Source organism: Strigops habroptila, chromosome 3 (genome assembly GCF_004027225.2).
Source record: "Strigops habroptila isolate Jane chromosome 3, bStrHab1.2.pri, whole genome shotgun sequence".
Classification (NCBI taxonomy): Eukaryota; Metazoa; Chordata; class Aves; order Psittaciformes; family Psittacidae; genus Strigops; species Strigops habroptila.
This window is the reverse complement of record NC_044279.2, coordinates 73225590-73297510: the sequence shown is the minus strand read 5'-3', so window position 1 is coordinate 73297510 and position 71921 is coordinate 73225590. Positions and strand designations below refer to the sequence as shown.

Genomic DNA, 71921 nt, shown 5'->3' with positions numbered 1-71921 from the left:
GAAGAACAGGGCCTTATATTGCAGCATAACCAACCTCTGGTCTCTCAAAATCATGAGGCAAGGACTCAAAAAAGCACTCATGAGATTGGTGCTAACCAGAAATGCCTTCTCATGCCTGAGTCCTATCTCATTTTCAAACTCATCCACAATTAGAGGTAGAAACTTTTCCTCTCTCTTTTTTTTTTATTCCCGAAAAGGACAAATGAAATGTAACAGGAATCTCATGACTCCAGGAGCTGCAGTCGTAAAAAGAAAAGCACAAGCACTTGAGCACACATTGAATCTGTGAGGCCATTGTGAGAAGTGCCATTTTTTTCTGGTCCAACTGCAATTAATTGGAGCATTGCTACTGTTTCCAGGGCCAGCAGGACTGCCTTTTCCTACCTGCTGAGCTCTGTGGCAGGTGAGTTTCAAAGGGATGAATTCCAATTTAATTAATGGAAAACAATTTTCTTTTAAAGAAAGCAAAAACCCGAAAGCGCAGCCAACAAACTGTTCTTACATTTCTCTCAAAATGAATACATTTATCACAGAAAACCTCAAAAAAGTAATGCAAAGAAACCTGACCGCCTTCCATTCCTAGGAGAAGGTGGAAACCTATCTGATACTATGTTTTAAAACATTTTTACTAGCAGTGGATACTTTAGTTGGAGAAGCCCATGATGGATGGATTTTTCGTTTCCTCCCTGAAAAGCTTCCATTTCCTCTCTTAGGCCACAAATGTATTCAGAAATACATCATTCTGAACTGGCCTTTTTACAGTGATTTATTTAATGGCTAACCACAGTGTCTCAGGCTACTGATACATAATTTAAATATGTCATGCGGATACAGCACTTTGTTTTCAATTAATTCTCTGTACATATTCAATAAATTGAGCAAGTGAAAATAATAAAGCAGGCGAGGCCTTGGTTATCAGTTCTGACAGGGTTCACGGTCCTTCTAAATGTGTCTTTAACTCATTTTAGCTTGCATTTGAACATAACGCTCATGACAGGCATGGCTTAAACTGAGGCAACAGAGCTTTAAAATAGATACTGGAAGCTGCTTGCTGAAAGTTATGCAAGGTCTAAGTGTCAATCCAGCAAACACCCCTGTCTCCTTCAGCAGCCCTGGTCCTCGCATGGCTCTGCAGGCTGACGTTTCCCAGGACCTCTTCGCTAGCGAGTGTGAAGGTCACCAGAGACCACTGCATGAAAGAAACCCCCAGCCTTGAAATTCAGCTTTTGGCATCCCCCACTTCTTCCAAAGGCAATCCTGGTTTGGGGCCTATTTGCCTTTTGCACAAAGGTGAACTTTCCCACTGTGCCGCCCTCGAGGTGCAGAGAAATCCTTAGGGATGGGGAAACAGACAGCTTTCTGCTGAAGTCCTGCAGGACCATTTGTGTAGCATGCTGTTCTGCGCACCTACAGTACTCATATTAAAGCTCTTTGCATGTGAAAACATTGCAGCCCACATTTCATGCTCATCCTCACTCAAGCTTTGCCACTGAATCCATTTCATCTTGCAATTAAAAGCTACTCTAACATGCATTTTAAGAAAGAATGCACCTTCAACATTCAAGGGTACTGTATCTTGCTGCAGGAAGTTAGATCTTCAATGAAATCTTAGTCTGCTTTGATTAATAATTGATGACGTTTTTGCATAGGAAAGTAAAAAAAAGAGACACTCTTTCTATTGATCTGTGAGACCCATGTAAATGAAATAGATGAACATTTCTGCCTACATTTGTTAACTGTTGGTACAATGACAGTACCGAGCAGAGGTTATTTCACAATATGTACAAATTTAAGGCTGGGAATAGAGAAAGTCTTAACCTGCATTATATTCCATTTCTTTGAAAACTTAATTTGATGTTGAACAGCCACAGAACCTGTGTATACTGACAGTTCAAGGTTATGCATATCTTCCTGGAGTATTGCAATACTGTTAATATACGAGAAGTAGTGGAGAGTGTGCAGGCACTTAAATGGCTGAAAGAGTTTTAAAGACTTGGGGGTAGGTCTTGAGCTAGGGAAAGAATTGATTTAGAAAGTACAGTTTATTAGTCCAACCTCTATCATTCAACTTCTCAAAACAGATATTGAAGGAAGTAATAACCAAAATGTAGAAACAAAAGGAGGCAAAAATGCAAAGTGATTGTAGGAGAGAAAGATCAATCACATCAAACTACATTTGCTGGGATATCTGCTTGTCTTGATCAGGGAAAAGCGGTAGATGTAATCTACATGGACTTTGGTTCATTTGGCCTAGGTCCATATGGAAAGCTATCAGTGGAGCTGGAGAAGCCCTGTGGGTTGGTTTTTGTTTCTGTTTGTTTGTTGGTGGTTTGTGTTTGGTTTTGGTTTGTTTTGGGTTGGGTTTTTTTTTTAATTAAATGCCATTGCTCCAGTTCACATCAACAGGAGATTAGTGCTCCTCTGATTTCAACAGCTTTCCCTGAGTTTGCAGGTTGAGAGGCTGAGCATTGATGAAGACAGCAGGTCTTCTCCAAGCAGAAGCTGCCACGGCATCCCTGCAGCCTGCCACGGCATCCCTGCAGCCAACAGCAGACCCAACAGACCAGAGAAGGACCTGGTGGCTGGCACCTCAGGGGCACAATGTTACCCTCCACAAGCTGGGGAGCTGGTGGAAGATTTGCCTGGGTGAGGAGCAGCAGTTTGCTGCATTCCATCTGCAGGAGATGTTTCAGAGTCAAGGTGAGGGGATTATAATTAACCAGCAAGGACGCACTGGGAGGGCACTTCCAAGCAATGAATATTTAATTACAAGAGCTGAGAGGCAGAGGCAGTCCATAAAATACAACTGATGAGTCACTGACTGTCAGTTTGTGCCTTCCCCGTGCATCAATATTTCTATTGGAAGTTCAAAAAATAAAAAATATTACTTGGTCACATTTAGCCCCAAAAAGTTTTGGAAAAAGGTAAGAATGGTAGAATTATTTCCATGAGATCATTTTCTCTTCCAGCTACTTTTAGGTAGTGGCAAGTACTGCTGTTCTCCAATGTTTCTGGTCCTATTGCTTCTTCCCAAACTCTGACTCCCCTTGCAGACCAAATACCTTGTGTTTGAGAAAGGATGATTTAGTGTACATGAACATTTATAGACATGCTTTCCTAAAAAAACCCCACCATTGCACACAATTCTCCCCAACAGGAATCCAAAAAGGAACAAGTATCATGTGAGACACGTTGCGTACTGCCAGGGGCAGGGCAAGTCAATACCATCAAGATGAAGAACAATGATAACATATAAAAATAGCCAGAAGCATCAGCCCTTTGTGGTTTTTGTTTCTTGTATTTCTAAGTCATGCTCATACCTACTCCAACACATCGATGGTAGAAAGCAAAATAGAAATCAGGTATAAATATATAAAATGAGTTTGGTATATGAAAATCAGTTAAAGTTGATATTGCTCAAATAAGAAGTGAATATATTCAGATGACTTTACCTTTAACAGCACTGCACAGGGATAGAGCTGGGAAAAATAAACAAACAACCCAACACAATAGTTTCTTTTGAGAGATGAGTGGAGAGGGCAGGTATCCACCCATTTACTGATAAATTAGATATCCAAAGATTGACGTACTTTGACACACAATGTTTTCTTTTGAATGATTTTAGCCCACAGGCTTACACCTAAGAAATGGCTCTTGGCGGAGATGCCTGGGTGTGCACAGGTCGCTCCTAGAAAGACCGATCTCATGAGAGCTGCCAGGCTGCGCTTTGTTTTCCTGGAGTTGATAAGTCAGTGCCTAGTGATTTCCCACATGATTAGGGCTAAGGATGTCAAACCAGATTCTGCGTCTATGCCAGGGCAGGTATAAGCTAGGCATGTTTCATGATGCTCACCTCCTTGCAAATGTAGTTACAACTTGCTACCAAAATCCACAAGCACTGTGTATTGACTTTAGTACAGACAGGATCAGACTCTTCATCATCTTGCTGCTCGTAATCTACCTTACAAGATACAGAGTTTAAAGAAATAATAAAATCAATGGCAAAACCCCTATTGACTCTGAAGGCATGGGAACAAGCCTGTGGTGTGAAAAGCCAGCAGGATGCTTTCTAGCAGGAAGAGCAAAGCAGAATTGCTTTTCACTCAGTAAGCAGTAGAAGAGCAAGACTCCACTGTGGCTACTAGACAGCCTCTTACAAGCTGAATGTACAATTGAATCAATACTTATAGTTTTACACTCTAGAGAGCAGAGAGAAGTTTGTATTCTGATCATAATAGCTGACGTCTCAACAACGAAGACTTTAAAAAAAAGGAAAAAAAGAGGCATTTAAAAATTCATTGGGTGACAGCGAGTACCTTGCCTTTAGGTAGGAAATGCTTCTACTAAAGTGACCTCAGTAATATTAGTTAGGTCATCATAAAAGTTTGCAAGGTACACTCACTGAGGTAGCAATTGCACAAAGCAGTCTCTTGAAATATTTAGCAAAACTTTATAAAGACAAATCACTTGCTGGGTGTATCCCTGCAGATTAAATAGCCTTGGTAGAGGGTGAAGCATTTCAAGAATTTGAATCAGTCTCAAGCAGTGAATCAGGAAAAATCCTCTCTAGCCACATCCCCAACTTTAAACATACGCAGAAGCTCTGTTTAGGCCAGTGAGCAGCAAGTCTGACCCAAGTCCTGTTCTTTGAGCAGTTGAAGCCCATCAGAGACCAACGCTTCCAGTGACACCTGGGTTTGCCCTCTGGAGGGAGGCAACCTCGGTCTCTACACCACTTCTGGCTCGCTGAGGAGAATAGGAGGCAATGGCACGCCTGAACTGTTGCAGACTGTAGGAAGTGGTGTGGGACTCTGCTTACAGCCAGTCCAGTGCTAGCGAGTCAAAAATGGGGGTAGCTCATCTTGTTTGTCCTATATTCTGTGCAACTAAGACTGGTGCCTCCTTAGCTGCATGTCTGTTGGTGACTGAGGAGTTAGAGCAGGGACCCAGCAGTGCACTGAAACACACGCTTAGGTTTCTCTCTAGTAACCATACACTCAAGTGCTCTGCTGAACCCTATGTGCTGTTTTGCCTTTCTCTACGAATTCCTCTGCCAGGTGAATAAGCTCCTTTTTGTTAGGAGCACCAGATTCAGAAGCAATGGTCTGGACTGGACTGCTATTCTTGTGGGCTCTCAAAGAGAAGGACCAGGAGGAATCCGCAGAGAAGCTGAGAACGTAGCAGAAAGTATATGGAGCAAAATGGATTAAGCGCCTTTTTCAAGATGCATGACAAAGGGTCATCTTGGGGCCCTGTGTGGCATAACTGCATGATGTCCCTTGGCCTTACAAGGCACAAATATGCTTACCTTTCCTGATTTGCTAAAGAAGATACTATTTTCAAAATCGACTTACAGTGCAGCAGCTATGTAACTTTTAAGGATGTAGTCTGAGGCCTCCATCATTTCTGAATATCTTGTGTGGACTGAATTGCTCTTGAGTTATGTGAATGTGGGAAACTGGACACAGCCTCCCTGAAATGCAGGTTAGTACCTCATGTGGGCGCAAGCACAGCAATCCTGCTCCACACTCAGCAAGGCGTTGCCCACCTCAAAAGCAGATCTTTGCAGTTTGAAGGGCGTCTGGTTTGGCTACAATGAGCAAAATGTGTAATTCTTTAATGCGTGGAACTGTTTGCAGAGTAGCCAGCAGCCCCTAGTGTTTCACAGCAGCAGAGAGCTTGCCTCAGGGACCAAATGACTCCAGTGATACCAATGCTTGAGTTATTTCCAAGAAAAAAAGACTATTTTTTAAAGCACTGATTAAAAGCAGATTTGTGTTCCTAAAACTGACTCATCCTAAAGATCAGGAAAAAAAACAACTGCCATAGATAGAAAACTCAGACAATGCTATCACAGAGCAAAGCGAGAGTGTATGAGTGATTAAATGATCATTATTTCTGTTTTTGGCTTTCTTTTCTGATAAGCAGAAGTAAAACAGCAGTAAAACATCTGCATCATACAGTGCTGTGCTGCACAACTTGGAAATGCCTTCAGCAGAAGTGTGCAGTGATACGTACTGAGTAGGTACCCACGTACTGCAGTAAAAGAAACTCTGAGAAAGGAAAAGCTGATGATTTTTGTCTGTATTACCCCCTGCCCTGTCCATATTCTTCCCTTTTGAATGTGCTGTTCCTGGCCAGGGCCAGCTGAGAAAGCCCATGTTGCATGAGGTATATTTCTTAGCCAAGTCCATGCACAAGACCCCGTGTGGCTTTGTAGTCCCTACCTCAGGTTTGTGTGCAAGCATGTCTTCTCTTGAGTCTGTTTATCTGCGATGCAAGCAGTAGTGACTGCTCCCATGGCTCCCTGAAGAACAGCTCCAACATACCTGTGAGCCCTGAGAACAAAGATCTCTCTGGAAGCTCCTCCAAAACAAGATACCAAGATCCACATTGGTCGTAGCAAATGGAAAGCAGTTGTAAGAGGGAAAATGCCCTTTGAAGAGCTGGCCTGTGCTCAGGAGACATGGAGAGCTGTGGATCCTGCAAGGTCCACGCTGATTTAGGAAAGGCTGAGATCTGTAGAGTGATTTCAGGTATCTACTTTGCTTCCAGGCCCATGAGTTCCCTGAAACCTTCCTCTCTCCAGATGGTGTCCCCTGGTTTTCCCAAAAAGCGACAAATCTCCTTGGACTAGTCGGTATGTAGTCACAAACACATTGCTTCAGGCTTCAGTGCTGAAATTCAGCATGTGCAAGGTGCCACTGCTTTTTCCATCCATGTGGTTCACCTGTGGCAGAGCCCAAGGACATTTAACACCAGTGGTGATGACTTAACCCTTAGCTAAGGAGTGTGTGTAAGTGCTCTCTGTAGCAGCTGCTCCCAATAACGGCTACCATAAATAGTTACCATACCCTCAGGATCAGGACTTGTCCATACCCAATGCCTTGGTAGTTTGCCTTACCACCAGCAGCACACACAAGCTCTCCCAGAAGACCTGGGATGCTGGGCAGCCTGGAGCAAGCACCTTTCCCCAGCAATTACCATTTTGCCTGGAACTGCCCTATATTTCTTGGGAAGTTTTCTTCACTGTGCACAGAGCCTCACATTGCAGCAGAAAAGAAAAAAGATTACAAAGACCCATGGTTTTACAGCTGCCACAGGGAGGGGAGCATTTTATTCTCCACTGTGCCCTGCTCTGGCATGCCAACTTGATGAGATGGAGAAAGCAGAGGCAGAACAGCAGACGGGATTCAGTGCCACGCAGCAGATACAGCTAATGGGGGGAAAATGACTCTGTGAACAAGAAAGGCTGAGACAATTATAGGACTTGGAATGTGCACAGAAAAGTGCACAAGAGAGAATAGTGGGTTGGAAGAGGAGAGAAAGTAGTGACCAGGACACAAAGTGCTGTGGGATTGGACAAAGGCTTTTAATTACAGGAGCAGGGAGAAAAGGTGACATGTCAGAGCTGTGATGGAAGAAATTGTAAGCTCTAGAGACAAAGGTGGATATTCCCATGGGACTGGCTGGCAGCCCTCAGGGGCTGGTGGTGCTACACTGCTAGATGTTCCACATAAGGCAAGGCTCTCATCATAAGGCAAGGTCTGTCCCAAAGACCACCTGCTGCTCCAGGGGGGACAGCAAGTTTTCTTTGGTTATCTCTCAACACCACTTGCTCCCCAGCTTGGCATCTCTCCCTGCACTGCAGCAGAAAAGACATGCTCATTTTCCAACCCAGGCAGAGAAGACCTTAGAGAAGAACCAACATTTCCCTCCATGGCAAAGAGAAACAGAGAGAAACCTCTCAGTGCAGCGTGGTAGGGTTACTGGAGGAGTCTGAATGAAGAGATGAGACTGGTTTTAGTGTGAGGCCCTGGGCAGTGTGTCGCTTTGGAGAGTCAGCTCCAAAAGCTGGCCTCCAGCAATGAGGTGCCAAACAATCACTGCTGCTCTTTCCAGATGCTGGGGGGGGAGAAGCCTTCGAGTGAAGAGTTAATTATAGGGATTGTATTCAATTTCCTACAATTAAAGGAACCCATCTATAGAGATTTTAATTAATGGAAATCTTATTGGGAGTTTCAGTTTGGCTGGAGGGTCTTACTGGGTGTATTCTGTCTCCTTGGTATTTTCTGTAGTTCTGCAGTCATTAGCATTTGCCACTAAAGACAGTGTTAGATGGCAATAAATAAGGAATGGACAATACAATGGTCTTCATACATAGCAGATGTACGCAGTTTGCCTCTTCCCCTGACTCTCACCAGCTTTCCCAAATTAGTACTACTGCTAGCCACAAAAGTGGTTTTTTGTATGTGGATGGTACGACTCAGGTACAATTCATGTGCAGGAAGCCATTTTAAAACAAATGAAATGACATTTCATCCTATATATCAAATATAAAAAAGTATAGGGTAGATATTAGTAAGAATGATCCATATAAACCTCTCTTCTATCTAAAGCATTTTCATTCCATTATTTTTCTATGTGTTACAATTAAAACTTACCAAGATTTCTGTTGATCTGTTTGGTTTTTCCCAGCTTCCTTTAGATATAGCCTCTCTTCCAGGATAGGCTATTTTTTTTTCCTCAGTTTAACCTACTGAGTTTCTTCTAAAAGCACCTCAAAACTAACAGTCCCAGGAGAAATAATAAGTAGCTTAAATCTCAGATGTCACATTTAGTATATGCTTAAGACACACCAAAGCATTAAAGCTTATGCAGCCATGAAGAGTGCATAGCTTAAGAGCCCAAATCACTGGGCACCTTCTCTTGCCCTCAGGGGGCTTTGGATCTAACCTATATTCATTCCTTTGCTCACAAACTGAGAGGTTCCATACTGCTACCTCCTGATGTGAAGTACGTAGGTTTTGCTTGGTCCAAGCTAACTATTCCTCATGCCCTGGTTCCCCAGACACAGCTGAGCACCCTTGCAGCTGGTGAAGGCTGGGAGCTGCCAAGCTTGTTGGCCAGACAGGGCTGGTAAAGCCCTGGTGTGAAGAGAGGACACTGAGTCCTCCTGGCCCACCCTGCCTGCAAAACAAAGCCCCAGCATAAAGCCCAACAAAGCTGACTCATCAGATCAACCAAGCAAGATTCCATCAGGCTCTGCCTCTGGCTTCATCCTGCCTGCCAGCAATGAAGGACCAGGAGTGAAACCCCTGGAAAGCAACAGAACCAGCAGCTCTGTGGTTTCTAGGCCCTGCCTTTTGAATGCCACAGCATATCTTTACCTACATTGCAGCCTAACCCAGGCATTCCCCCCGGGCCCAAGCTGCAATGGTGTGGATGAGGCTGCTCTTGCAGGGAGGGTGGTCATGGAGTGGGAGGAAGCCGCTGCCCGATGCTGCGAGCTGAAGGCAACTGCACAAATCTTTTTGAGGCTGTGAGATAGTCCCACAGATGCAGCTGAGCCAGTGTCCTCACTTCTATGTAGGTGCTTTGAAGTTCCTGCTGCCTGGATTTCACTTCAGTTCCTTCTATTATTTTTTTTTTTTCCCCATTTTCAGAGACCATTTTTCATTCACTGTCTTTAATGAGACATTCAGTTCCACAGCAATATCCAACTCATCAATCTTTTCCCTTCAAGAGCCCTGCTGCTTTTATTGATCTTCTATTCCTTTTATTATGTACAAGGCTATACACACACGCTTATATATATGTGTTCATATACAGCAGATTCCTTTCCTTTTGTCTGTCTTTTTGTTCTTTGCTGTGTTTAAGTTGTTTGTAACATTCTTGTGATTAATTGACTATTGATAACCTGATTGATTTATTTGGCCCTGAATGATCTCTCCTCTTCTGTTGCCACTGCTTGAATTGTCCTGGTTGCTCATAACACCCTCTCTTCTTATAGATGTCTCTCAGGAAGAGTATTAACCATTTTTCCTGTAATTCTCTTTCTCATGCTGTTCCTGCTAGCTAGCTGACCAGTGGGATCTACCCACCTATGCAGAGTTTTCTGGTGAAATGAGCTCTGCAGCAGTGAAGTATATCTATCCTGACCTTCGGAGGGTCAGTCTGAAACAAAGTTGAATTCTTACTAACCTCAGATTATTGTTTAAGAGGCTTTATAACATCTACCCTCCTAACAAGGTCTGTCACGTTGCTCAGAGCCCCGGCAGACAGCTCTGCTTCGTTTCCTCTTCGTGCTCATTCAGCTCCCAGTGCAATCATTCCTGAATTTTCAAAGCCAGAAAGCTTTACATGTTGCCTATTCTCCCTCTCAATGCAGGGAACAAGCCATGGTCGCCTTTACTACTCAGTCAAAAGTTACTGAAAATGCGGTAGGTAGATAGACGAAAAGCTATGCAAACCAGCAGGCCTCTGGGGGCTTGAGGCATGAAGCAATGCAACTTCTCCTGTGGGAGCGGGGCAGAAAAACAAACCAGCTGTCTGGATTGAAATCATGAGCAATTAACAGCAGTTTCAATTACCCAGAACAGACCTTTATAAATATTTGCAAATTACACCCTACCTATTTTCACATGAAGAGTGGCAACCCGTGAAAGAGCTCTCCTGGGATCAGAGGGATGTCGTCTGAGGGAATCCTGAAGGTCAAGGGTTCAAGAGATATTTCAAAATTATTTGCTTAATTAGAAGCAGCACAGCCAACTCTGCTGTGTGCAGACGGGCACAAGAGCTACACAAATTAGAAATTAGAGAGGGAGGCTGGAGGGAAACTCTGCCAGTGGATTCTCCTTGCAAGGCACAGCGTGGCAGGGATTCCATTGGGAAGAGATCCCACCCCTGCCTGCCTCCAGCATCCAGTGGAGACGCCACAATCATCAGACTGAAGTTATCATCAGAGAAAAAAGGAGCCATTCATCTATACTTGTCCTGGGAGAAGAGATGGGTTTGGAAATGAGTGCCCTTACATACAAGAAAGATTTCTTTGGGTGGGGGTGGGATCTGGGTTTCCTTTTCAAGGCACTGGAGACTGAAAGAAACTGATGGATTGCAACCGTTGCCATGTTAAAATGCGTCATGTCATGATAGCTGTAGAGACAGAAACCCACCCTGCATAATCTGATAAAAATAGCTAAGATACATGGGGAATGGAATCCACCACCACCTCGGTGAAGCCACAGGAATCTCTTTCCATTGTAAATATGCTCCAGACAATGATGCCAGCTCTTGCCTGAGAGATAGTAAAACATAAATCACACTAACTAGTAACAGGACCCACTAAACAATGCAAAATTGCTAGAAATTGAGGCTTGGCTTTACATGCAGAGAACTGTGTCTAAGCTTGGAGCATTTGCTAGGGCAGCTGAAGGCAACACTCAAGGTTCTGCTCAGATCCTGGGGAGGAAGACTTCAACCTGGGATACAGTCTACACAGATAAACCCACACGCTTGTGTATTTTGTTGCTAGTTTACTTATGGGGAGATTGTAGGTGCTTGGTGTGGTTAACAGCTAAGGCCCAGGCAAAAGAGTACTGCTCTGAATTTGGGCATGGACTACAGACCCATGGTACCTGTATGAAAGAGGTTACGTGCCTATCAGTTTCAGATGAGAAATGATTTGCTCAGAACCGAGACTCTGACTACATTTTGCTGTCATTAATTATTTAGAAACCATCTAAATTTGGATTGAGATCCTGAGGTTGGGTATGCAAATTTGAAAGTCTGGGCATACAAAATATCCCCCATTGCTTCACTTTTTGTCACAATTCTCCACATATATTAACAACAGCAGACAGAGGAGGCAACTTCTCTCACCAGGGCATATTCTATCTGACCACCATTTCCTAGGCCTTGTGCACAGAGAGCCTGAGAATCATACCAGGATATTCTGCTGGCTGTAGTAAACTGCAAATTAAATGAGGGTTCATCAAGCAGTGCTGTTGTGGTTTTAAAATTGCATTATTCTTTATCTGGATCCACAAATACATGTTTGATTAGGTCTGTAAGCACATGACAAAATGCCTTGGCAGTGCAAATGCTACACAGTCATAAAGATAACACTTCAATAATTTTTCTTCTATCCACTGACTTCATTACTTCGGGTGAAGTTTTATGTTATGGAACATAAAACTGTAATAAATCTTTCAGATACCACCTTCAAACACGCACTAAGGTAGTATTTCCTTTACCAATTGTTAGTTGACTTTTTTTACATGTCCACTTAACACTTTTGTCCTTAAACTGGACAATTAAAACAGTACTTTCCAAGGTGTGACTGTTTATGTATTCTAAGGCTTGTTTGGAGCCTGCAAAGAGCCCTATCAATGAGCCAGTTGTTTGCTCAAGCTCAGGCAGCTAGAAGGAATTAAGGAGTGGTCCTTGATTCTCCCCATAGTGACTTGGACCACAGTGGGGCAGGCCAGGCTACTCTGCTTGACTGCAAGGTGTGTGCTGCCCTGCAAATGACTTCTGTTACACAGCCCTTCAGCTCAATGCTCCCCTTGCTACCCAAAAGCTCAGCTGGATGTTGTAGCTACCAAACTTTGCCAAAACACTCGGTAAACTCTCAGCACTGCACCCTCGGTAAGCACCTAAAATCACAGCTTGTTCAGCCACCACACAAGTGGGGCACAGAGAAAAAGCCTCTCGTGAGCAACAGCTGCTCAGGCAGAAGTCTAGCAACAGGAACCATGGGAGATGAAAGGTCTGCTCATCAGTAAGCACTGTAATTAGCAGCAATTGATGTCACAAATAAAATCAAGGCCTGACGGTGCTAATTACAAAAAAATACACATATGCAAATACTTTGCATGAGATGAGCTGCTTTCTTAAGTGCCCACCCATGCTTTGCTGCACGGGCTGAGAGGGCGAGGGTGATGTTGAAGCACTTGGCAGGGCAGCAGCTCAGCTGCCCTGCAGGAGGGAGAGAAGCCGGGTGTCCTACCCCATAACACTCTTCCCTGGAGGGGCTGATAGTAGAAGTGGGACCAAAATCATCAGAATCCCCAAGCACTTGGAAACCAAAGCCATATGCACTGTAAATACTTCAGAAAATCATATTGTCATAGAATACCTAATATACCTGCAAAGGATCATTTCTTCCCCTTCTTGCCTGCTCAAAACATGTTTATGTTATAAAAGGACTAATTATCCAGTTAGTCAAGACACAACAGATGCTATTTTTTTTCCTTGCACCCTTATCTGCCAACACACTTCCATTTCATAACTGAAACTGAAATCTTTGCTTCTTTCCTTCTGCTTACACTACCCCTTTAATTGTCTTTCTTCCCTCTAAGATTTCTGTAAAATCCTTCCCTACCTCCACCATCTTTCCTCCATCCATTCACCAAGCTTCCTTGAAATCCCCCGCTCTTGTGTGTGTAGCACCTGAGATGTGAATACATACACCTTGAGGTCTGAATGCAACATTATTGATGTTTGCTGGTGCAAGCCATTCCTCAGAGCAGTGCGCTGTTTCTGTCTACCACCTTTGCTTAAAAATATTCCCAACTTGGATGAGGCAAAAGGCACTTGAGAAACACGTATAACCCAGGTAATTAAAGACCTTGCGATGACCGCATGGTCTGAAGCTCTAGAAAGGCAAACAGACCTGAAGAAAAGCCTTCCTCTATGTAATTGCTGCCTATAAATTACTCTTTTATTAATAATTTATGTGCTTACTGGCTTCTCCCAGTCAGACTAATCACAGTTAACAAGATTATCTTCTTGTGCTAGGTGTAATTAGCAGAGATAAGAAAATCAGAGGAAAGTATGATCTACCTGGCATTACCTGTGCACAAGCTCCCACAAACCGTAAGTCCTCAGATGGGATCCCGCACATTGGCTGCACTTCAGCATTTTGCAACTCTTTTGTAAGAGCTTTGGGTTGTGAAATTTGCACTAGGACCTCTTGCAAGCAAGCAAAGCAACAGCATCCTGAAGGGAGAAGCTCCTTTCTATTTTCTTTTCTGCATCTTCCATCTTTCCGATCTGCAGGAGATTTTGTAAAAAAATAAACAAATATGAAAATCAACTCTATTTGCATTTTTTTTAATTTAATATTGAATTAATTTTGCATTTGCAGTGCACACAATTCAAACCAGGATCTTAGATCCCTTGAAATTAACATTAAAATTATCTATGTCTGCTTGAGATTTCCCTGTGCGTTTTGGATCAATGTAAATTTTGCCTTTACTCAGAAATTGTCACCATCTTTGAAACTTTGAATTCTGGAGAAAAAAAAAATGCGATAAACAATCGAGTTAAAAACTGAGGTAATGGCTAAAGTTTGAGAATTTTGTTTGCTTGGTCCTTTAAGGGAGGGAATTCTTGCTCAAACAACACTTTTCTATGGGAAATGAAGAGCACAAGTAATGGAGGAGGTTCTTTCCCTCTGTCCTTCTAATCTAATCTACAACAAAGCAGAACAACATGGCTACCATCAAGAGCTGCAAACAAGAACCAAAATCTTAGGCATCCTGCATCCATGTTCTGGTCATGGGTCCCCAGGGGGCAGAGACAGCTCAGTGAATGCGCCAAGTAGGTAAAAGCTTGACTTCATTTTCAAAAGCCAGTTGTTGAGTAATCATTAGGCAGAGTGTATTTAAAAAGATAATATAGAATCATAGAATGGTTTGGGTTGGAAAGGACCTTAAAGCTCATCCAGTTCCAACCCCCTGCCACGGGCAGGGACACCTTCCACCAGACCAGATTGCTCCAAGCCCCATCCAACCTGGCCTTGAACACTGCTATGGATAGGGCAGCCGCAGCTTCTCTGGGCAGCCTGTGCCAGCGCCTCACCACCCTCACAGGGAAGAATTTTTTCCTAACATCTAATCTAAATCTCCCCTCTATCAGTTTAAAACCATTCTTCTTTGTCCTGTCAGTACATGCTCTTATAAAAAGTGCCTCTCCAGATTTCTTGTAGCCCCTTTAGGCACTGGAAGCTGCTCTAAGGTCTCCCCAGAGCCTTCACTTCTCCATGCTGAACAAGAGCTCAGCTCTCTCAGCTTGTCTCCATAGGAAAGGTGCTCCAGCCCTCTGATGAGTTTTGTGGCCCTCCTCTGGTCTAGCTTGAGTCCTCCTTAGACTTTTGCAGACAAGCACATAGGGCAGCGCTCCTGAAAAGCAATTTTCAGAGTAATGGAAGAGATTTGGTTTCTATTGTTACACCTATACAGCAATTCTAGTATTTCTACAGATTTCCCCTTCCCGGCTGCTAGCAGGATGCTTTGGATGACAGAGCTGGTTTTTCCCTTCTCAAACCCGAAGTTCTCTCTCTCAATCCCCATAAGACCACCCTTCACACGTTCCCCTTGCGGGCCGGGCGCCGCGGTGGCCGCTACTGCCGGAGGCGGCGGGAAGGCGCGGACGGGGCCGCGGCGCTCCGAGCACCCACAGCACCACCTACAGACCCCGCGCGAAACAGCGGCGGGAGCGGCGGGCCGGTGCGGAGCGGGGACGGGAACCGCTCCCTGCCGCAAGCCGCCGTTAGCTCCCGGGAGGCCGGGCGGCGACAGGCCTGTGGCACCGCGCTGAGCAGCAGCGGCGACCGGGCGCGTTTAGGTAATGTACCTAAATGATGTATTTTTCAACTTCCATCTCAAAACAATGAGGGAGCTGCTCGGAGTTTAAAGTCTAATTTTAAAGTAATAAGGCTCAAGGAGCTTAATAAATAGGCAACAACAACAGTTATACTTCAAGTATACCAAACACCCGGCAAGTTCTTGATGTTTTTACCTCTGAACATCGCTTTCAGCAGCCTAAACTACCTGTAAATACAGCAACCACGGAATCAGAGGAACGGTTGAGGGTGGAAAGGACCACTGAAGTTCATCTAGCCCACCATCACTGAAAGCACAGTGCTCAGGTTTGTGTCCATATGGCTCTTGATTATCTCCAGGGAAGGAGACTCCACAGCCACTCTGTGCAACCTATTTCAATGCTCAGTCACCCTCACAACAAACACCTCCTGTGATACAGCTCTCCAGGAGTCTGTGGATGGCTGCAGCAAACCTTGCCATGGTGGGAAGTCAGGCTTCAAACCATCACCAAGGGGAACACCACAGGCACTCAGCTTTGAAAGTGCCTTCTCCTGACAAGGTAGGGAAGTGGGAAAGACATGTATTGCAGCTCACTATTGCCCCATGCTCCTGCCAAATAGAGACAGAATTGGTAAGTTACAGGAAGGTTAATGTAAATGTCACTTCAACAGAAACCAGTCACCTATGTTGCTAAGCCCAGCATAAAAAAGTCGTTTCTGATTTCTAACTGACAGGTACTTCTCATTCCAGATTAGCCAAAGATCCCCTCCACAGGTTTGCTCTCCATTTAACTCCTTCCATTCCCCTCATTTCAGAAACCTCTGTAATCAGTTGCACCGGTATAAGACAGGACAAACAAGTTCCTTTGGAAACAGTTTCCAAAGGCTTGAAGACACTCGAAAGATTTTTTTTTCCAAATATCAGCTACAGTTGTCCCTGCACGCTTCCAGAGTACATTTTCCTTGGGTTTAGTTTCCAAAAACCATCAGTCTGCAACATTCCTCTCTGCATCCCCTTCAAGCTGAGGGAAAGGCTAGCTAAATCCCTCGGGAACAGAGCTTTCTTGAGGAATACTTTAAGCTCCTTTTCTGGAGCAGTGGTCAAACAAGAAACAATATCCTGGCCCTTATCCATACTGGGTTTATAACACATGTCCAACTTAAAAAACACAAGGGGTAGTGGGGGCAGGGGAGGAAAACCTCCACATTACAATAGTTATGGTCAATTTTTCTGTGTAGCTAAAACCTCAGCCTTTTTTAATTTATTTTTATGGCCACAGCAAGGATTAGGAGGGAAGAATATGAAGCAAGGGGCTTTTATGAAGCTACTGCTACTCAGAAGGCAACTTCTCCCCCTTCCCACACTAACCTACTTACAGACTGTCTCTTCCACCACAGCCCTGACACCAGAGCTCATGAGAGCTATCACATGAGAGAAATGGCACTTCCATCACAAATTTTCTATTGCTAATCTAAGGGCTTGCCTACACCAAGAAAAGAAATCCTTTTAGCATTTAAGGAGCAGGGAATTAACTTACCATAGAAATTAACTCCTTGGGAAATTTCTTCTTTCACCTATTGAACTTCCAGACTGGCTGAGGGAAAGGTGGTATTTAACAAGGTTCTTACCTTGGTGAAGTTTCTCTGCGGGAGTTTCATAGCCTATTCGTTCAGAAAAGCTAGGTGGAATACTGAATTTAGATGATATGATTTCTTCTTAATACAAGTCATCAGAAAAAATCCAATATGATCTTATTTTGACAGAACAAAACACTTCCCGAGACAGTGTAAGCCTATAGGGTTGTGGGGTTGGGTTTGTTTTTTTTTCAGACTACTTAAATGAACAGAAGAATTGTTTATTCTACTGCTTATGTATGTCCCTAGGAAACCTCTCCATTCTACTTGAACTGATCTGTGGAAAATACTTAGCATCTGCTTCTCCATTCTCACTGTTGAGATTTCTTCAAGATAAGCCAAAGATTCTCTGCCTCAAGACAATAAGCATGCCTGTATTTTCTTAGGAGTACTTTTGATTTTGCTATTGTATCCAAATCACTATGCAGAGAAATTTACTTGAAGTATTACCATCTAAAATCTAGGAACAGGCAGAAGCATGGCAGTTCATTCTGCAGCAAGTGCCCTGCTGTGTATCTTGTCAATCCATAAATCTGGTCTGAATTTTAAACTGACACACAGAAGTGCCCCATGACTGGAAGTCACCCATGTGACACCAAGAACAAGATAATTAACTCCCTCCCGCATGAGAAATAATTTGTGCACCCACTCAAGTAGGTACCTGACCTAGTTATATGTAAGATTTAGTAACTCAGACTGCTGCTTCACAGATCTTAACGGTCTGAGAAAACATTTCTATCTGAAACAGTATTGACTGAATAGTCAGCAAACCTGATGTGTTTTTACACATCAACATCCTTGAAGGGCAGCAAATTAGCTGCAGCTATCAAGCAAATTGCAATTACAGCTAAAAAAACCCCAAAACAAACCAGACTACATTTTGAAGAAACTCTTAATACATTGGTGGGAAACATTTAGTGTTAAGCACACACACATGCATGCCTGAATAATTTGGATAGTGCTTTCCTTCAGTATCACAAAACTTAAATTGAACGGTATAGTTCATTGTTTGTGGCTTCCAGATTACGTCTAAAAATTACATTTTCCTTTTTTCTTGAACCAGCTTTGTTTGGTAAAATGTACCAGAGCAACAGAGTACACAAAAGAGATATATATATCTACAGATATAATTTTCTTTTATTAACATGGTATGTCATTACTGAACAAGGCAACTGGGAAATACAAGGACTGGACATACACATGAAAATTTTACAACTCGACAAAAAGTTGGCATATGACTTATATACAGATGTGACTAATAAAGGTTACAACTCTCCTGTATTTGATTAAACACAGTCCTAAGCACTTACATTATGAAAATATGAAGCTGATCATACAGAGGTCAAGCTCTGGAATCTAAAAATAAGAACAATTTAAAAACTTCAAAACCTTCTATGTCCATTCATTTTACAGAACAACACTACAGCTTTTCCCTACTACCATATACATGAAAGATTATCAAAAATATATTGATGGGTCTATCACTAATCATGAATGCTTATATTTACATTAAGTTAGCAAATTCTTCACCTAATACTTTATATACAAAACTCAATTTGTCCTTTGTGAAAGAGTCATTAAAAAGTTAAAAACCATAGAAATGCCAGTTAGAAATAACGCATTCCAAAAATTGGACTTGTTTACAACAACTGAGAACAATTGAAAATAATTTATGAAAAACTATGTCATTTTAGTACATGTACTCTCACAACACTTTAGTTCCAATACAGAGTAGCAGGAATTTTGTCCTGTGTGTTCTTTGAGTGGTATGTTCTCTTCCAGTAATGCTGCAAGGAAAAAGAAAAAAATTACTCTTAAGCAGTTTGTCGTGAGTCTTTAAAGAAGGCAGAAATAATTCAAGGGACCGATACTCTTTCCCCCCTTTTCAGTGCTGGAAGCCCTGTCCCCATTTGTACTCGCCCAAATACTCAATTCTTATTTCTTACTCCTTAGAGGCTAAAAGGGGAAGAAGGAAAAAAATAAAAGAAAGAAAAGAGAAACCCAACAGCCTCTGTACTTCAGTGCTATTCAGAAGGCACACATCCTTTCGCCAGCAGTGGTTCTGGGTATGTTCTTGGCTGATATTTGTATTTGACTACCATGCTTTCGCAGCATGCTTTGAACACCCCTAACAAAGTCAGTCTTCTCTGCCAAACTAGAAACCCCTCCAACCTGTCTCAATTGAAAAAGAGCTTAGACAGGAACCAGACGTTCGCTCTGCAGGCACTTCTTCTATAGACACGAGCACCTAAGGAATTCTGCAATACAAAACATGGATGCTGAATGAATCTACACATACTACTGATAAGACAGCTACTGAAACACGGACTCTCTTGGAACTAGGTTCTGCTCAGGCCCATCCAAGTACCAGAAATCAGTTTGAGAACACAGAAGCACAGTTTACAGTGCTTCCAGTATGTGAGAAAATAGCAGGTCTGCGCTCACTTCAAGTGACAGGCATCATGGAAACAATGCTGTGGCTCTTCACTGAATCAAATCAATACAACACAATTGTTCATAATCACCACAATAACTTTGTCAAAGTGCTGACATCACATAACAAGCAAAAATAGAAACAGATCTTGCTGCCAAATCCAAACGAAGTGAATTTCTCTTTTTAGCTCCCCAGATGCTGAATGCACCTTCTATACTTGCTGTACGCAATCCCTATCTTCCAATTTCACCAAAGTCCCTCCATGTGCTATTATCTCACCTATTTTTATTTATTCTTCAAACTCCATAATGATCAACTCTTAATCCGTTTTTTGTAAAACACAGGGACAGAATGACATCTCAACCACCTTTTATCTACGCAGCCATATTCCTAGTCTTGAAATCTTGTCCCCTCTTGTTTCAGACAGCCTTCCATTTTTTGGCTTCCGTCCTAAGTAATTACTCTTTAACTTATCTTTTAGGTCGTCTTCCTTATTCCTCTCACATCAAGTTCACTGGGGGAAAGAGTATAACATCCTTGGCCTTCTCTTTTCTCTATTCTGTTCATAAGTAACATTATCCAAAACACAAAATCCATTTATCTTCTCTATGTTGATGATTTCACACCTCCCAAACTCCTCCTCTCTACACATTTTCACACCTATTCACATAGGTCTATCTAGCAATACCTCCTTCTCCAAATCCAAGTACTTTTCGCCACGGCTGCTCTTGACAAACTTTGGCAATCTGAGCATCCTGCTTACAGATCAATGACAAATGCTCAAGTCTTCAAATCTTCCTTGTCCCTACATCTTTCCATGCAGTGACTACACCACCATTTTGCAGGTTTTCTGCAGTCTCTCTCTAAAACATGTTCTGTTTAGTCCACTTCTATGTCTGAAAACTTTAATCCAGGCCACAAGCCTTTAGCTGTGTCAGTCTCCTGATTTCAGGTCACCGTATATCCACACAAACAGTCTGGCTGGCAGAACTTCAGGAGAGATGCGGAAGCAAAGAGTAACTGAAGCCACATAAGGAGCTCTGCTAATGAATGTGAAACCACCGTTTATCCATTTCCCTTTCATTAACACCTCAGTCTGTCTCTGACAATCTTTGGCCTGGTTCTGTTTTTATAACTACTTCTACCTCATACTTTGTATACTCTCTAGAGCCAGGATTCTGCACTGTTTGTTTGTACAGTACCTGGAACCAAAATATTTACAGCAATAATTTGGTATTCTTTGCATTGCAGCGATATGAATGTTAACATAGACACAAAATCTGTACAGGAATTTACTCATTATTAGGATAACTTTAAGGTGTCTCAGATCTTACCAGTTTAATTTGTGCTCTGTCGCTGGACTTTTGGTCCAACGCTCTGAGTTTCTTCTTCTGGATTTGGGCGTTTCCCTGCACTAATGCCAGTACCAAGGGCCGCTCTTCCTGATAATTTAAAACCAGTATTTATATTAAGACTCTGTTGCACCTTTATATATTCAGGAAAAGTGTTTCTTTTTTTTTTGTTGTTCTTTAAATTACCTGCTTGCAATAAGTGTGATTGCTGATTGTCTCCATGAGCATAATGTAAGATACTACTTGCTTGACAGTAACCTGTTCAGATACAGTACATATTTATTATAATAAATCAAATTTAGAACTGCAAGCAAGTGGACAATTACATTCTTTACAACAACAAAAAGGAGCCAATTGATTTATTTTCCATCGGCAAGAGAAATTCTGCTAGAAAACATCCTGAATGCAGAAGAGTTCTTATGATAAAAAAAAGCCTCACGGGAGTCTACAGTTAAATATATATGCACTTATATATGCACAGTGAACAATATTAAGTGCCTACATATTTACGCATTATTTTTGCAACAAGCAGAATGTTTACGTATCCAAACAATTCTATTTTTTATCAATTTTAACATTTTTCTTTCTTCCAAGTCTCCTCGTGCTTTTTGTTATTCTGTTATAGCAATGCTAGCGAATCTTTGCATAACTAAGCTGTGAAAAAAAAAAACGATACATAAGTAATTTAAATGAAGATGCAAACTATTTTCTGGTTCACACAAACTATCTGCTGGCAACCTTGACACCGAGTGCTCTGCATGAATAGTGCAAATTCGCAAAAGCAGTTGCAAGGTTTCTTATTCTGAACAGTTGTGGTGTTCTGGCGACCTTCTGGATGCTTAAATAAAACAGAGACTACAATCTTTCATGATCAGTAAACACACAACCTCTGTTAAGACTGCAAAGAAACAGTTGTGCGAAATTTGACTGCAACTTTGATCTATCACAAACCACAGTTTAAGTTTCTGTACTGTTAAAGTAACAAAAATTTGCCTCCATAACATGAGAATATCCACAGAAAACTGTAGAAATTGATTATATATGAAAAGAGTGGTAGAGAAATCAGCTAAAAGGTAACATGCAAATTTTTGCTATCGAATACACAAACTGAATTTCTTTCTTTCAGTATCTTTAATTTAGAATAACCTAATTTAGAATGTTTATTAATTTTTGGTTAGTCACACTTGTGACCCCTCCCACTCAAACCATACAAATATTGTTCTAGATGAGCATTTTAGAGATAAAAGTGACATGACAAGCAAGCTCACTCTAAGAAATTATTTTTATGTTTCAAGAACAGAAATCAGGCCAGTTCAAAGTTGTAGACAGCAGCTGTCACCAAAAATCTATCCATATTATTTTGATGTTTCGTCTGTTTTTCCATAGTTGCAAGGATTTGGAGATCCTCTACAGACAGGCACTGCCATAATACCTTGCTGCTGAATTCCACTTGCTCCTGTGTGAGAGTCTCCCAGGGCACATGGCTGAACAACCGTATGACCATCACCAGTTCCCAGCTGAGCTCCTGGAGAGACAGTAAAAAGATTTAAACATAACAGAAAATACAATTCCAGTTCTGAAATGTAAAATGTTGGGGATTTTTTTTTCTGCTCTTCAAGAGGTAGACTTTGATTGTGGCTTTCTTCCCCCCCGCCACAAACCACCTCAGAACAGGTCCACGGCTCTAATGCTTTCATCTTTCCAAATTCACACTTGCAAATTCAAATGAATATACAGTAACGTCCTAGAAAATGGACACACATCTGATATAAAAAGTGAAAACACATGTATACATTTAAGTATATATATTTTAAGGAGAAAAGAGTGCACATAATATTAATTTATTAAACACTTACTTTTTTTTTTTTAAACTCAGCCTTTCCTGTCTTCTAAATCTCTGAACTTAAAAGAAATAAAAGCTCAAGCACCCAGCTTTAAGGAGCCTAGACTTCAATTCTTTGAGAGGAACTGTACTGGCTGAGAACAAGGTCCATCTTTCCCTGCAACCTGCTTCTAACTTTGACTGAAGCCTAAGGAGAATATAAACTCAGTAAATTTCCAGTTCCGCTGTATCCTTTTATAACGAGAAGTCCAAAGTGTACATTGTATTCAAGATGCTGATACACCATGGATTTATACAGTGTTAATACTGTTCTTATTTCTTAATAACTAGTTAATGCTAATCTTTGTACATTACAATAAGAACAATAATAGTCTAATTTTCATCAAAACTGGATGATAAATTCTATATAAAGTTTTTTCAGACACTGTTCACCATATTCTATCATATTATGGTAGAACTAAATTCCAGTGAGCAAATTGATGCTAGCATTAGAAAACTTTACAGATTAATAGTTCCAAATTGAAAACTCACAAATCACTCCTTATTACAAAGATCAGGATGCTTGTAGACTTCTAGAAGAAAATCACATTCAAATGCTTTTGAAATCAAACTGTCTGATACATGTTAATAAGTAATTTCAGGGGGAAGAAAACAGGTTAAAAAATTCTTACATGTTCCAAATATTTATGTATTTATGTAGATATTTCATCTATAAATAAATACTACCAAACTCAGTGAATACATTTGGAAACATTTGTGACTTACACTGAGAACTGTCTTGTGAATACAGTTCTTTCTTACCATACATACTGCCAAGGGCATTAAAAGATAGATTTGTGCTGTTCAGTTCCAATAATTCTATGTATTGAAAGAATTTGACTGACCTCCTGTACTGCTACAACCAGAAATGCTTTCTCCTGGTGAATAGCCCATGAGGCCACCATTTCCATTTCCATTTGGATTAGAAGGCACTGTTGCAAGAAGACCTAAGCAATGCAATAAGAAATACAGCTGTAAAGACAGACTGGCAAAAAAGAAAAGATTAAGTGCAGCATGTTTTTTTTTCTCATGATAGCCAATTCTCCACCCTCACCCTGAGTGGTTTACCTTTAAAACAGGAGAACATTTATGCTGCCTACTTCTAGGATCTTGCCAAGTAATTTTAGTTCACAATTACTTAATAGGCATTTTCTACATAATATTCCACATAACTTTTCCAATATTCATTAGTTATACATATTTGTTATGTTGTGTTGAAGTGCAATGCATCCTGATTCAATATCCAATACCTGAACATACTGACTGCTTACACCTTCCTGAGCAATACAAGCTTTACCTCTCAGACCAAAGATTCTTCCTAACTAGGAAGAACGCTACCAGAGGTTGCATTGGTCTCTGTTTGAGCAATAGCACTTGCAAATGCAAATCCAGTATGGTTGAAGCTATCAACCACACTAATTTGCTAATCATTGGTATTAAAACCTGTCTGTACAAGAGTATCAGGATGCACAGAAGATCCAGTTTAACCAAAAAGCTTCCAAAAGCCCACAGAAAAAAAAAATATGGGTAAGATTTGGAAAGAGGCACTTCCCTCAAAGTCTTTCTTCCCATTGTTGGTTACATCTAGTATTTTCATTTATATGGATACACAACCCTGGTCACCACACTGAGCTCATACCTGATTACCATTGCTATGGGACAAAGTAATTGATTGCTAGAAGATGAGAGAAGTTTTCAAATAAATAAAGCAAATATTGTATAACCATACCCAGTCCTCTGTATCGTGAAAGCTGCTGGTAGATTTGTTTCATCCTCTCAATATTCAGACGGCTCGCTTCTGCATGATTTACCATTGGTTTGGGATAATTGACTCCTATGATACACTTTGCAGCCTTCTGGATGCTTTCTGGGGCATTCCAAGGATCATAGATGTATTTTGCAGGGAAACCCCTAAGTACTGGCAAGTAACGTCTTAAAAAATAATAATAATAAAGAAAAAAGGTAATTTTAAGTATAAAGCCACTTGTCAGTTTAAGCCACATCCACAAATTGCTGCAATTTCTGGTTGTGAGTTACCTGATATAATCCCCGTTTGGGTCAGTTCTTCTGCCAAAACCCACGGGACAGTAGCAGTGAAAAAACTGCTGAAAGAAGGAACTACAGGATAGCCACATCCAGCTTCCAGCATTCACACTCCAATCTGCATCAAGTAAGAGCTCTTCAAAGACCTTAAGAAATTAGAGCAACAAGTTAGCCTGAACATGGCACAGCTTTGAGACACCTACACTCTTTCTTACCTGGCAATATTCACAGAACGCTCAGTACACAAATTGCAAATGCCCACCTAAATGTCAAACTCAAGAACAAGATGTGACGGCCATGGCTTTTAGTAGACATCTCAAAGCTGCAACCAAAAGAAGTTACATATTCTTGCATTAACACATCCTTATAAATTAAATCCCCAAAGGATGGCTGGAGCCTGACTGCTTGCAAGTGGCATTTGTTGCTTTCAGAAGAGTTGCTTCATCACATTACAACTGAGTAAGCTTTGCAAACTTCCAGAAAACAGGGAACACACAAAGCACATTTCAAACTCAGATTGTCAGTCTGAATACCTCAAACTGTGCAGCACCCTTCACTATGCAAGGAGTCTGTCGTGGTTTGAGCCCAGCCGGTAACTCAGAACCACACAGCCGCTCGCTCACTCCCCCCCCCCCTTCTTCCTCCCCCCGCTCCCGGAGGGATGGGGAGGAGAATGGGAAGAATGCAACTCCCACGGGTTGAGATAAGAGCAGTCCCGCAACTAAGGTATAACACAAAACCACTACTGCTACCACCAATGATAATAACGATTAGTGAAATAACAAGGGGAGAGGATACAATTGCTCACCACCCGCCGACCGATACCCAGCCCGACCCGAGCAGTGATCTGGGCCTTACGGGTAACTCCCCCCGGTTTATATACTGGGCATGACGTGCTGTGGTATGGAATACCCCTTTGGCTAGTTTGGGTCAGGTGTCCTGTCTCTGCTTCCTCCCGGCTTCCCCTCCTCCCTGGCAAAGCATGAGACTGAGAAAGTCCTTGGTTGGAATAAACATTACTTAGCAACAACTAAAAACATTGGTGTTATCAGCGTTGTTCCCAGGCTGAAAGTTAAAAAACACAGCACTGCACCAGCTACTAAGCAGGAGAAAAATGACTGCTATAGCTGAACCCAGGACGGAGTCCCAACAGTAGAATTCAAGAGCTTCATGGTAGCACAAACATTCAGAAGCTGTATTCTTGAAGGCCAATAGTTAATCTAGTAAGTCACAGTTTTGAGGTTACGTACTTAAATTCCTGGAGGTATATGAACCACCAAGCATGCTGTAGGGTGGTGGACAGATAATGAACTCTGGTCTGAAGACAAAAACATAAAAAGTCTGCTCTGGTAATTATATTATATTAAAATTATATTATTATATTAAAAATAACCCATAAGGCCGTTGAAGATTTATGAGGGTTTTACTTTAAATCTGGAGCTCAATAGTTGTGAAACATTCAAGTTTCCAGCACTGATTGTTCTTCATTTATTAACACAGACATTATAACTTGTATAAAAAGTTGTCTGCTTAGTCGGACGACCAGCAGTTCAGACTCACAAGAAATAAAGAGAAGCCTTATTCTTTGGAGAACATTCAAGTATCTTTTATAAAGAGTGCACTGAGAAATATTTTTCAAAACAGATACTTATTTAATACATATTTTCACAAGTTCCCATTTTCCTTTCAAACTTGCATCGTCTCCAAATGTTCCAAAGAAACCATCATCTTTTTCACACTAAGCCACTAAAATTTAACACCTTACTACTGCCACCCACCTTTAACTAATATTATTCCAAAATAAAATATAATTAATTTTAATTATATTTAATAATTTAATAACTTAATTATATATTAATTATAATTAATAATAATATAATATAAAAAATACTGTCAAACAAGGCTCTCTCTCTCAACATATATACTCAATAAGGTATTCGATCTACAGTATACACTGAATAAGTGTTAAAAAAAGTATCTTTGTCTAAATATCTGCAACTGTTTGGGGGGGGGAAAAGTGTTGTTTTTTTAATAAGATTCATCTTAAAATGCTTTGAAAAAAACATTTTAAATAGTGACTCATAAAGTAACACGATCTTCAGATGAAGATTAAGTGTTAACACACAATCGCTCCACTAGATGCTGCCATGTAATAAGACTTTGGAAACACCGTGAAAGGCCAGATTAACTCTTGCTAGCAACGGACATATGAATTAAACATCCTTCAACGCACAAGTCTGAGCCCTCTGTGTAGCTGTATTATTTCAAAAGTAAGAACAAGTTGGTGATTTCCTGTAATATAGAGCTTTGTCATTTGGCTGCGTTACCTATGTATGTGCAACTTTGAAGTCTTTATCAATGAACTGCAGAAGGAAAATTCCTAAAGCAGCTTATGGTGTTGTGTAACAAAGAATTTTTTCTTTTTTTCAGTGAAAGATGTTTGCTTACAATCAATTTAAGAAAGATTAAATTCCCTAAGATTATATACATATATAAACATGAGGTCACAATCCTGATGGCAAATAAATTCTTTTGTAGATTTCAAACATAAAACACTATTTCCAGTTGATTGTCATTGCTAAGTACAAGATGTGCTACCCTTCTAAAAATGTAAAATTGATTCAAAGGCTGAGATTACATTATTCCATTCTTTTCTTCAAAAGACTGACATTTGTAATCTGAACTTCAGCATCTCTTGGATACTTGCATAGAAATCAATTGCACTAAAACTCCAGCCACGTTATGTTGCCCATACTCACATTTCTAACATTGGGCAAAGGGACAGAAATTGCTGAAAGGACATTCTCAAGCATTCAGTTTTCCCCCTTTAATTCCTGAGGTGCCTTCCCTTCACATGGAAGCAAATGTAAGATGTGAACAGAAACTGTTCACACAGTATGACTAGAAAGAAATCTCAGTTACAGGAGTAATCCATGTTTATTTGCCAAGATTTAGGAAGAAATCTCAAAGGAACTGCAGACCTATTCTGACTGTAAGAAACACTAATATTCCAATAAAAGGGGGCATTCAACAGGCAAAACTTCACAGCACCACTAATTTATGAGAACTGATTTAATTTTGGCCACAGTTTAAGATTTAAAATTCAACTTACAGCACACAGTAACAACAATTCTAGAATGACTGTTTGAAACTTTAACAGGCACTTTAAGAAATTCAGGAATAAGAAACAATACCTTCATTCCTTCTTCCCAGCTAATCCAGAGATCACCTCGAGTTAGAAAGCACGCTACAGCATGCCGGGCTAAATGGTGAATCCAACCTTCTTGACGAAGCTGTGTCATAATCGCATCAATCCAAGGAAAACCTGTTCTGCCTTCTGCCCATTTGGCCAAAGCCTCAGGATTCTTATCCCATGGAATTTGAACACAGATAGGATTCCCCTCCATTTTATCAAACCGTGGATTGTTAGTTGCCGCTGTGTAGAAAAATTCACGCCATAACAGCTGGCCATAGAGGGAGAGGGGAGGGGAGCTGTTCTTTTTTACCTGAGACCATCATTAAAGGAAAACATTTCATTAGAAGTACAGAAAAACCATGGCATCCAAGACTGTGTATGTAGCTGATTATGTGGAAATCATACCTTTTTGTACAGATCCGTTAACTTGAAATAAAATAGACGACAGGACAAACAGCCAAAGCGGAGGTAGGGACTAAGCCCTGTAGGGCTTGCCAGGAGGGAATTTGCATTCATTCGTGGTCTTTCAAAGTTTGCTACCCAAGCCTTAAAAAAAAACACAACACAAAAACAAACACAGAACAAAAACCACACAGCAGTATCAGACTACAAGCTAGGTACCAACTTATAAACATAAAAGGTGACATCTCGCACTGTCTGTAACTGATCCCGGGCACTGGACAGATGATCACCTTCCCTACAATATCTAGGTGTTCCTTTTGAATCAGCAGAGTCTCTAGAAGGTAATTCATCTCAATGCAGTAGGCATGAACTATCTTCCAGAACTACCTATCCTTTTCTTTTAAATACAGAGAAAACCTAGACAACTAGCAGTATGTCAGCTTTTAGAAAACTTCCCCTTCAAAGTTATAAAAAGTATGTTCAAATAAATTACCTCCCAAGAAAAAATAATTACATTGCTGAGTGGAAAATTGTACAGCAGACTTTCTCTAAAATTCAAATTAAAGACAACCTGCTATCAGCTTTTAAAACCCAGAAACAGCACCTTGATTTATGTAATTATATTGAGGCCCTGAGTTCAAGTCTGGGTTCGATTTTCTTTTAAAACGACTTGCTGAATTCCTTTATATTTCAGTGCAAAGAGTAACTATGTTTCCCAGATACAGAATCATAGAATAACTAGGTTGGAAAAGACCTTCAAGATCATCAAGTCCAACCATCAGTCCTGAGGAGTGCCTTAAAATCACCCATGCTGATTAACTGCTTTTTGACCCACATGATGCTATCCCAGCCGAAGAATCATAGAATAGTATGTTACACTTCCAATGATTTGCAACATACCTTTCGTTCTAAATGTCTTTCCAGTCGTGTGAGAGCCTCTGTTTCTCCCCCTGGCCATACTGCAGAAGGCAGACCATCTGTGTCAAAACCTGAAAAACAAGTTGAAGCAAGAAAATTCCTTGTTTGCTTACATTGTAGGGCAACAAAATTCTAACTTATCGACACTTGACTACATCGTACTCTATCTTAAGACCAACCTAAGCGGGACACATGGCAAAGTACAAGTTTTAAAACAGTATGCAACCGAGTTTTGTCAAAGCCCTTTCAATACCACGTTCAATTTTTGCAGAAAAATCCAATCTTTACTTTTACGTTTACATTAACTCACAAGTTTTACATGCTCAATGGTCTTACTTCAGTTCCACTTTCTGGGTTTTTTCTTCTTTTGCACAAAGTGGCCTTCCTATCATTTTTCAAGTTATTTTCAAGTTCTCGGCTGTGCAGCTATCCCAAAACCACAATTTATTTTTTTTTTAATTGCTACTAAGAATCAACAATTGCTATTGTAATTTACAGGATGTCTAAAATCTTCTTCCACCAAGCTGAAAGCATGAGTGCAATCTTCAGAAAATCATAGGGTTCATTGACCTTGACTTAAATAACAGATGGGAATTATTGTCAGACGGATGATAAACACATACTTGAGCTGCAAAAGAAAGATGAAAAGGTGGTACAGGATTTCTTCCACACCCCCACACATCCCCCAGGATTGTTCACCAAGTGCGTGAGATGACACATCTGCCTATAAGTTTAATCGCTCTCTAGTGAGATCTTTTCTTAAAATAGCTTTAAAAGCAAGGTCTGTTGTATGAGAGGTCAAATAGACTAGACAGAGCAGCCAGAGCTCAGCTAAAATCTATCCAGACCCCTTTGTTAGCAATTTGGAGGTCATGCCACATTTGTTTGTATTTCCAGGTGGGGAAGAACAAGAAAGAGAAGGGAGGGATTCACCGGATAATAGGTTCATATATTTCTTACAATTAAATTTAGAGAAACATAAGACTTCCCCCTCCTCCCCCCCCAAGAAGCTTCAAAAACCATTATTTGCCTTATTATCATCTTTTTCTTTTTTTTTTTTTTGGCACTGCAAGACAAAGAGGTTTTTTAATTAATTTGTAAAATGACAGATTAATGACCTGAAGCACAAAGATATCAAAAGCATTTAATACAAAATGAAGCATCAAAGACTATTAGTAGCTTAATGATTGTTTGGTACCATGGGAAAATGGCTACGCTGTATTACAAGAAGCCGAACGGTATTCGTAATAGTTTCATCTGACCTCCCACTTAAAAGAAAATGGCTAAAATTTAGAGTTGATTATTATTTTTGTTCCTTTTGTATGTCATAACTGGCATCAGTTTAACCATTAACCATAAGCAGAATCTCTCATGTTTAAGTATTATGCTTTTAGTAGCAGATTACATCTTACTTGTTTCAAAATGTCAAAGCAATTTTAGAACATACCCAACTCTTCAAGTGATGGGACACCGTATTTCTCATCATGGTCATCAGAAACTGGAGTAGTACATTTTTCCACTACTTCTGGGGTTATAGTCTCTACTGGCATCTCCAGTGGCTCCATTCTACTAATTAGGGTCTGGAATCGCTTGTAAGTAAGAGGAGGCTGTCCTCCATTTAATTCTATTATTCTGAATTGGAAAAAAAGAGGGGGAAAAAAATAAAAGAGAAAAGTATGTCAGGCAAGAGTATAGAACTTTTTATATACATATACAATATACACACAGACAAATATCTTCTTACCTGCCTGTAGCATATTATATGAAATTGCAGATATACATGATAATCCAGACAGTGTGAACTTTTATTTTACTATCCTTTTTTACCCTCTAGGGAGACACATAAATTAACTGTTTATAAGGAAGTGAGTTATTCTTCATTTCCAGGTTTAGGAAGGTCCCTCAAGAATGAGTAAGTAAGGAATATGGACAGCTCAAGGCAAAGAAAAATACAGATCAGCAAAGCAGATGAGAGATCATAGCTACCCAAAGATACATCCAAGTCACCTACAACACTATACTATTTGCATAAAAAAGTACCTATTTTTCTATTCTGGTATTGCGAACAACTCTCTTAGCATCAGGAAAAGTTAAGGTGTACTTTTATGCACAACTGTTGTAAAAAACACACAGTTTCTATATTTTGCATTGTCACCTTAAGTATATCTAAAATCCCAGACACAGGAAAACTTCAAAGAAATAATTTACTAAAATGGAGATGGAACCAACTGTTCATTTGATCCAACTGTGCTTGGGCGGGGAGAGAAGAAAAGGACTTTTCAATTTAGGACTAAAAAAAACCCCAGGTATTTGTTTCAAAACAGTAAGTAAATCCCTTTCCTCCCATATGTCTAGCTGCTTCTCATACATTGGCTTGTAACAGAATAAAACAGGCATCTACCACAATAAGTTACTCAATATTAAGAGAAGCCAAGTCATACTTCTGAATAGTTTGCGGATTATGCTTGTATAATAGGAAGCTAATACTAATCCATTTAAATAGATCTCTGGAAAAATATAAACAAGATATTAAGTAACGAGATGCAGGGATATCAAACAATCCCCGATTACTTACTGGATACATAACTGGTAGGAAATCGTTCTTGAAAAATAAAGGACTTTCTGCTAACTTGTGTACAGCAAGTGAAATAAGGAGACAAAACAATCTAACAAAACAACTAAACAAGAAATCTTATTTAGGAGAAGTTACAGCGACGTTTGAGTAACTTCATTATAAGAGACAGACAATTAACATGACCATTATTTTCAGAAGAACTCTAAATCAAAATTGTATTTCAGATACAGTTATATATCTTTTTTGAAGTTGGAAAGATCTACTCAGTATGTAATAAAATTTGGACGGATGGATGGATAAAAGAGGAACACAGGACAAATTTATAGTCTTCCTAACTACGAAGTGCTCCCCAGAGAAAGTAGCACACAATATCTAACCAAATACTACATAAAATTCATATTTTCTTTTTACAATCAGAGTTAATGATAACTTACTTGTCTAAGTCATATAATGTATGGGAAATTCGAACAATGACCTCCACTCCAGCCTCACTAGCCAACTTCTTGATCGCTGCATCTCTTTCCTTCCCAAATGGTTCAGAATCATATTCAATAGAAAGTTTTGCAATATTCCATTCCTGCAACACAAAACAAAAATCTGGTCCTTCAGCAACTCAGCTGCTTGATGGAAGGTGAGAGAAATGAGAAGAGGAAGGACACAGACAAGATGAAACACCAGTTAGCACCCGCAGAGAGTTGTCAGAGATACACAAAGGCCCAAAATACATTAGACACCAGACTCACAAAAATAAAGTCCAGTGTTTTGGTATCTAAGTAGGAATCAGGCGTAAGAAAAGCCTCTATCTGTCCCATCACTGTGGGCGCACGTAATAATGGAATAACTTTTGCACACATTGTGAAAACTCAGCTTCTGCAACTTTAGGATCCATGTACCTTAAGAAGCACAACATAAGGGAAAGATGACAGAGGCTGTTTCCTGTACATTGATCTGCAGCAGTATTTGCTCTGCAGAAAAGTTTTTCACATATGCCTGTCAACTTTAACAGCAGAACTGAAGATAGGGCTGGTGAGGCAAAATACCCACACCCCCCACACCCCCCCCCCACAAACCAAATATCACACATATTTTCTTCCCTTTTCCAAGCCCCTACCCCTCACCCACCAGAACAGACAATCTTCAAATTCTCCATTTAAAATAAATAATAGTTAAAGAAAAAAAAAAAAAAAAAAAAAGTAAAATCTGTCTCCTAAAAAGAGGACACCTTGAAGCCTAATATCCTTTACATCACAGATGCTGTTACCAAGGCCAACAGTAACAGGTGGGGAAAAAAGAAGCAAAGAAGGGGATCAACTAATGCCTAAGACTTCTGCAGAGGCAGGAAAATGGAAAGGTGAAGCATGCACAGAATGATCCTAGAAAGCCATCCTGCCAATCAATCTCAAAAATACCCTTCTAATCCCTCAGAATCTTAATCAGTTGATTTAAATATACCAGACAGACTATTTCAGAGACCTGGATTTACAACAGACAGACATGGGCCACTCTACACTCTTCACCTAGCATGCTCGTTCACTTGTGAACTCTACCTCTGTCCTAGATGAAGCCCAGGTACAATCCTGAGCATAGGCAATTCCAAAGAGTGCTTGCTTTTTGAAAGGAAGTTTGGCTCCTTCCATCATTAAGTCTGCCAAGACAAACCCATCAGGCCCCGAGTCCTCAAGCAACCTCCTACACCCTCACATAATATTTATTTTTCATTTCGTAATGTAAACCCATAAAAAACGTGTCCAAGAGCCAGAGCCATGTCCCCAAGGGAGCCAAGGAATTCCGAGACAAGTGCTACGTGATGTGAATACACCCAGGTCACATCAGCATGAGCTAGGCACTTAGAGGAAGTGTGGACACAGTACCTACACTTAGCAAACCATTAGAAATCTGTTCCATTACTGGAAGGAAAGAAACCGAAAAATGAAAAGTCAAAGAGCAACTCAGTTCAATTGGTGATATGCACATGAGAGGAGAAAACCCCAAATCCAACAGAAACAACCTTGAAGGAAACTGCAAGGATAGTTAAGTATTTGCATGGATAACAAGTTGCACTGAAGTATATGGTACAAGAAACATTCTAGTTTAAATTAGTCGTATTTATGGATAGAAACAACAACTGTGAGGCGGCATCTACCTTGAAAAGTCTGGGGAAAACATCTGCTGGCTGTCCACGAATAACAAACAAACGTGAGTTCAGTTTCCGTAGATTGGCATCAAGATCCTCAAGACACTGAAGCAGGAATCTGCAAGGAATCATAAAGAAGAATTTTATTTTCTGACACAAACCAGACATCTTACAACAGAAAAAGTGAACTAACAGGAACAACTCAACAAAGATTATGAGACCATCAGTATTTGGTATGTATTTTGGTGATGCATGCATGTTCACATCATAATTACACTTAGCTTACAGCAGTTCAATGCCATATAATACATTCAACACCGCAATTCGGAAAACCAAACTGTCACTTAAGTTTTCAGCTTAACACTACTCAACTCAGGAATGGACTAAAACATACTGTGCTGGTTTTGGCGGGGCTAGAGTTAATTATCTTCACAGTAGCTAGCAGGGGACTACAGTTTGGATTTGTGCTGGAAACAGCGTTGGTAACACAGGGATGTTTCAGTTACTGCTGAGCAGTGCTTACACAGATCAAGGCCTTTTCTGCTCCTCACACCTCGCCACCAGTGAGCAGGCTGGGGGTGCACAAGAAGCTGGGAGGGGACACAGCGGGGACAGCTGACCCCAGCTGACCCAAGGGATACTCCATACCATATGGCATTGTGCTCAGCATATAAAGCTGGGGGAAGAAGAAGGAAGGAGGGGCATTTGTCTTCCCAAGTAACTGTTCTGTGTGACAGAGCCCTGCTTTCCTGGAGATGGCTGAACACCTGCCTGCCAAAGGGAAGTGGTGAATGAACTCCTTGGTTTGCTTTGCTTCAGTGCACATGGCTTTTGCTTTACGTATTAAGCTGCCTTTAACTCAATCCAGAAGTTTTTTCACTTTTATCTTCCGATTCTCTCCCCATCCTGCCATGGGGGAGGCGAGCAACCAGCTGAGTGATGCTTAGTTGCCAGCTGGGGTTAAACCACAATGCATACTCAAGTCTTAACTAAAACTAGAAGTATCTTGTCACTCTAAAGCACATCACAGGAAAAAAAACAAACCAAACACCAGCACCACCACCAAAGAAACACAAACAGAAACCAAACAATCAGCTCTTGGCATACTGCTACTGAACTTACGACCATGTAGTCCTCTGGTATACTGTTTTTAGTAAGATAAACTATCACTTTGGCCTTCATTTATAAAAATAGCCCTCCATAGAACAAACAGTTTCATGCATCTCAGCTGTAGCCTCACCTGAATTATTTAATGAGCAAAGCAGCAAATAAGGGGGGAAAAAAAGGGAGGGGGGGAGGAGGATGGGGTCCTGCAAATCTGCAAGTCTTGAAGAGAAACAGGTAGTTGCACAAAGGATGTTGAGGCAGGTTCACACGTGCAAAGATTTATTAGTAGGTACAGTAACTAAAAATAATTACAAAGGTAAAAGTTGTTCAGGGAAGAAATAAAAACAAAAGGAAGGAGAGGAGAAATGAGAACTTTACCTTGAGGGCAGCCAGAGAGAGAGATGCTGGGGATCCCCTTGCCCTGGACTCCTCTCCAGTGTAACAAGTGGCTCCTCCACAATATTTTTCTCATAGCAACAATATAGTTTTCATCAGGAGCTACTTGAACCCTGTCAGCTATTCTAACTTACAATGCTGCAGGCACTCACCAAAGTTCATGCTCATCAGGACAGCCACTGACTCAGAGCCTGCTGGTCATTAACCTCTGAGCGCACACATTATTGGATTCCCCTCCTATAAACCAAAAGCTACACCCAAAGGGAGAGGTGGAAGAAAGAGGAGATTCCCACACTGCAGGCCATTATTCCTGAGAGAGCCTGCTGCAACAACACTGTGCGCGGATGCCAGGCCACCAGGGTACCACCACAGAGCAACCACCCAGAACCAATGCTGGGAAAGCAGTGCCACAGAGCCCTGGAGACGCTGCACTGGCAGCCTGGGTGGAACGGTAGGGAGCTACCAGCAAAGGGCAGGCTGCACTGCTGCAGTGTCCACAGCATTGCAAAGACAAAGGCACTGACCAACCAGGTTTACCGATATCAGAAGTTCATGCAACACCTCGGTTTTGAAGAACGAATACTAAAATATAGCCAGTTAGAAGGTGTAGCATTTTCATTGTAAGAGGGATACAGCATACATGACTGTTGTAAACCTACTAACATATGTGTGGCTCGCTTGACCTGAGAGGGTTAACTGCAGTCAAGTCTGAGAGGAAGCCAGAGTACAAGAATACAACAGCTTCTTGGTTGGCAACTATGCTTTTATGTTTTATAACCAGAACAAACCAAAAATGCCTGATCCTCTCACTTGGCTAAATTCTGCTTTGAAAAAACTCTGGGGTAGTTAGACCATGAAGCAAGAAAAGTAAAAGAAACTTCTGTACACTCATTTAGTTAGAAACCACACAGGAGTCATTTTAAGAATCAGATGAGAATCGCTTCTATTGGAGAGAACTTGGGCCCCATGTTCCCAGGCCAAAGTCAGTTCCAGTTGGACTCTGAAAAGTACAGCTTCCTTTTATCTTTCATTTTTCAAGGAGCATATGCATTCACACAGCCTTCACAAATTGCTGTGATGACAAACTGCAGTAGTGTCCTGGATACCTTTGGAACAGTCCAGGAGAGGTCTGGGGTTTTTTTCTTTGTTTGCTTTGATAGGATTCTGTTGTTGGGGTGGTTTGTTGTTTAGGGGTTTTTTTTGTATAACAGAATATAGGGAAAGAACATGAAGATAAACCAGTGATATAAAACGCTTGTAGCTATTCAAACTAAAAATCTGTCTTTCAGGAAACTTAGGGTTTGTTCCTATTGGCATTTCAGTTCTATTTTCTCAATCTCTTTTCTTCCTAACCTGACTGACCACAACATACAACTTCTAGCCTAGACTTGGCACAAAATCCTACTCAAGAAGATTACATGCACTGACCCAGTCTCCAATTCACATCCAAGATCCCTAAACATGCCCTTAATACTGTTTAATCTCTATTTTGTTGGGTCTCCAAATCCCCTTTATTATCTCTCTTAACTATCACTTACCACACTCCAGCATTTCAATCTCCATAAAACTCTTTCATGTACTTAACAAACATAATGGTATAAACTCAAATTGTAAAATATATGTAGGAATGAAGCAGGAGAGTGGACAGGGGACACCTGAACAAAAAAGACAACAAATGAAAAAACAGCCAAACCACAGATGGTGTTGCAAGACTCACTCAAAGCACATTGTTATAAAATAATAAACCAAATTAAACCCTAGCGACCCTATGATATCTATAGTAATACCAATGCAAAAGAATACCACTTTTGACTTTCAGAACACAGATTCAGTTTACAAGTGGTTACACTAAATAAGAGTGCAGTTTATAAGCATATCTGAACCCTTCAGTTGGACCAAACGTGTTTTAACAAAACACGCTTCCAATAATTAATAATCTACTTTGTTTTTGCCAACTCTGTTTATGCTATGTCACATCAAAAGGCATTTTCTCATTAAAATGCTAATAGAAGTTGTCTAACAAAAGCCTTTACACAGATTTATCGAATCATAGAACAGTTTGGGTTGGAAGGGACCTTTAAAGGTCATCTAGTCCAATCCCTCCTGCAATGAGGCTTGCTCAATTAAAAATGAACCTTCTTAAATCATTGCTTTTAGATACAACCCCTACCAAGAACCTTAACAGTTGAATCAACTACTTGCCATAACCAAAGTTTTCACCTCCTCTTTTTCTCATGAGCACCTTTAAAAGTTGCACAACATCTTTACTGCAGTTAAATACATGCTAACTAACATGCTAGGTATGAATTACAGATATGAATTACTCTGAATTTAAGGAAGGACAATTCTACATTTCAGAACTTCTGCATTCATATAACGTGTTAACAGATGCCTGTGTGAATAGGCCCATGTGAAAGGAAATTTTTAATTATACCAGCTCCCTGGGACAACCTCTAATTTCTGCACTTTCTGCAATTTTGGCATAGTATAGCATTGAAATGCACTGCATTTATCTCCTGTCCTAGCAAACTAATCTCATCTATAACAGACACACGTATGTCATGGATGAGTAATAACATATACACAACATGTAAACCCCCACACATCTGAAGCATACTTAATAATAATAATAATTCTCAGCATTCAACACATTCTCACAGTAAACTATTACAGGACCTGGGAGAAAAGAGTTTTTAGGTTTTCAAGGTATCATTTTGACTGCTAACACCTGTTTGCAAGTGAAAATAGTTCTGAACTACTCTCATGCCATGCTGCAGAACAGGAATATGCAGGTGGTTTGCTCAGTGCATACATTAAGGGATAAGCAAGAAAGTATTCTAGCACAGACAAGCCAAACTTAATTGAGCTTTCTCTATGAAGAGATACACCACTGCGCTCATAAACATGTCCTTTTCACAGTATAGCATAAATTGTGTGATGTGGTTGACTTGCTGGAGGGAAGGGATGCCATTCAGAGGGACCTGGACAGGCCTAAGAGGTGTACCAATGCAAACCTTACTGAGTTCAACAAGGCCAAGTGCAAGGTCCTACACCTGGGTCGGGGCAATCCCAGTCACAGCTACAGGCTGGGCAGAGAAGAGATTCAGATCAGCCCTGTGAGAAGGACCTGGGGGTGTTGGTTGATGAGAAAGTGAACATCAGCTGACTTCAGTGTGCTCTCACAGCCCAGAAAGCCAACCGTATCCTGGGCTGCATCAAAAGAAGCGTGACCAGCAGGTCAAAGGAAGTGACCCTGCCCCTCTACTCTGCTCTCGCGAGACATCACTTGCAGCACTGTGTACAGTGTTGGTGTCCTCAACATAAGAAGGACATGGAGCTGCTTGAGCGAGTCCAGAGGGGGGCCATGATGATGCTCAGAGGGCTGGAGCATCTCTCCTATGAAGATGGGATGAGAGAGTTGGGGTTGTTCAGCCTGGAGAAGAGAAGGCTCCAGAGAGACCTTAGAGCAGCCTTTCAGTACCTAAAGGGGGCCTGGAAGAAATCTGGAGAGGGACTTACAAGGGCATGTAGTGACAGGACAAGGGGTGATGGCTTTAAACTGAAAGAGGGGAGATTCAGATTAGATAGAAGGAAGAAGTTCTTCCCTGTGAGAGTGGTGAGGTGCTGGCACAGGTTGCCCAGAGAACCTGTGGCTGCCCCATCCCTGGCAGTGTTCAAGGCCAGGCTGGACGGGGCTTGGAACAACCTGGTCTAGGTGGAAGGTGTCCCTGCCCATGGCAGGGAGTTGGAACTGGATGAGCTTTAAGATTCTTTCCAACCCAAACCATTCTGTGATTGGTAAATTAGTCTGTAAACTGAAACCAAATATGAAACCTCCACCTCATAAAAAGTATTTTTTTTCAGTATATGAGCTCTTGAGGCTAAGTTTCTTCATAGCAGCTATGAAATTAGGAGCTACTAGGCTTGAATTCCATTATACTTTCACCAAAGTGTCTCAATTAGGATCTATTTAAATCTCTACATAGAGTAACAGGTCATGTTTCCAAGTCTGAAATCTAAACCACGTTTTTCTTCTCAACCTAAGAGTCAGTGGGAAAGCACTTTCTTTTTCACTTTGAATCAATATTAAAAACTACATGACATCATTAAAAGAGACACAAAAAGGATGCACAGATATTTTTTATCAGATTAGAGCATCAGCCCAGGTTTCTACACATGGCCTTCAACTTTCCTTGGACAAACCAAAGGAAGGAAAAATTCACCATTAATGTCACAGTAGCAAATTGCATGAAGTACATGCCTGACTGAGATGATGGTGGGAAGCAGAAAAGACTTAATTACTGTAAGTCTAAGTGAAGATGCAAATGCAAAGCACACCTGTCCTTAAGCAACATTCTTAGAAGGCATAACACACATTTTGTGCAGGATCACTTAATTACGACATTCAGAATTTTCATGAAAGCTTTTGAAGATCACATTCTTTAAAAGACATGAATGTAAAATCTTGGCTGTTTACTCCAAGAAACACTGCAATCCTCCCTGCTGCCAATCATGCAACGTCTGCCTGAGGTCTGAAATCTAAGCTAAATGTTCTGCCCCCCTGAACCTTAAGAGTGACTGCCAGAAAATGGTTTGCATAATACAGATAATTTTAGCTAACATGCAACTGAAATAAACCAGTACCATCAAGGCAGAAATTCAAGAAGTTAAATAACTAATTGTTAACACAGTTAACCATTAACAAAGTGAACAAAAGTAAGCACTACAACATGCAGCCTTCCTGGCTCTGCACTATTAACATGATTAAAGACTTTCTCCAGGGAGTAACTCAGGGCAGTCTGTGAAATACGTAGCACTTGTCTTTAGGAGTAGACTTGGAAGAAGGATACTTATAGATGCACTGTTTAAGGGTACCATTAAGTCTTGTTTGGGGTTACTTTTAGGAATAATAAACACCCAGAAACCATAATCACACAGAACCATCCTTGACAGTATGAAATGAGGACAGTTGCTGGGAATTGAGGGGACTTAAAATGCAATGACTTCTCTTTCAGGCATCGTTCACATCCAAAAATGGTGGTGCTAAACCATTATAAATCAAGAAACGTCAGTTCCATGTTTTTTCCTGAACTGATCCAGATTCTGAACTTAACCATTAGGCAAGGCAGGAGTGATAGACTGCACAGCCATTTCCACACAATAGAAAGGAATCTAGGCTTCCTTATTCTGAGGAAGATATTTAAAATGTCGAGTGAAAAAGAACAGTGCTAAAACTTGTTTAATTCCTAAGTTCAATTAATATTTTTACCTATGACTGGTCAACACTCCAGCAATCCATCCAAAACTTCTGCTAGCCAATACTTTGAAATGCTTTCTATCTACACACTAGTCCTCATGCCAAGCCATTTTTTACAATCTCTCTAGGGAAAGAAAAGCACTATGAAACAAGAGACTCATGTCGCTATGGATATCTGGTTGCCACCCAGACTTTGTCTAGCAGAATTATCTTAAGCAGCCTAACATCTGCTACTTTTATCTTCTCCATTCAATTTTTTTTTCCCAATGTTGCTATCACATAGTCCTCCATCTTCCAGAGTTTAGTAGAGCTGGATTCAATAAGAAAGAAAGAATATTACATACTGTAGAACATCAACCACATTGTTTTGTTTGAGTGAATTTAGTTTGCAGCAGTAGACTCTGATTGTGTTAATAAATTATGCAACATTTATTTCTCTTCATGGGAAGGGGGGGGGGGTGTGGGGCGAGAGCTCCTGCCTTTCATATCAGCTATTTTGCCATATGTTCTGTCAGGTCATTATGAAAGTCCAGTATCATTTAGGTAAACATATTCCTCATGCTAGTTTCTACAGGAATCATAAGGTATATTTCACCTAATACCAAAACAGAGTATGAGACACTGAGAAGTGCCTCAAATTTTATGCACCTATATATATTTAATATTTTACCAGTATATTTTCCTGTTTGATTCCCACCAACCAATGTGTCTTAGTGTGAGTAGTATACGCTTATGAAACTCTAAGAAGATTAAGCTCAGACAGGATTTAAGTGTTATGTACACGGCACTGCATCCTTTGGCAGCAAGCCATAGTAATATTTTCCTATTACCAAATCAAGGTCACAGCAGCATGCCTTACAATATTACATTGTTTCAGCAAATAGCACATACAACTTGCACATCCTAAACAGGTATACAGTAATACATTTCATAGAAGTATTACCCTTTAATCCTATACACAAGAACAGGAAAAATTTCATGTTATTCAACTCCAGATACTTAAGTGAAGTGGCTGTGGGGGCTAACTAATCTCCTGCAGGGTTGCTCTACAGTCAGTGGAAAAAACCAGCTCCTTTAGAGTGCAATTCAGGACTCCAGCATCTTTCATAACTCAGTAAGAGCTGATCCACACGCAAAAACAAAACCAAACACAGACCATGAAGTTTGTTACTTGGCTTTTTTCCTCCCTAATATTTATTACCGTTATAATCTTCAAGCCAAAGTTTGATGGAGTTGATGGAGGAAGAATGCAAGATAAAGCCAAGCCTATGTAAAACTGAAATATTTGTAATTGCTGCAAAAACCTTCTTAAAAAACAAATTTAACTCTTTGAGAAAGGATGAAAGGGCTTCAAAAAATAATTGAAAGAAAGTGAGTTTAAAATTTAATCTCTTCAAGCTGAGCCCTTTTGGGTGACTCTTCTTTGAAGCTAAGTAGTAAAGACCATTTCACATACAAGGTGGGACTAGAATACCAACTATGGCAAGCAATACTGCTCTATTAATACAACAAAATAATTTTAATCTAACCTAGTTTACATTGGACACAAAGCTAGCATCTTCTTACATATCATTCCTCATTCATTTCTTTCCCACTGAACTACCTTTTCAAGGTTAGCATTCCCCAAAGGAAAGCAACACACAAATTTTTTTGTCCTATTCGAAAGACATTCATAACCTCCCAAACAGTATTCCAAGCACGTTCATAATCTCCCAAACAGTAATCTGTATTTGGTTCCCATTTTGTGAGCCATACGTCACAGCAAATAGCGTGTTCAGCTTCTGTAAAGATCTGGATCTTAACTTCACATTCAAAGGGCACCTATTATTCATCTAAACTCTTCCCATATAACTAGCAACAAACATCTCAAATTACTTGCTTGTTACAAAGGTCAGCCTTCTGGTGATAGACTAACAGGCTCACAACTTCCTAAATCTCTACCCCAGGGTCTTCCATTCTTTAATGTATATATTCTGTGTTTATTTTTCTCTAATCCTCTGATTCCAATCTGATAAATCAAAGTCCTTATTATTTGACTTTAATTCTTTACGCCTACTCTTTCCAGATAGAAACTAGCTGGATGCATAAAGGAAAACCCAAGAGCAAACAAATGTATTTGCAGTGGGGACAGCTGGGGATATAGGACCTAGAAGCAAGTTACAAAACTAAGTTGGGAGTACAGCTATGCTCATATTTAAATAACTCTAAAACTCCTTATTCTCATGTTCCAAGTTCTCTTATTTAAACAAGCAGCTCATAAAGCTTGATGTAATTAAACCAGAGCTGGCCTGCTTTATAAAATAGTTCAGCCACGTTATTTTCGGCAATCTAAGCTGTCCATGAGAAAGTTAACAGCTATAGCTCATTTCAAAAGAGCAAGCACGATAAGAGCACTATAACAAGATACAGCCTTGCAATCTGATTCTGAAGGACAAATTTTATACTGGCCCTCATTTATTTTAATAAAGCCCTTCTACTTTCCTTACATCAAAGTGACCTTTTTAAGGTTATAATTACTGCTAATAAGATTTTTCACAGTTCCAAGTCTCCCAGAAATGAAACACTGCAAAATGAATATCTTTCTCAACTACGTTGTTGTGAAATTGCAAGTCTTTAAGGTATAATTCCATCATCTCTGGCTTTCCATACCTGAAAAATCTGTTAAACTAATTGAAGAGAATTAAGGTTAGACCTGAAATCTACTTGTAATCACAGAAATCTGTAGAAAATTTGGAAACAGAAAAAACAAACTGAAGCTATTCCTGGAAATCTTAGTTAGAACTGACTGGATTTCATCTCTGTGGTGCTCACCTTATGGTGGTCAGACAGCACTATCCAAACTTGCCATTGCTACTCTTGTGATTCAAGGCACCCAAAATTTTCTGAACTGGTCTTTCAAAACTGAGATTAGTCATTTACATCTGACTACAAAGTAAACATGGACAAAATGTGTTCAGGTTTTTGAGTAATAAACATATGGAAAGAATCAACATTTTAAAAAAAAAACCAAACCAAACAAACTGAAACACAGCTTCATTAAGCTGCATAAATCCAGAAGAAACTTCATTTTGTCCCAAACTTTCTTAGCATATGAGTAGACTAACAGAGGTAATGGTGCACTTCATGCTGCAGAGGTCTTCCATCTCAAAGTCTAGAGCTGACGAAAAAGATGCATAGAGCTCAATAATGTAAACCCTGCTAAATAAAACTGAAATATAGCTCAAAACGTAATAAATGAAAAAATACAGATAACCAAATAGATAAAGAGGTTATCTTCCTCTGCCACAACTGCAGCAGTTCACTGCAATACTGAAGGTCAGGACCAATAAAGTTCCTCACTTGAAGTAACTAAATTAATCTTGAAAAGTTATGTAGTACAGCTCAGTGGAACATTGATAACTAAAAAGTGATATTCAATCTTCTTCTGCAGAAGTGACAGTAGTTTAAACAAAGGTTTAACTCTTCATAAAGCAATTAGAACAACTGTACTTTTCACATTTTCCTCATTTTCCCTGTCCACCCATTCCTTTCAGAAGATGGGAATGAATTACCAAAATTCATTTCCTGAACACCAGTCACAGATTTATTTTTTTTTATTATTATGAGTGTTGAAAGAATAGACAACTGGAAATCATCATCCTACACAGGATCACTTTTTTTTTTCCAGTTTGCTTGTGCCAACACAGAAGATGTAGACAGGAACACTACCAATTTAAAGAAAAAAAGGGAAGTAGGCACCAAGCCCACCTTCCTGAAGGCGGATGAACTTTGTTGGAGACAAGGAAGTTAAAGTAAGACCAGTTGAATGTCAAGACAAACTGTTAGCATTCCAGAAGATAGATGCTCCTAAAAAAGCAGATTTAAAGAAAACCCCAACCCTCCAAAGTTATTTCTGTAGACAAAAATGATAGGGGAGCATCTGTAGGCTCTGAACTCTGGAAACTTAACCTCCACTGGTAAGTATTATTGCTACGCAGAGCCTTCAAGAAGATATTTTCCCCACTAGAGGTCAAAACTGAAGAAAAACAAACCTTATTTGCATTAATCCCCACATGTCCAACATCAAGGGGCAAAGACCCTTGAAGGAGGAAGGAGGAAAGGGGAGAAGAGAAGATAGCCTACAGAGACTGCAGCTTTCATTGCTAAATGTCTCATAACCTGATCATTTCCTTATACCATTTGTAAGAAGAACATTTCAATATGAATCAACAAGAATAGTTTCCTAAAGTAGGTCGTTGCTGCAGCAACCAGGCGGCTGTTTGGACAACTCCCTGCCACAATGACCTACTTTTCCAGTTATATGTAACCGCTGTGGTAGGAGCCGAATTTCTCCTTCCCTTCAGAGCTGCTTCGAGAGGATTCCCATACCACGGACCAACTTTATTCCTAACCGGGACAAAGAGAGGCTTCAAGCAGGAACAAGTAGCACGGTCGGTTCTGCTCCTCTGTGTCTTATTTAGAAGCATTGGTTGCTAAAGGTCAAGTGAAACCCAATATGTGCTTAGAGTTCAAAAAGTACCAAGGCAATGTTCAAAACTGAAGGAGCTGGTAAAAAAATAGAAGGGGAAGGTGTCAAAATGAACAGCAGCTCACAAACAACGCGTTCCTTGCCAGAGTCAACAGCTTCAGCACAAGCAGGCTCCAGCACTACCATCCAAGCACAAGCTAATGGACATAATCCTTTATTACAGGTATAAAATAAATATTACATCTGCATAAAACCCTTATGAATGACAGGTAAAACTAGCATGTTTTTAAACCCTATTTAACACTGCATGAACTGTGGAGTGGGGACATACACAGGTATCACACTAACCCAGGAAGTAACATTGACAATTACTTAGTTTCCTGTTTACTGCTGCTGTTAATGACCTATTAACCTTATAACAAAGGAGAAAAGATCACCAGTGTGACTTTTCATTGAACTATATCTTAACTTCATGAGGAAAAAGATAATCTCTGTAGAAATAAGCCTACTAGGCTTCAACCATCAATAGTGCTGACTTGTGCATAAGTATTTTTTGATCCATTTATGCACACCCCAAGTTCAAAAGCTTTCATTCAAGGTAAAATTTGAGAGGCAAGCACAAGAGACTAACACTCCCAAGCAGAAAACAACTCATTCCAACAAAAGGCAAGCTATGCATTACCATATAGTACAGCTTAAAACTTCAGTTAACAGAAAGATTCCGACAGATATAGCTCATACTATGAAAGTAGAAAAACAAAACACACACAGCAAAGCTCTCCAAAACTTAGTTTACCTTAAAACTTTTAAGTTCAGCAGGAAAAATACTGGAATTGTTGACAATATGATAGTGCAAGCAGAAAAGTTTTTTAAATTGCCTCCCCTTCCCGCTTTCACTTGGGAACGAGTTGTCTATAATGAGACAATTACTCCTGCAAATCTCATACTCTTCTAACAGAGCAGGGGGGAAAAGAAAAAAAAAAAACACAAAACACCAAAACAACCTAAAATTTATTTTTACTTTACCATTGCACTTGACAAGCCACAGAGCAGCAAATGCAAAAGGCAGATTCTGGAAGAAAGATGGACTAGTAGAAGAAAAAGAAATCACAGAATTCTGAAAAAATCAAGAAGGGTGCGGCTGCAAGAGCAGCATCTGATCACAAAAGTAACTTTTCCGTTTGAAAGCATGACCTCCAGTGCCAGAAACGCAAGTTCCATTGTGCCGTGTCATATGGAAGTAGTAAAGAACTGGAGTAAAACTTTCAGTAACGCAGCATTGAAGAACTTTTCTTTGGCAAACACAGTGTTTCAGAGTTGGCACTGAAAAAGAGAGGTTGGTGGAGCTATATTTGAAAGAATGCAGAAAGCCAAAATCTAAAACGTAAAAATAGGAAGATCCACATTATCTCCCACAAACCCATTATATTCTTCAAGGTTTAGAAGAAAAACCACTATCACTCAAATAAAGTACTTCTCACCAGTAAACTTAGCGGCAACTAGCTTACAGAAAGGAAATTTCAGTAAAATGAAAAAACCTTGCTCACTGAAAAACACCATGACTATATTATCAGAACTGATCTTTATACATATCTTCTGAGATTATGAAAGTCTTCTAATAAAAGGGAAAAATACACGACAACTAAAGCTGAACTATCAATATCACAGCAATTTACAACATTATCCTTTGCCTTAAAGTGACGAAACTACACATTAGTAGACGTTTTCAGGTCATACCAGTTAAATAGCATGCTGGAGAAGAAGTGAAAAAGTCACTCGTAACAAGTCATTTAAAGAAACATTCGTAGGATTTGGCATATACAGCAAGATATCAGTAAACAGCAGCTATGCAATCTAAAAAGAAACACAGATAAAACACAGTAAATTTGGTATTACAATTTAAGCCTGTCATCTGAAAAATAACTAAAGTCACAGCAATCATCCCTAAGCAATCCAAATAAACCAATTCAGATGACATCCTTTGTTTGATCACAGTCATTATGACTTGGATAGTTTCAACTTCCTGAGTTCAGTAACAGCAAGACTTACAAAAAACAAAGAACAAAACCAAAATGCAACCTCCTCCCCAGTCAAAGACCCTTCTGAAACCTTGATGGCAAAAACTGCTCTGTAGGCTATTTTATTTTAAATGCAAATCTCAGTTCTACAGATGTAGAGTCATGCCTCTCCCATGAGAGGGGAATAAGGGAAACAACAGTAGTCAATCTCTTCTAAAAGCTGTACTGTTCTTTTTTTCTACTTTAAGCCCCTAGAAAAAATGAGTTTGCTTATTCTTAGGAATGTGAAATATGAAGAATAGAAAAAAAAATATTAATGAAAAAAATAATCACTTGATGCCACAGGATTTAGACAGAAAATTTTCAATTCTGAGGAAACTCACAAGAGAACATAGGAAAGAAAAATTTCACTCCATTCTTCAATTAATCCCATGTATTGGGAATCAAATAATTAACTATTTTTAACACCCTTTGCTCTGTAAAATGGAATCTCACAATTCTCTGTACACTTCTCCAGTACATCAGAACTGAACAGATTGCAAAACTGAGATCAAGCTTGCCATGGTGTTCTGTATATTTAGTGCATAGCAAAATTGTAACCATGCAGATCGTGATCATGCTTTACAAATTATACACAAGGCATCAAGTAACAAGCAACCTACATGAAGGAGTTACCTATTTATTTACTCATCTTTCTTATGAAGGTTGCCATCCTATTTCTGTTCTTTCGAGCATTGTTTTGCCCTTCTCTCAATTGCAGCACAATTTGCCCTTCACCTACAAGATAAGTAGAATTGGCATTGGCATTAAGAAAAGGGAAAAAAATAAAATCTGCAAGCAGTGAACTACACAGGTTCCTTACTATAAGAAGTAAAGCATTTCCTAGGTCATGGTTTCCAGGCTTTGGACAAATAACATAGAAAAATCCAAGTTTTCCTTACAGCAATTGTGCCTAAGTAACCTATATTGTAGATGTTTCATTTCCATCACTGAAGAATGAGCAACAACATATATCCATACTTCACAACTTACCCGATTTGAGCTCAAACAGATTTTTCTCAGTGTTTCTAGTTTTCATTTTGAAAGGATAGGAGTTTGTGTTCTGAAATGAATCAAACTTACCATGCAAGAAGTTTGCAGCCCTTCCTTTCCACGGCAGTGCAAGAGTCACAAACATACTAACAGATGTGAAAAAAGGAACACGTGACTAAACACGAAAGGAAGTGTTTTCCTACAAATGAAAGAACGCTGAGATAAAGTAAGCTTCAAAAGCAGGCCCAGAAAACCTCTCTAGTTTAGCTGCAGGAGGAAGCAATGAATTACACAAAAGCTCAGGTGCGCATGACATCACGTGCTTGTCAACACAGGTATTAGACTTGCAGGACACATCTTGACCAATGTTCAGCTGCAAGAAATCCCTTCTATCTCTGATAACCAGAACAGGTTCCATCCTATTGCAAGAAACTTGTTGTGTTAGCACTTGTCAAAGAGATTATGAGCAAGAATTATCAAATTCTTGTTTCCTACCCAGGATTACCAATAGAACTTTCAGACCTTTCAAATACTAAAGAATTTTAAAAAACAAATCACTATGTACAGAACTCATAAAAAAAAAAAGTGTATTTTAGGAAGCTCTATTCACTGCAGCTGAGCTACTGTCTAAACTAATGCTAACAAAGTTCATGTGTTATTTTTTTTACTATCTCTCCATTGGTAATTGGTACAATCTCAGATTTGTAACTGGTCCAAAAGTATACATATAGATGTAGACTTTTGACACAGCTGTCTCCATTTACACACCTGAAACAGAACATTACAATATTGACCTGTTTTTCCCAGTTCCTTCCAATCTATCCTTCACCACCACTAGAGCATTATTCCTGCATAAAGAAATATTTACGCACACAGAACTCAAAGCAGTGAAAGCAAATGCTTAATGGTGACCTGAAAAATGTATGAAGGGTTTGGGGTTAGAAGAACATTGCAATTATAGTTCACCTGTTGACCTAGATTGGAAAGAACTTGAAAGCCAGAAGCACACAGAAGCATACAAACTAACCTTGCTCCACATTTAGGGTTCTGAAAGATTGAGGGAAAATGCATTGCATAAAAATACCATGAAGTTCCTGCCCCAGTAATGAAATCCAGCCCTTTCCTAGAGGTTACCAAAGGCACGGTTATTAAACCTGTTAAAATGTGATATGTAAAATGCTAATCCTATAAAACAGAAAACCAAGTACTCCCACACTGCTTACACAACCAATTCATGCTCAAGCTGACTTTTGCCTTTTTAGGTCACTAAGGGAAGGTCACAGAATTCCCTATAGCAGAGTTTCTTGCAATATACCAATTAATACATCACAGACTTTAGTGTAACTTCCACACTGAAAAAATGTCTGACTTTGCTGGCAGCTTGACCTTTCTCCTACCAAGGGTTATACAATTAACCTGAAAAACTGCCAGGCTTTGAGAGCCTATGGAAAAGAACCACTTTGCTTGAAAAGAAAGACTTCCATGCTGTAGATAAACTGTCAGAAACCATAAAGTTCAGGTAGTATGATGATAAGCAGCTTTTTCTGCCATATTTGCATAATGAAATTTGTTTTTAAATTAGCTTCCATTGGCAGGAATGAAGACATTTTCATAAAATACTTTATTGCATGAAAATGGACAAAAGATGATGATCAGAGGGCTGGAGCACCTCTCCTACGAAGATGGGATGAGAGAGTTGGTCTTGTTCAGCCTGGAGAAGAGAAGGCTCCAGACAGACCTTAGAGCAGCCTTCCAGTACCTAAAGGGGCCTACAAGAAATCTGGAGAGAGACTTTTTACAAGAACATGTAGTGACAGGACAAGGGGTGATGGCTTTAAACTGAAAGAGGGGAGATTCAGATCAGATATTAGGCAGAAGTTCTTCCCTGTGAGGGTGCTGAGGCGCTGGCACAGGTTGCCCAGAGAACCTGTGGCTGCCCCATTCCTGGCAGTGTTCAAGGCCGGGTTGGACACAGGGGCTTGGAGCAACCTGGTCTAGTGGAAGGTGTCCCTGCCCGTGGCAGGGGGCTGGAACTAGATGAGCTTTAAGGTCCCTTCCAACCCAAACCATTCTATGATTCTATGATAATATATAAAATAATTTGCTTTGGAGAACTGATGCAGAATTCATTGACACCACCACATACTGATCGTTGGCAACAAATCCTGTATTCTTGGTTGCCTAGAAAAAAGCTGTTTTAATGTTCATCACAGATGGTGTTTCTTGGGAGTTATCACCCTCTCCTTTTATGACCAGAGGAGGTAACACAAGTTGCAGACAGAGTACCTTCCCCAGCTCAAATAAAGCATGTGATCTATTGATATTTAGGTAAAATTAAACAAAACTAGATTTCTGGGCCCAAGAGAAGAAAGACTGAAATAATCCTACAGAGTTGTTTCAAGACTGCATTTGTCCTTTGATACTCAAAGCACACACACTACACTTGCATATCGAGAACACTGTACCCAGACCTTCTCTTGATATCCTCAAACCTGGAAGCCAGTGAGGTAAAACGGCTCTCTAAAAACCTCAAAAAAAACTTATTCTGAGGAATTAAGATTCCTTCAAAATCAATTTTGCAGTCAAAAAGCAAATTGTATAAATGATCACTGGAATTTTTCTGGCCTACACCAACTGCTATTTGGAAAAAATCACATTAAACACTGTATAAAGTTGGATTTGCAATACCACTTGCTCTCTCCAGACCAACCAGTGCAGACTTCTTATCCAGTTTCATAATAGCTATGTTACAGAATCTGGCGATACAAGATCATTCACCAAAATAAGCAAACAATCATTTCTCAACTGGGAGGGTTATTTCTGGCAGTTTGACAAAAAAATAAATCAGGCCTTCCCACTGACACAGTAAAAAGGCCGATACTTACTTTCAACAATAACTTCAAAAGGTGTCGACAAATGGCAAACCACAGAATAAACCAATAATCACCTTCCAAAAACCACCCCGAAGTTGCTACGCACACAAGCAACGCAGGCCACAGCTATATGGCCATTTTAATTTGGCTCAAATTCATACTGCTGCTGAAAGAAATAGTACCTGCCTTTCCCACTCTCACCTCTACCTGCTACTACTACTGTGACCTTTTTGCTGGCACAGTCTACCACAGAGCTAATCCCACCACAATGGTAACTAATCTCTTTTGGACAGGTTGATGAGCTCACCTGGTTTACCACAGGGCTGTGTGCTATCACAAAAGGGTGGAACCAGCCCTGTCATCAACACCACAGGATTAAAACCATGAGGACATACGTCAGTGTGGTTCAATGACGTACTTTGTAAATCACAGGACTACATCATGTACCACGCTGAATTAGAGAGGGAATTGCTGATCTGTGTGTGGGCACTTTTGGTGTAAACGTGTCTTTCTGTGAAAGAGGACAGGTAGGCAGCCTAGATATGTGGCACTGGAAGGTTTCTCCAATCCAACCGCTGGTACCACAGAACTCCCATCTGAACACATGGCTTCTGAAAACAAGTTACCGCTCTCCAATAACAGATTTGAAAATTTACAGATTAACCACCCTCAATTTAGTGAGCTGGTTGGACAAAAGTGCTCCAAGTTACACACTGCACTAGAGTTGAAGCCGCTCATTAAAAGTTATGACAGGATCAAATTGGGTTTATATGCCAAGTGTTTGACAGCAAGGTGGCCCTGTGGAGAGAGGAGCCCATGCTGGAGCAGGTTTGCTGGCAGGACTTGTGACCCCATGGGAGATCCACACTGGAGCAGTCTGTGCTTGAAGGACTGCACCCCATGGAAGGGACCCACATTGGAGCACTTCATGAAGAACTGCAGCCCGTGGCAAGGACTCATATTGGAGAAGTTTATGAAGAACTCTCCGTGGGAGGGACCTCATGCTGGAGCAGAGGAAGAGTGTGAGGAGTCCTCCTGATGAGGAGGAAGAAATAGGAGTGATAACATGTGATGAATGGGATCGTGACCCCATTCCCCTGCACTGCTTGTGCAGGAGGAGGTAAAGAAAATCAGGAGTGAAGTTCAGCCTGGGGAGAAGGGAGGAGTGGGGTGAAGGTGTTTTAAGATTGGTTTTATTTCTCATTACCCTACTCTGATTTGATTGGTAATAAATTATTTTTTTTTCCAAGTCACGTTTGTTTTGCCTGTGATGGCTGAGTGATGTCCCTGTCCTCACCTCAACCCACAAGACTCATTCTATTTTCTCTCCCCATCCAGAAGAGGGAGTGTTAGAGTGGCTTTGGTTGGCAGCTGGCATCCAGCCAGGGTCAACCCACCACACAGGTATGCCTAGGACACAGCTAGGAATACTGAAGTTCCCCTGTGGACTTGCTACACCCTGGCTATAGCAGCAGCATTCAGTACAGGCTACCCACCCAGAAAAAGAAACCCAAAAGAATCTACAGAATACATGCAAAACTAATGTTTCTCCCAAACATAATGTATTGTCTAGCTTTGCATATGAAAAACCAAGAGTGCTACCTCTACCTATGTTTTAGATAATTGGTTTGATGTTAAATACTTCATAAATCAAACAGATTTTAATCCTAAGTGCTACACCATGAAAACAAATCTAAAGGGATAGTTTTAGCAGGGAAGTCATCATTATTTTGGTGCACTCCTCTTTACATACAAAGTATGACACAGAAATTAACGAAGTATAACATACAAATTTTGCCTGCCTGAACTACAAATATAGTATCATTTAAAACTGCAATCACTTATAAAATAATTCTATTGACAAACTTTCTTCACCAATCCTACATCCAACAAACAGCTTCTGATAGGACAAATCATTACTTACATATCCTGAAACTGTATTTTCAAAACCTGATGTACAGAATAACAAAATTTAAGAGATGCTACAGAAAGACATCTAAGTATTAGTGTTTTTAAACAAGCTCCCATTTCCATGAATTATAGCCATTGTCCTGGAAATGAAACTTTTTTCACCTCAGGTTATTAATTTTCATTATACTTAGAGGTGTAAGTGTAAAAAAAAAAAAAAAGAGAGCAACCCATCTTTTCTTTCTCCTAAACCAATACAACTATCTGCCATAACAGCAGCTCACTTTGTAAGATGTTGAACACATCAATATTCTCACAAAGTTTAATAGATACACAAATCTTATTACTCTTCTTTCACAAGTGAAAGTTGTTCTCTTCAGGAATGATTAAAAAAGTAATACAAGGATTGTCAAGATTAGACTATCCATCCTTTTAAAATCAATTGCTGCATGACAGTCTTAACTAGCATATCAAACACATGCGTTCACACTCAAAAAGATAAGGTAAAGTAGTAAATGATTACCTAAAGTAAATTCTTATGCAGCAACTAACAATGTTTGCATTTCTCTTTTTAGGTATTGAGATCAACTGCCACTCTGTACTACAGCCAGGGCTAAATGAAACCTTCCCAAAGTGATATTGCTGAACATGAGATTGCATTCTCCTTAATATGGAAAAGTCTGTGAGCACATACAAACACATTTTTTCATAAGTAGGTAATGGTTACTTGCTGGAGTACGTAAGTTACATTCTTTGTCTGCTCTGTTGACATAATTAGATGCATGCTAATTCTGGTGCCAAAAGTTTGAGGGCAATTGACAAGAGATGCATTAAAGCAATTTTGCATTTAGCATCTCCCTCCATTTCTTCATTACCTTTTACTGCACTGAATAAACCTCCCTCTCGCAAGCCTTGATCTGTCAATGACCCTGGAAAACTCATTATATAGAAAAAGCAGGTCTCAATGGAAGCATTTCTTGATTTGACAGCTTGAAAGAAGGAAGAAGAAGAAACAGAAGAGAACCAGAAAAGACGAAGTGAGCTGACGAAGGTCCTGGCATTTGTTATGTAGCATTGATGAATTTAGAACAGGTAGGCTGAATGCCAGGAGAAAGGAGGTCAGTAAGACCATGTGACTGCTTAGTAATTAGACTTGCTCAATAGCGCAATTACACAAAAATCTTAGGTCATGAGTGTTACATGACTGCTTAAAGAGCAAAGTTAATTGGAAAGCACCCATGTATTAAAGGCTGCTATTTGGCAGATTTAACACACATTTTTTAAAATGAACTCTACCTGGCAACTCTGCAGATGGACAGTATTACTGCTAACAAGAAAGCAAACCTCCTGGTCTCTCGTATCCTTGCACCATTTTTCCTCATATCCATTGTGTTAGTCATACTTTGAACTCTGACAGACAAGAGTTTTGCCTAGGGCAGTGGGACCATAAACTCACCAGAACATAAACTCTTGCTGTCAATCAACTGAAACTAAGAAAGAACCACTGTAAACTCACACCAGAAGATTACATTTGACTCAGGTTCCAAATGCTGAAAGGCTTCTGCTCCTAATCTCAAACAAAATGCTTCTGATTAATTCAACACTCCACTCCACTGGCACGCAAGCAAGGATCTTGCCTATGGTCATCAAGTGACCAAGGAGACAAAATGCTTGATCATTAATTACAAGTGCCAACTGAGAACGGCAAACCAAAACACTGCACTCTAAGTATTGCGTATGCAGACTGTGAATGTGTGTGTTACCACTGGTTCAAAGTAGCTCATTAAAACCACTGGAACCTAAAAGGGATTCATTCCAAACTAGTAACTGTTCATTTAAACAAAAATTTATTGAGATCACTCTAATAAACACACAGCTCTAGCAGCCAGTTATTCTATAAAGTCAATGTACTTTCAAACTTGAAAATAATCTGAAGGTCTCACAAAACCAAGCTATGCAGCCAGAGAGATTTCCTACTCAAACCCATGGGCAGCACGTGCCTTGAGGTTTGAGTCCCAGGAGACTGTTTGAAGTCCTTTGGATAGGGCCTACAAGAAAGCTGGAGAGGGGCTTTTTATGACAGCAAGTAATGATAGGGAATGGCTTCAAACTGAAAGAGGGGAGATTTAGATTAGACATTAGGAAGAAGTTCTTCCCTGTGAGGGTGGTGAGGCACTAGCACAGGTTGCCCAGATAACCTGTGGCTGCCCCATCCCTGGCAGTGTTCAAGGTTGGACGGGGCTCGGAGCAACCTGCTCTAGTGGAAGGTGTCGCTGCCCATGGCAGGGGGTTGGAATTAGATGATCTTTAAGGCCCCTTCCAACCCAAACCACTCTATGATTCCATATACCAGACACAAATGTACTCGAGGACTATATTTGCTAACGGTCCTATTATACAGTCATTGAAGAACAAGGGCAGTAGCACTTACGACATGAACCTCCCTTTGCTAGAATCAAAGTTCACATTTGTCTATCATTCACCAGCTTTGCGAATATAACCAAAAATGGCTTAGCATTTCAATTGCAAAACACACTAGAAACCTATGAAGTATTCTTAAGACATGTGATTTCCTTAACACTTAAGACTTGTGCCAATTGCCTGCATTCTTTTAAGACGCAGTTGTTCATGCTTCACCTATAAAACTGAAACCTCTGAGCTTTCTTTATAAAATCAGAATTTGTTATTCAAAAAAACGTATGCCCGTCAAAACAAATGAAAGAATTTTAAAAACTTCTATAAATGTACATCATGAACCTCAATTAAGGTGTCTAACAATTATTTTTAAGTGGTATGAACATTATTTTTGTCAGTGAAAATGGAAGAGCAGTCAAGTTAAAGTCCACTGAAAGCATTTTTAGTATTTCTATCTTCTGAAAACCAGGAACAGGAGCATAAGGAAAACTTTCCCAAATTTGGAAAAAAAAAAAACCCAAAACCAAAACAAAAACCCCAAACTCACACAAACCAACTGTTTGGGGTTACCTGGCTGGTAAAGTATTTAATGACCTGGGATAGAAATTATCAAATCTGAGAGAAACAATCCCGAAAGAGAAGCAAACTACACTGAAACGCAAAGTATCTCAACTTTGTAATTTTTCTATGACATGATGTTAAGCCAACTTCCATTGTGCTTGTTCCATAATTAGGCAACTCTTCTCAGCATTACAGTCTGGGCAGGCTAAGCTCATGAGCATTTCAAGTTCCTGACACTGGATGGACAGACGATACAAGAACTCTACTGGATTATCCTTTTAAAATGGTAGAACTTTCAGATTCCTAGTGACGTCTTAACTCGTCTCACAAGACAAGTACGCACAGAAGTCCCATTAACCTCTAGCACACATTCAGCATGGAAATGTCAGTCACAACTCCACAGTTAAGTTCATTCTCGTATTAGGTAAGACCACATCGGGCTTGACGGTGTAGGAATAGATGTGCATGCTTCAGAAAGGGGCACCACATACCCTTCCCTTCAAGAAAGCTATGCTGAGAAATTCCCGTCAAACTAACCCAGCAGCTTCCCGGTTTTTCCAGAAACGGAGTCACCCTGGAATAGCAGGGGGTTGCTGGCTGCCCAGAGCTCCTGAGCTGAAGGAAGGAAGGAAGGAAGCCACCCCTCGGGCTGCTCCTCGGGGCTCGCACCCCGCAGCAGCCTCGCTCTCAGCTCCAGCGCGGGCGGACTCCGGGGCGCGCTCGGGCACCGACCCGTCGCCCTGGGGAGGGGGAACAAAAATCCCCTTCCCCGGGAAACCACGGCTTCTCCGCTTCTTCCCCTTTCTCCCCCGGGCCGGCGCAGGAGCTGGGTGCGCAGCACGGCCCCGGAGCGGCGGGGAGAGCTGGCAAGCGGGAGAGCGAAGCTGGCGCTGGCGGGGGCCCAGCCGGTCGGCGGAGGAAGGAAGGGGGTGGTGAGGCGGCGGCGTGACCGCACACGTAACGCGGGGATCGAACCACCCCGTTCCCAGCGCCCCGCACTCACCGCCACCTGTTGATGCCCACGTTGGAGGAGCCGGCGAACCAGGGGTCCAGGATGTAGACGCAGCGGACCGTATCGGCGCCCTGGATGCACTCCCGCAGCGCCGGGTTGTCGTGGAGCCGCAGCCCCTTGCGGAACCAGTGCACGGCGTTTACCCCCATGCCGCCGCCGCGCCGGGGCCGCGGGCGCTCAGCGGGAACCACGACCGCCGCCGCCGCCCGCGGGGCCGCTCATGGCGCGGCGCCGCCGCTCGGCGCCCGGGCGAGCAACGGCGGGTGGCCCGCGGGGCCTCGCCTCCGGCGGCTCTAGGACCCGGCGGAGACAGCAGGAGCGGCCGCCCGGCGGGGACGCATCACCCCCGCGGAGCCCCCACGCCGGGGAGAGCGGAGACGGACAGCGGGATGCGGCGGCGGCTCCGGGCGCGCCCCCCCTCTGCCCGCGAGAAGCGGCCGTCGGTGCTGCCTCGTGCCCGCCGGCGGCCGCCGCCTCGCCGCTCGCCCTGTGACTCTGCGCCGAGCGCCGGGGCTCCGCCGCGCGCCCCGCCCCGCGCCGCCGATTGGCCGGGCCCGCCCCCACGTGACCGCCGGCCCTCACGTTTCTGAAGTGTGTTTACTACCGGCGGGGCGGGGAGGGAAAGGGCTGGATGCGCGGGCACGGGGAAAGCGAGGGGCTCGGCCCGACCCGCTCCCGCGGCGGGGCGGAGGGCGGCCGGGTGGCAGGCCGCGGTGTCGGCAGGGATCCCACCCGCCAGGGCGGTGCGAAGCGGCGGATAGGGGCGCCGGGGGCGGAGACCGAGCACCCCCCACCACCCTCCCTCCTTTCCCGGGCCCGTGCCGGAGGGACCCGGATGAGCACGGGGCTCCGAGGAGGCTCCTGGGGGCGCACGCACGGGACCCGCCGGCGCGCGCGCGCTGTGGCCTGTTATGTATAGCGCCCTGCGCGCTCCCGCGGTGTGCGTGCGGGCTGCGCATGCGCGGCGGCGGCGGCGGCGCGGCTCCCCTCAGCGCCCAGCGGGTGGGCGATGGATCATCGGCTCGGCCGAGCCCATCGCTCTCCAGCCCCGCGGTCGGGGCGCTTATGTAAGCCCGGAGGTTCGCCTGTGCCGGGCGGGGCTGTCGCCGTCTCCCTCTGCCCTCGCCGCTCCCGCCCTCTCAGTGTTAGTTTAAGATGCGCGCTGGTGGTTACGAAACGGGCTGTGGTTTTGCTGCTGTAGTCCTGAGGTGCCGGCGAAAGAGCTGGACAAGAACCGCGGAGCTGGAGAGGGCAGCGCGGCCGTGCAGCGCTGCGGGAGGCACAGATGCTTTCAAGCGAGTTCTGAGCAGCAGAATGAGTTAAAATGGTCCCTCTGGCACTGTTAATATATTAGTAAATGGTGTACATTCAACATCTCTTTTAATTGCAGAGCTCAAACCTGACACAGCAGGTTTCCCTATGCCTTTTCCTGTGTTAGCGACCAGACACCCTGGCTGCTGAAGGAGGTGTCACACTGACAGGACTCGGTAGAGCAATTTCGAGTCCTAACAGGGCAGCTGTAGATGCGGATCTGAAAATAAACCTCTGCCTGCGGGTTACAGCGCCAATCTACATCCTCCAGAATGTTCACAGACAGATGGGTAGCAACAGCAAGAGGGGTCTCATCAGAAATAACATCTCTCAAGTAAAAGGCAGAGGACTTGAATCAGCATGACTGACCTTTGTCTGGTCTGGAAGTCTGGTTGACTTCCAGAATTCCAGAGTAGGACAGTACTTTAAGAATCGTAGTTAATCTTTCTACTACATTATTTTTTCTGCTAGCATCCACGTAAAGTAAAAGTAAAGTCAACAAAAAGAGAAATCACGTGTTTCCCTTTATGCTTTTCTTTCCTCATTTTGAATGACTTAATAGTCATTCACGATCAAGGTATGCCAGCAGCAGAGGCGCCAGCCATGATCAGAATCCCTTTCTATTTGGTTTCGTACAAAATTCCTTTCTAAAAAGTGTGGAGGCCAAACTATTCTTAAACTCTGACTTATAAATTACTATGAATTTTTACTTTGTCATATGTGGAACATTATATCTCAGAGCTCATCATTCTGGTCCAAGAAGAACATACAGGATCCTGTCATACAGCGTTGCTGTAACTCAAACCTGGACTAGTTGGGTCATTGTGAAGTTGAGCGTCATTGTCTCAATTAATACTAAGTACATTCTTCCTTGCCTGTTTTGGTTTTATTCTTCAGAAATGCCAAATATTTGGTGACTCATTTTCAAGGAAATAAAATAGAAATGAAATCTCAGTAGTTAATGACCACTCATTCCGTCAAATTCCTTTTAATTCTGTAATTTCTCAGCACACTGAAGAAGACAGATTCCTTATTTTCAAGGAAAGTCACCTCACAATACAGTTTTTATTTCAAACTTAAAAACTGCTTTTTCATGCTCCTCATGTTCTCTGCTAGCTTCTGGCGAGGCTGCGACACTGAATGACCCTGAATAAAGTCCAGCATCAACTGATGTGCCTTCTTGGGAATACTGAGGTGGAAGCAACTCTCCCTCACTAGGCCTGACAGTTCTATAATCAAACTGCAATCAGGAAAACCACCTGTCTACAAGCCGTTAGTTGCTACAGACTAAATAACAAGTGTAGTATTTCATTAGCTTGTCATTATGTCAATGCACTTTTCAGCTCTAGCCATACCTTCCATGCTAGATGGCTTGTTCTTGATTTAGAAGTGGAAGGAAGGTGAAGAATATATTAATTAAAATGTCAGATCTCGAGGGAAGACTCTCTCCAAGTCAGTAGAAAAATAGAATCACGGTTAATCAAGGAACTCCTACAAGTAAACCTCACCGCTGTGTTCCCTTTTGGATCACTTTTTAAAACAACTTCATTGCTAATTTAGCCCACATCATGATTGTAAAAATCAAGATAGTGGGGAGGAGTTAGAAGGGAAAAAAGCTAGCATGAAGGCAGTGAAATGACAAAAACATAAGGAAACATGTATGCAATACATTGGGCATTATAAAACAGAGGTGTTTTTTAGATACATGTTTTTAACATCATTGTGTGTATGTCATTTATATTCACGCACACTGTTGACTGTTCTTGAAGCAGCAGTTATGTCGGAGACCAAGAACCGGGATCATAGGGCACGGTTTATTTCATTAGCAGTTCTCTTATTTATTAGATAATTTTCATTGATCTAACCCAGACTATTGGAAGTGTAGCTGGCAAAAGAAGTGTTCTCACAGAGAGCAGCACTGACTTTCACTCTCTGAAAGGTGTGACTGTGCAGACCCTGAGTTAGTTTAAAAAATCTTAATATACCTAGAAAATCTTTCTAGGCTAGAAATCGTTCATGTATCTTTGCTGATTTGTTATGCTGAGATTAGAAGAGAAATAAAGTAGATACAGCTGCAAAAAAATGAGATAGACGAAGATGACTCTCACCATCACAGCTCATTTAACCTCTGAAACACCACCAGCAAAATGCTGTAAATCCAATGACTGCATACATGAATTTTACTCTTTTATTCTGTACTAAGTGGAGTGACCACATGGAAGAAGAGATACTGATGAAAGACAAGCCTCCCATCACCACACTGGTGTTGCCTCTCATCCCACTTTGATCCTGAGATTTTCCGGGGTACTGCTTCCAAGAAGAGCAGAAGCCTCCTTGCAGAGATTGACACATTTGGTGTCGGGAGCAGTGGGGCTTTGGTTCCTGGGTGATGTGTACAGCAGCTGTGGTGCTGGATGGGGCAGAAAGCCTCACCAGCACCATTATTTCAGCTGCAATTCTGGACAAAGACAAGAAATGGACCATTGCCACTACCTAATCGATAGGATCATTTGCTTCCCAAGAGATCACAGGCACTCAAGTAGCCTAATTTTAAAATATTAATTTCTTTGCTATGATGATACTTTAGAATGATTGATTTTTGAATTATTTTGATTTTTTTTTAACTTACTGCACTAATTCTCTCTTGAAAGCTGTTTAAATCCAACAACCTTTAGCTATTTCTAACCCTAACCTTCCAGTACCTAAAAGGGGCCTACAAGAAAGCTGGAGAGGGACTTTTCACAAGGGCATGTAGCAACAGGACAAGGGGGAATGGCTTTAAACTGAAAGAGGGGAGATTTAGATAAGATATAAGGAAGAAATCCTTCCCTGTGAGGCTGGTGAGACACTGGCACAGGTTGCCCAGCGAAGCTGTGGCTGCCCCATCCCTGGCAGTGTTCAAGGCTGGGCTGGACGGGGCTTGGAGCAACCTGGTCTAGTGGTCTGGTTCCATGGCAGGGGGCTGGAACTGGATGGTCTTTAAGGTCCCTTCCAACCCAAACCATTCTATGACTCTAACAAAGCCTGCTTTAACAAGCAGAAGAACCTCAGGTGACTTTTGCATCACGCAGAGACTGTGCAAGCCCGTTCACCACACTGATTACGCAGAGTACACGGAAGCAAGACCTGGACCTGCAGCACACTCGACTCGCATCCACAGGTCGGCAAACGCCTCGTTCACCGCAAACTCAGACTTAACAACCGCACTTCACCGCCACACGCCCCTCCCCGCCGCCACTGCCACATGGTACATCCCCCCGCTGTGTTCTCCGCTACCCCCCCCGCCCGGGCTGCACGGATGGTAGGGCCCAGCGCGGCGCGGCGAGCGAGGTCAGGCGCGGCGCGGGGGCGCGGGGCCGGTTCCGACCGGTTGGTAGCGGCCGGTGAGGGGAGCCTTGAGGCGGCGCGCAGCCGGTGGCGGCCCGGCTGACGTGCTGTGCGGCCGCCCGTGCTCTGACGGCGGTGTCACGGCAGTGACGGCCGGAAGATAAGCGGTGCGAGATGCGGAAGGAAGGGTTGTGTGTTGTGTAAACGGTGCGAGGTTGGGAAGGCAGCCCTTGGGCGCCAGTCCTTGGCGTAAGCTGCGGGTGACGTTGCAGCCGGTGACCCGGGCCCTGACGGCACAAACCAGCTGCGGGAGCGAGGCCGCGGTGGGACGGGGAGAGCCGTGAGGGAGGGCTTTACGTTTTCCTTGTAGAACAGGCAACCTGTGGAGGGTTTCGAGACCTGGCTGGACAAAGCAGCCTGGTCTTACCTTATGGCAGACCCTGCTGTGAGATTTTGAGGTCCCTTTCAACTTGGATCATCGTAGGATCCTCTGTATTTTTTTCTAGAAAGCTTTGTTGATCCAGCATGTTTTTGTAATCCTGTATTTCATGTCCACTACTGATGCAAAGCAGGGGTTCCTTTTTTTGTCTATAAGTGCAGAAGTGCAAATGCTTACTCTGCTATGTCTTAGTCTACAGAAGTGCTACTATTACTGCTCCAGAATTCTTCACAGGCTATTCAAGTCCTATCTATCTACCCTGCTCTCTGCTAGGTAGATGCCTACTTTTCCTGGTTAAGTCAAAGTTCAATCTAGGCATTTAGTAGTTTCATTTAATTCTCTAGAGCCCACTAAGACCTAGCTGTACTGAGAATGGTGGTGACCAGCATACAGTAGTAGTCACACCGGTGTTCTCTGTAGTAAAAGATTTTGTGAAAAATACAACATGAGCAAGAGGTTGGTTTGCTGATTTTCAGAAAGTGAGATTTGAGCCTTAAATTCAAAATCTCTGAATGAAAATCAGCCAGTTGACCCTAGTATCCATTTCCTATAGAATATACACATAGAAGCCTCAATAAATAATGAAACTTACAACATCCCATTGCTCTGGAGATCCAGGTCACTGCCAGTGTGCTAGCAAGCAGGATCGCAGGTAACTTCCAGGTAGATATTACTTCACTTCCTTACTGCTGTTAGGACACGTGGTGATCAGAGGGTACTGCTGGCAGTGAGAGCAAACATCCTCTCTAAGCTGTCTGGTTTTTAACTTAATCTCTCAATTGTTTTACAGTCCCCACAGCATTATAAGTATGTAAAAAGCTACAGTGGGGTCCTGCATATTAGGGCAGTAGTTCAGCTTGTGCTTTAAGAGAACTCTCAAATCCTGAAGTAGGTTACATAGCCTGGAAGTGTCATCTATGGACTCTGAAATACACCACATCACATCTCTTAATCATCTTTTCAGTTTCTGTAGAACACCATGACATTAAAATCCATTCATCTCATTTTGCATGTTACATTTTGCTCGGTGCTTTACAAGGGCTCCTGAGCACCCCAGTCAAACGGGGCTTAGCAAATACCTTTCATTTCATAGTATTCTGTGTTTGTGCATGGGTGATCCTCACTAACAACACTAAAAATTGATGTCAGACAGACCACATAAAGCTGCTTTTAAGTGAACATAACAATTGTTTCCATGTCAGATGTTGGAAGAGCACAGTTTACTACGTCAGGATAGGTAAAATTACTGTATTTTAAGTGACTGCATTACTCACAAGACAGTTTTGTTTAACAGCAGGATTACACACTGAAGCAAAAGTCATGGTTAGTTATTTTTCCGGTTTGTACTTTGGAAGTGCCATCTGACATCCCAAACAACTTTAACAATACTTTATTTTGCTGGCAGCTTGCAGCTGAGCTGGAGCATTAGTGAAGAAAGCCCTGATCCTCCAGAGACTGACTTACTCTGCCTGGAGCCCCAAAATTCAATAGAACTCCTCAGAATACTTGGACACAGGCAGTTGTGTCGCTCGGGGTGGAGGAGAGGCTTTATTTTGCAGTCCCCATGAAAACAGTCGCTTTTTCAGGACATGGAAAGGTCAGCACACGAAAAGGCTGTGACTTACCCACACTTAGAGTGCTCTCAGGGCTATTGTGAAAACCTGCCTGTTCTGTGGCGGAGCTTTGCTGGACAGCACTCCTCAACTCGCAGATTTTATGAAGATAAAATCATTAGCCTTGGGCTTATGACACAAGCAGCTGCGTTGGGCAATCAGATTTTGCCTCAGAGGTTTGAAATAACTCTAAAAACCAAGGTAGAGATAAGCCACTTCTGTTAATAACGTAAGTTTGCATATAGGAAATCGTTGTTATGTCTTGATGATGTAGTAACATAACAAGCCCAGCTTTTAGAAGCTGAGAAACATCAACTTCAAAGGTAAATTCTCTCTTGAGATGAAGTATTTTATCCCTGGAAAATATTTAACCACTTAAGCTCTACCACTTAAGTTCTATAAACAAGGCATGTATTTTCTTAAGAGATGGGCTATAAGGAAGATTCTGGGAGTCTTGTGTAGCTGTTCCTGCAACAGGCTTCTTGGTCTGTTATGTAGGAGATTTGACTGCGTGATCGTAACAGTCTTTGCTAAAAAAAACCCCCCCAACTTACTGGTCACATAGGTACTTCTTGAAGCATGCTACACTTCGGGAGAGGTGAAAGTAACCCCTATAAATAGAACAGTCAAATGCACAAATTGTAATTCCCCCCCCCCCCCCTTTTCAGTTTCAGCAGTCTTAAGCATGTTACCAGCACCAGCAATTTGTGTAAGCATTTCACAGACCAGCAGTTCTCTCTTTTACACTCTGTGCTTCCAACAGGTGGTTATGAAAACACCACCTAGGAAGTTAGATACACTTGATGGTAGCGTTGTTTGACTGCTGTGGCTCCTTTGGCCACTGCAGAGCAGGCGGTGATACCTGGCAGTCATAACCCCATACCAACCTGGGGTATGGGGTTACCCACAACTACCTTGTGGTTGCTGTGCAGACCCCCGCACAGTCATACACCTATTCTGTGAGGACCCTCACCCTGCTGGGGGTGGCTGGGAACGACAGAAAGACCTGGAGGCAGAAACAAGGTGTCAGTGCAAAGCACGGCTGTAGCAAAGTAGGTACTGGAAGAGACAAGCGAAGGCCTGAATATGTCACAGCATACTTACTTCCTCCTCCAGGACACCAGTGTGCTTCTACAGAACCCAGTTAACAGGCTTAGCAAGTGAAAAACACATCCATAAAGGTTTCAGTGATTTTCTTTTTCCCCTTAATTACAAGAATGATTTCAAAATGCAGTTAGGCTATGAACTGCTGCTGAAGGAGCACCGGGGGATCTCTGACACACAAAGGAACAAGTCACGCTCTGAACAATTCCTGAGAAGTTAAGCAAATATATTCAGAAAGGCTAAGATAGTTAAACTACCTTTTTTTCTTGTTTTAAATTCATTTAGTAGAATTACTGTCAGATTAAATTGCGTGAAACATGTTTCTAGTGTCGTGTGAGCAAGCTGTAACGTAATAACAATGTTAGCTGCAGGAAACAGCTGACAGTTCGGTTCTTGTATGACTGCAAGCTTTTATACAGGCAGAGCGCTGCCCCCACATCAGCTCTGTTACATCCGCGCATTAGCGTTCCAGTGAGGCGTCCCTCAGAACATTAACCTTTCAGAAATGATTTTTACCCCCCTGCTATTGCGTGAAAGCTGAATTTTGTGCTAATAACAAAACCCACTGTTGAAAGTAACTTCTTAATGTCAGCTCAGTCTAAGTGTCAATGTCTCCGAGTGTTAACTTGTGCCTTAAACATGCTTTCTTACAGTTCTCTCTCCACTGGGCTCAACTCCACGATGCTGAGGGGAGTCGCTTACGGTGCAAAAGGTACATTTACTTTTTTGTTGGCAAGACCTCAGCACCGTAACCTGGGATTGAATTTTTCATCAGCACGGACTGAAGCAGCCAACAGAAGCTTCCTAACCCGCTCCACTTACACAACCGACACAAAATCCAGAGAGGAAAACAAAAAAATCATTGAGAGTCTCTACAGATTGTCCGTTGATGTTAAGAAAATACGCAGACTAAAGGAATGGGTCCTTCTCCAGGATGTGGCCTATGTTCAAGAAATCGCTGGGATTTTACAGGAAATGGGAGCAGATGAGGCTGCTGTAGCCAACATTTTAGAACGCTGCCCAGAGGCAGTTCTCCGTACCCCTGCAGAGATAAACTCTCAAAGAGCTCTGTGGCAATTAGTATGCCAGAATGAAAAACAGTTGATTAAATTAATAGAGCAGTTTCCAGAGTCTTTTTTTACTACTGAGTATCATGAGAACCAGAAGGCAAATATACTGTTTTTTCAAGAGTTGGGACTTAAGAATAACATAATCACCAGGTTCTTGACAAGCGCACCCAATATTTTCTATAATCCTGTTGAGAAAAACAAAGACATTATAGAGACATTACAAAGAAACTATTTAAGTTTAGGAGGTTCTGATGCAAATATGAAGATCTGGATACTGAAGCTGTTGAGCCAAAATCCATTTATTTTATTAAATACCTCCACTGCAATCCAGGAGAACTTGGAATTTCTCCAGAAGAATGATTTCACTGACCATGAAGTTCTACAGCTGCTGTCCAAACTTAAAGGTTTCATTTTTCAACTCACTGCTTCTACTATGCAGGAGAGTATGCTTTTTTCCAAAAGCATCTTTAAGTGCAGTGATCAAGAATTAAAAGAGCTCGTGCTGAAATGCCCAGCCCTTCTCTACTATTCTGTTCCAGTTTTGGAAGAAAGACTTGAAGGACTTCTGAAGGAAGGAATTTCTGTAGCACAGATTAAAGAGACACCAATGGTGCTGGAGTTGACAACACAAATTGTCCAGTACCGAATTAAAAAGCTCTCTGCCTTGGGATATGATATCAAGAGCGGAACTCTTGAAAGCTTGAATGGTACTAAGAAAGATTTTGAAGTCAATTATGGTAAGATACAATCGAAGAAGGAGAGACCTATTTTTAATCCTGTTGCTCCTATACACGTTGAAGATTAATTTGAATGCTGTACTTTGAATTATGCAAAGGAAAATTATCAAGGCAAAAAAAAAAAGATGGTGGTTCATTGAAAAGAGCTGAAACAAAAGTAATCTAAACCAGACTGTAGTCTTACACTGTACTTTGTCCTGGAGCAGGTCTTAGGCACAATTTCATTATACAATTGTAGCTTTCTAATGCTTTCAAATAATATTACAGAACCTGGTTACGATAAAGGTTGCTTTTTTTTTTACCACAGGGAGTACCTCACATGTTTGGGGTTACATTTCCTTATCTAACAGGGCATTAACTGTTTTGGATTTCCAGCTCTGTTACTGCACAGTCCTACCTGTGGTAGTGATAAGCACAGTCTTTTATCTGAGAAAGAGAAATGGAGGATTATTTTTCCAGCAGTGGTCATCAACGGTGGTTCACTGACGTTTGGAGACTTTTGGAGTTCCATTCTGTCTTGCTGCAGTAAAGAAACTACAAGACAACCTTTACATCTCTGAGACTTCAAAATTTACTCCTTTTGCAAAAGGTTTGGGGCAGGAGGAAATACATTTATTGCTGTTATCTAGTTCTTGATTTCTCCTTTTCTAGCAAAGCTCCGGGAGAGAAAAGGTTAGCGAGGGATTCAAGTGAGTCTGGGATGATTGCAGGAGAAAGGAAAAAGTCATGCTTTTCATCAGGTGTAACAAAACTCCAGTCTGTAAACCACTGGTGATTAAAAATGACTACCAGATTTGCAAACAGCTGCCACAGTTTCTAAATATATGGGTGGCACTGCTTCTCAGATAACACCCTACGGTAATTGTTGACAAGTGCTGCCTTTCAAAATAGTAACTATCTGACAGAGTTAAAGTTCTTGGGAGATTCTGTTTATTTTCGTTTATGGTCTGTGAATGATAATATAAAATAGTAGCATCAGTGATGATCATCTCAATAGAATTAGGATCATCAGTGATTTTATTTCTCAGAAAGACTTTCTTAAGTGACTATCCTATACACATTCCCTTGTGCCAGCAGGAGAAAAAACAGTTACACATCCCCCCCCCCCCTCACTCCAGGCCATGCTTCAGGGACATTTTTAACAGTCGTTTTGGCAGCAAGTGCAGGGTTCCTTTTCTTAAAGAGAAGTTTTAAATTGCTGAGGAAAGCTGGTATTAAATTACTTGTTTAGAGAGTGGGCTGCAAGATGACTATTTTATATAGCCTGCCGTATTATCTGCCATGAGCTTGGAAAGGGCTAGAAACATCTGGTTAGAGCAGTGCCAAGATCTCAACAGCTGAAGGTCTTAAACTCGCCACCATGCAGGCGAGCGCGGACGTGACAGCAGTTTGTGGGGGTAAACACTGCCCTTGTAGCATGTGTGATAGCGGCAAGAGTTCAAGAAGGGCATGTATCACCAGCACAATAAAAGTCAGGCTGTGTTACTAAGCCACATCTTTGCTGACTCTTCAAACCACGTTATTGGGTTTTAAGAGGAAACTGGGCAGATAACAGTGTTAAAAATCCACAGGAACTTGCCTTTGTTGCTTTCTGACTGTCCTTCAGTGCTCAGCTGTTAAGCAGACCACAATGTTACCTGAATTCAAAACCATCCTTCCCCTCAGACGCAAGGGGGCATTTCAGCTCTGTGAAGCTACTCATAACACAATCTGTAATGCTGAATCACAGAATCAGTCGGTGGGTTAGGATGAAAAGGAAACCAAGACGTAAAAGTTTTCCCTGAAAATTTAGTTTCAGCATTTCTGCAGGTATCTGTTTTTAAAGTTCCTGAAACAGCTTGTTCCCATCACTTACAGTATTTTATTTCCAGTGGCAACAGATAAAACAGGAAAGACGTATTTCCGTCATTAAGTCACAGCCTGAGTTATCACAAACTCATCTTCTATTCCGAATGTTTCAGTTTCTCTCCTCTTCCCCTTTCGAAACAAGCATAAGCAGAAAGATTCCTTCTCTCTACCAGCAGACTGAAATTCATTCAGTCCTTCATAACACTTTGCCTGGCACCTGTTTCTGTCTTCTTCCCAGGATTCATTTATAATAAAGCCTCAGGGAAGCTCCCAGTTACTAAAACATTGTATTGCTGAAATCTGCTTCCTCATCTCTTGCTGTTACGCACAGCAAAGTGAAACAGTCCGAACTGTTTAAGCCTTGCACAGAAAAGCCCAGCCTTCCATTACAGAGTGAGCAGTCAGGCATACAAGCAGTCTTCATGAACATTTCCCCTTTTGAAATGGGGGCTGAGAAAAGGAAGGTGAAATAAAACCACCACAGAAACAACCCCAAGACACAACCACCTCACTTCCCCTGAAAATATCAGTTCCATGTTCCATTCAACTCAGTTACAATCTTAAGAGTGGGTATCCTCATGCCTCAGTTCTCAGGGAAATAAAAAGGGATTTTGTGTTGTGTCTATGCACAGCCTACACAGTGAAGTTACGTTTTTTGTTAAGAGCCGGTTGGCGCTATTTAGATATGGCTGAACTGACACTCCAGGGCATGGTACTGTGGGAAGATTTATACCTAAGTATGCCTTTCTCCACACATAAACTAAGGAAGCTTTCAAGTGTCTGAAACAGCAACAATTTAATGTTTCACAAGTGTCAGGAAAGAATCAGAACAAGTTTTTAAGACAAAACAAGTTTCAGAAGTGAATGGAAAATATGCAGGATATAGGACAAAGCTGTTTTTGAAAACTAAAACCATATGCCATGTTAAAGTGTTTCAGTTACAAGATTCAGAGGTAATAACTACAGGATATGTCAAGAACAAAACATGAAGTGTCTCGGCAGCTCGTTACAGATCTCACATTGCTTATCTCAGACCATACTCGTTTTGCAGCAAGTTTCATAGTATAAAATTAGAGAATGTCATAAAAAAAGGGGTATGAGCAGTTCAACGTTTGTCTTCAGCAAACGATTAGGAAGGGTTTGGTTGAATGTCACAAATACTACTGTGCTCCAAACAGGTGACTCTAAGGGTTCAGTGGTAGCACTCGGGGGATATATGTACACTGGGAACTGCTGCGCAGCAGACCACACATTATTTGCTGCAGCCATATTGCCTCTGATATCCAAGCTAGCTCATTTCTACAGCCAACTGGCATCCTTAAACTGCACTATATTCTATGTGATTAGCTTTGACTATAAAAACAGTTAAAGTCTTCCATTTGTTGCATAAACTTACCACACCCTTGCAGCAGGTTGGAGCTGAGCAGCTGGTGCATCTAACAAAAGGAGCAGATAAAGCCATTTACTGGGCTTTTGCTTTCCCCACCACCCCAAATCCCCATGCTTACAAATATTGTACTACCAACATATACAATTACTAATACCAGATAAAGTTGCTCTGGAGTGTAGCTGAAGTACCAACAGCTCAGAAAGGCTAGGTGACTACTGTACCATAACTTACACATAGTACACTTTCAACACCCGTGAATATAGGACTAAGCTTTAGACAAGTGATATGTTTTGATTGTTTTTTAATATCTAAAAAGTCTCCCTATATAGCCTTCTTGTACAGCCTCGGCCACTGAAAAAGGAAACTTATGTGCTTAGAAGTTCTGTGCAGGAACACAAGTTTGTAGAAAACACTGCATACACAACATTCACAGCCACCTCCTGTGGGCTTCCAAAGAGGTTATGTGTTTGCAAAGTCAGTACACAAGAAGAAAGATCACCAACAGCTTCTATTTTAAGGCAACCTCAAGCTGTGTTGTTACAAGTGCATTTTGCCTCACGCTGCAGAGGACCTACGGATGTTCCCATTGGAGATGTGTCAGCATTTGGAATCTGTCAGTATACAAGTTACTTGGATGATGTTTCTTTCTCTTTTATTTTCTTTTAAGGCCCCATCTACCTTTTTTGGTTTCTTTTAAATATGAGCATTGCATTTGACTCAAACATCAAAATGCAACGTATAAGAGAAAGATGTAGTGAAAAATTCCTTGCATTTGCTTAAACAGAGCAAGAAACTTAACCTGGTGCATCATGGAGTTGAGACAACAGCTTTGCTAGTTCTTCAGTGGTTTCCAACTACACAAAGGCATTTCAAGTCAGACAGTTGTGCCAGATGACCACAAATATCAGCCCAGTTTCCATTAAGCCATCATTTTTTCTAGTGTCTAGAAGAAGTTTATTAGAAGCAAGTTTTCACTTGCAGGAGATAGACAGATGCATATCATTAAATACACCTGAGATGGAGCAATCTTGTTTCAGTAAAAATGGAAAAGGTTTCAGATATCAGGATTCATAAAGAGAGTCTAAAGCTCATTCTGTGAACTGCACTGAAACGACTGGACAGTTCTTTACACAGCTTCACCTCGTAAAAAAGATATTTTTCTCTAATAAGGCATCATTAGTTTACTCTCTATGATCGCTTCTACCATGCTGTCAAACCCTGTCGCTTCTCTCTCCACTCTGACTTCCAGTTTCTGCACACCACCAGTTCTATTTGCTCCAGTCTGCAGGGGCAGAATGCAGTCACTGGGAGTTTACAGGCTGCCTGCAAATAGTTTCATAACCCAAACTGTTCAGGTACATCCAACAATGCCATTACACAGCTGAAGAATCCTTAGCAGGAGGATGTGGAAACCACTGAGAACAGTAAATGGCATCTCATCATATTGATGGTACAGCAGAGACTACCAAGTTTATGTTCACATTTTAGTCCAAAACTGCAAAAGACTTACAGTAAATGAATACATGTATTACCCCTTCAGATACACTTACTCACTTCTATAGTTATCAAGTGTAACATTTCACCAGATACAAAGCTTCAATCTAGGCTCTAATGAATCTTCATACGCCGTGCTAGCCAAGCTTCCTCCGTCCTTTTCAGATGAAATCGAGTTACTTGCACAACTCTTTAGAAGGTAAAGTGTCTAAGACACATGGCTTCTCATGGTCCAAATCTGAGCAGATTTTAATGCCACTGTTGTAATATTCTGGAGAATCAAATATGTCTCAGTTTTGGGTTTAGTCAGACTTATCCTTTTTCTTTCCCGTTAAAGGCACTTTACTTACAACAGCAGATCCTACAGCTGTAACACCTCCAGCTACAGCAGAAACACTTCCTTTGACTAGCCCCACTCCCACTGAAGGCACAGATGTAACTGCTGTTTTGGTAATTTCCAAGCTCTTCCCTCCAATCCAAGCAACACCCCCAATCGTGGCACCAACAGCTCCCTTTGTGACGCTGAAGAGGCCACCAGTCACACGAGAAAGCATGCCAGGCTGCTGCTGCGGGTGGTCTTTT

At 41.4% G+C, this 71921-nt stretch overlaps 3 protein-coding genes across 11 annotated transcripts in view; 1 reads left to right on the top strand and 2 right to left on the bottom strand.

Annotated features, from left to right (window-relative positions):
• Positions 1 to 18138: 18138 nt before the first annotated feature.
• On the bottom strand, positions 18139 to 57557 carry CRY1 (cryptochrome circadian regulator 1). 3 transcript variants are annotated; one of them, XM_030478447.2, is made up of 14 exons: positions 56998 to 57544; positions 33969 to 34077; positions 32260 to 32402; positions 30698 to 30882; positions 29233 to 29321; positions 28336 to 28476; positions 27929 to 28240; positions 24729 to 24880; positions 24421 to 24623; positions 23537 to 23638; positions 22242 to 22334; positions 20996 to 21067; positions 20792 to 20899; positions 18139 to 18810 (listed from the first exon to the last, which is right to left on the bottom strand). In XM_030478447.2, exons 1-13 carry the CDS (start codon positions 57153 to 57155, stop codon positions 20796 to 20798), a joined length of 1863 nt encoding a protein of 620 aa, XP_030334307.1. In that variant the 5' UTR covers positions 57156 to 57544; the 3' UTR covers positions 18139 to 18810; positions 20792 to 20795. The 3 variants fall into 3 exon arrangements, with proteins under 3 accessions (XP_030334307.1, XP_030334310.1, XP_030334309.1); XM_030478450.2 differs by lacking the exon at positions 20996 to 21067 and having other exon boundaries at positions 56998 to 57557; XM_030478449.2 differs by lacking the exons at positions 20792 to 20899; positions 20996 to 21067 and having other exon boundaries at positions 56998 to 57557.
• Positions 57558 to 61600: 4043 nt separating this feature from the next.
• MTERF2 (mitochondrial transcription termination factor 2) lies at positions 61601 to 66880 on the top strand. 3 transcript variants are annotated; one of them, XM_030478451.1, is made up of 2 exons: positions 61601 to 61647; positions 65454 to 66880. In XM_030478451.1, exons 1-2 carry the CDS (start codon positions 61616 to 61618, stop codon positions 66673 to 66675), a joined length of 1254 nt encoding a protein of 417 aa, XP_030334311.1. In that variant the 5' UTR covers positions 61601 to 61615; the 3' UTR covers positions 66676 to 66880. The 3 variants fall into 3 exon arrangements, with proteins under 3 accessions (XP_030334311.1, XP_030334312.1, XP_030334313.1); XM_030478452.1 differs by lacking the exon at positions 61601 to 61647 and adding an exon at positions 61711 to 61811; XM_030478453.1 differs by lacking the exon at positions 61601 to 61647 and adding an exon at positions 62190 to 62746.
• Positions 66881 to 69225: 2345 nt separating this feature from the next.
• Positions 69226 to 71921, bottom strand: part of TMEM263 (transmembrane protein 263) — a 14716-nt gene continuing 12020 nt past the window's right edge. For all 5 annotated transcript variants that reach the window (XM_030478457.1, XM_030478454.1, XM_030478459.1 and 2 more), the window contains exon 5: positions 69226 to 71921. This exon is cut by the window's right edge and continues 7 nt beyond it. In XM_030478457.1, coding sequence (XP_030334317.1) covers positions 71642 to 71921 — 280 coding nt within the window. In that variant the 3' untranslated portion in view covers positions 69226 to 71641.

What these genes read in the sequence shown, in the direction of transcription:
- CRY1 (XM_030478447.2), bottom strand. Translation starts at nt 57,155, where the DNA reads ATGGGGGTAAACGCCGTGCACTGGTTCCGCAAGGGGCTGCGGCTCCAC. An exon ending in GTGGGCATCAACAGGTGGCG is followed by an intron (nt 34,078 to 56,997) that starts GTGAGTGCGGGG and finishes GATTCCTTGCAG; the next exon opens with ATTCCTGCTTCAGTGTCTTG. An exon ending in CCCATCACTTGAAGAGTTGG is followed by an intron (nt 29,322 to 30,697) that starts GTATGTTCTAAA and finishes CTTGTTTTTCAG; the next exon opens with GTTTTGACACAGATGGTCTG.
- MTERF2 (XM_030478451.1), top strand. Translation starts at nt 61,616, where the DNA reads ATGGTAGGGCCCAGCGCGGCGCGGCGAGCGAG. An exon ending in AGCGCGGCGCGGCGAGCGAG is followed by an intron (nt 61,648 to 65,453) that starts GTCAGGCGCGGC and finishes GCTTTCTTACAG; the next exon opens with TTCTCTCTCCACTGGGCTCA.